Source organism: Dromiciops gliroides, chromosome 1 (genome assembly GCF_019393635.1).
Source record: "Dromiciops gliroides isolate mDroGli1 chromosome 1, mDroGli1.pri, whole genome shotgun sequence".
Lineage (NCBI taxonomy): Eukaryota > Metazoa > Chordata > Mammalia > Microbiotheria > Microbiotheriidae > Dromiciops > Dromiciops gliroides.
The window spans coordinates 528,118,072-528,190,160 of NC_057861.1; the positions used below are offsets into that span (position 1 = coordinate 528,118,072).

The 72,089-nt window shown below is 43.3% G+C and overlaps 1 long non-coding RNA gene across 4 annotated transcripts; it reads right to left on the reverse strand.

The window, feature by feature from the left end:
• Positions 1–8,255: 8,255 nt before the first annotated feature.
• On the reverse strand, positions 8,256–32,055 carry LOC122741668. 4 transcript variants are annotated; one of them, XR_006354867.1, is made up of 5 exons: positions 31,730–32,055; positions 25,586–25,725; positions 24,695–24,777; positions 10,358–10,574; positions 8,256–9,596 (listed from the first exon to the last, which is right to left on the reverse strand). It is a non-coding gene; the product is annotated as an uncharacterized LOC122741668 (long non-coding RNA). The 4 variants fall into 4 exon arrangements; XR_006354876.1 differs by lacking the exon at positions 24,695–24,777; XR_006354875.1 differs by lacking the exon at positions 10,358–10,574.
• Between the last annotated feature and the right edge of the window lie 40,034 nt (positions 32,056–72,089).

A 72,089-nucleotide genomic window follows, 5' to 3' on the forward strand; every position in this document is an offset into this window, starting at 1 on the left:
TGGGTGTGGATAAATTATAAGCTTTTGGAATTCCTTAGCAGGGCAGGGAATCCCTCCATATTTTAACAGTTCTCAGGGTGGGTCTTAGCTCTGACAAGGACTTGTTCTGTGGTCTTGGCTAAGTGAGTTCATCTTTTGGGCCTCATTTCCTTCCACCATAAAACAGGGATGATATTGCTTTTGCTACCTATGTCCTAGTGAAATTGTGATGGTCACTCTCTTCCCCAGGAGAATGTAAGCTCCCTGAAGACAGGTCCTGTTTTCTTTTCTTTTCTTTTTTTTTTTTAGTGAGGCAATTGGGGTTAAGTGACTTGTCCAGGGTCACACAGCTAGTAAGTGTTAAGTGTCTGAGGCCGGATTTGAACTCAGGTCCTCCTGACTCCAGGGCCGGTGCTCTATCCACTGCACCACCTAGCTGTCCCGACAGGTCCTATTTTCACTTTGGGCTTCGTACATTTAGTACAGTACTTAGTACAGTGTTTGGTAAAATGTAGTGCCCAATAAATGCTTATGGGTTGGTTAAGTTATTGATAAATGAAGTAGATTATGGAAATAATAGCTAGGTTCTTTAAGGTTTACAAATTTCTTTACATATATTATCTCATGTGATCCTCCCATGTCTGAGAGGTGGGCACAATTATTATCCCTATTTTATAGATGAGGAAAACAGAGAGATTAAGTGACTTTCCCAGGGTCATGGAGCTAGTAAAGATCTAAGGCAGGACCTAAACTCAGGGCTTCCTGATTCTACTACTATACCACCTACCTGACTGAGTAGCATATATAAAGGACTCTGTATATTTTACCTGTACTCAACAAATGTTAGTGAAGGAGAGGGTCTCAACTCAGAGATGCTGACTAGCTGTGTGACCTTGTACAACTCACTTCATCTGACTTGTCTGTACGGTGGGCATAATTATGCTTCCACAAGGATGTGGTGAGAAAAGGCCTTTGTAAATCTTAAAGTACTATAGAAATGGCAGCCATTATTATCAGTGAGAAATTGTTGGCCTTGTTCTTGTTCTTCAGATTGCACTGACCCAGCATTTTGAGTTCTAATCTCCCTGACATTGCAGCCACAGCTGGATAGAATTCTAGAATGTTAGAGTTAGGAGGGATCTAAGTCCCACTTTTTTTCATGAAGGAAATTTTTCTCTCCCCCCCCCCCCCCCCCCCCCCCGCCTTTCAGGGCAATGATTGTTAAGTGACTTGCCCAGGGTCACACAACTAGTAAGTGTCAAGGTCTGAGGTCAGATTTGAACTCAGGTCCACCTGAATCCAGGGCCAGTGCTTTATCCACTGTACCACCTAGCTGCCCCAGTCCCACTTTTTTTAAAATCAACAACACAATTCACCTTTACATAGAACTTTGGGGTTTACAAAGCACTTTCCTCGTTCAGAGAAACCTGGAGGGTCTTGCGTGGGCTGATGATGAGTGAGATGAGCAGAACTAGAAGAACATTGTACACAGTAACATCAACATTGAGTGTTGATCTACTGTCATGGACTATATTCTTCTCACCAATGCAATGACACAGAAGAGTTCCAGGGAACTCGTGATGGAAGAGGATCTCCAAATCCAAGAAAAAAAAAAAAAAAGAACTGTGGAGTATAGATGCTGAATGAACCATACTATTTCTTTTGTTTTTGATGCTGTTGTTTTTTTTTTCTATTTTGAGGTTTTTCATCATTGCTCTGATTTTTTCTCTTAAAACATGACTAATGCAGAAATAGGATTAATGTTATTATGTGTGTATATATATATATATATATATATATATATATATATATAACCTATATCAGATTACCTGCTGTCTAGGGGAGGGGGGAGGGGGGAGGGAGAAAAATCTGAAATTGTAAAGCTTGTATAAACAAAAGTTGAGAACTATCTTTACATGTAACGGAAAAAAATAAAATACTTTATTAATTAAAAAAACAACAACAAAAAAACCCAAAGCACTTTCCTCCCACCCAACAGTCCCAGGATATGGGCAATGCAGATATTATTCCCATTTTACAGTTGAGGAAATTGAAGTACTCTCCCCAAAGCCACTCCTTCCTCCCCCTCCAAAAGAGTAAACTGAACAAAATAAAAACAAATACCTCAATGCATATTGCCATAGCCTGGCAAAACCAAATTTCCACGTTAGCAGCATCTAAAAATGTATGTCTCCTTCTGCATCTTAAATTTATTTCCTTTCTCTTAGGAGCTGGAGGACTATTTCATCTTCTTGCTTTTGAACTTATGGTTTATCCTTCTGTTGATTAGAATTTTAAAATCTTTCAAAGTTGTTTTTCTCTATAATGATGTTATCATTGTATAAGTTTCTTAGTCTCTGTTTACTCTGCTCTGAATCAGTTCATACAGTTCTTCCTGGTTTTCTCTGCAATTATCCATCTTATCATTTCTTATGGCACAATATTATTCCATCACATCAATCTGTCTATTCTCCAATAGGAAGCTACCTCCTTAATTTCCAATTTTTGGCGACCATGAAAAGAGCTGCTATAGATATTTTTGTACATATAGATCCTTTTCCTCTTTGATTTCTTTAGGGGAATGGGCCTGGTAGTGGCATAACTGGGCTAGATGGTATACATACTTTAGGAACTTTGGGGAATAGTTACAAATTGCTTTCCAGAATGGCTACATTTTTTTTCATTCATTCATTCATTCATTCCATTTCATAAGTATTTATTAAGTACCTACTATGTGCCAAGAATTGTACTAGGTGTAGAGATAGAAAACAAAATAGTCTCTGTTCTCAAAGAGCTTACATTCTATTAGGAAACAACAGCTATACAGAGAAATAAATAGAAAATTTATGTAAAGGATTCAAAAGGGAATTCTACTTAACATTTAAAGAACAATTAAATATAAATAGAATATTTATGTAAAATATGTAGAGATTTCTTGGCATATAATTGTCAAAAGGGCTATAGTGATTGCTTTGATTTCCTCTTCATTGCTGGTGAATTCATGTTTTTTTTTCCATTTTTTATACTGGTAATTTGGACTTCTTTTTAAAAAAACAAATTAACCAATTTAAAAAAATAAATCCAGAACTTCCTTTAATTAATTTGTTTATTTAATTTTTTTTGGTGAGGCGATTGGGGTTAAGTGATTTGCCCAGGGTCACACAGCTAGTAAGTGTCAAGGGACTGAGGCTGTATTTGAACTCAGGTCCTCCTGAATCCAGAGCTGGTGCTTTATCCACTGCGCCACCTAGCTGCCCCCTCAGAACTTACTTTAAAAAAAAAAAAGAAAGAAAATATATGTAAAGTAATTTTGATGAGGGAAGGGCACTAACAATTGTAAGGAGAATTTCCTCACTTCAGTTGAGATAACTGGAGATAAATCCAGAGTGTTTATGGGAACAGGGCAAGGATGGTTTACAGGTAATCACTGATCTGAGAAACATGCCTCCTCTGTCTCTCTCGGGCCTATAGTAAAAAGTCCTAAAACAGAAAGTTTACCATTACTTTCTTTCTTACTAACAGAAAAAGAATGAACTTGATTCTCAGAGTGGCCTCTCTCAATACTTGCTTCCATGCCCTCCCATGCGGTTGCCACGGGGGGACACCCCCATGTCATGGGGCTCCTCCTCATGTTCTCTTGATATTACGTGGATGGTAATTGAACACGTGTGCTGCCCATCAGTTGATTTACCTTCTCACAATGCAACTGCCTCATTTTCTTTTTTCCTTTCCTGATGATGACATCATTTATTCTCTTTCTACAGTATAATCTCTTTTTTGTAATGGGTTACAACCTGCTGGCTTCCATCATATTCCTCTCCATTGGGCAACTGTCCATGGATTCAATTATATGAAAATAGCAATAGTGGAGAATGGGGCAGAGAGTCAACTTTGCTTAGTAGAAAGAACAGTGGATGGGGAATCAAAGGACTTGGGTTCTAGTTTTGACTTGATCAAACTATGGGACCATTATCACGTCACTTCCTTTCTTTAGGTTATAGTTCTTTCCTCTATTAAATAAGGGGGTTGGATTAGATGAGATCTAAAGACCCTTTCAACTCTAACATCCTATTAATCAACCAATCAACAAACATTTATCAAGCAGTTGTTGTAGCTTAGTAGGGTAGCAGCTGGCTACCCTGCTAAGGTCCTGGGGAGACAATCCAATTTTATGTTTCCAAGACACTCTATTTTTAAAATCTGGAGTTGTTTTGGGAGATCCAATTTGATCTCTATCATTTTTTTAGCACTGCCCAGAAACCCTCAGTCCTACATTGAGCAAGCACTACGTGTCACTAGAATATGATTCACTCCAATACAAAGAGTTGTTCTTTCATCTCTGGAGAAGGATCAATTGTAGCTCTTCCCATATAGGCCCCCATGGTACATACAGTGAATCACCTCCCTAAGTGCAGGAGCTAGGTACAGTGGCTAGAGCATTGGGCCTAGAATCAAGAAAACCTGAGTTCAAATTTGACCTCAGACACTTAAAAGCTTTACGACCCTGGGAAAAGTCATTTAACATCTCAGCCTAAACTTCACCATCTGTAAAATGGGGGTGATAATATAATAGCACCTGCCTCTCAGTATTCATAGTGGGGATAAAATGAAGCAATATTTGTAAAGTGCTTTGGAAACCTTAAAGTTTTATATAAATGTCGGCTCTTGTATTATAGTTATTAGGTAAGCAGGCGGCAGAGTTGGCTCTGTGTGTGTGTGTGTGTGTGTGTGTGTGTGTGTGTGTTTTGGACGCTTGTTTAGTTCCCAGCCATCCAGTTGTTTGAAAGAGGAGCCTGGAGGAGAATGGTTAAAATGGGGGAAAAAATAAACCACATCATTAACATGCATGCCATGTTCCTCCAGTAACATCACTGCAATGCCATCTTTTCTGTTTTTAAATCTGCAGCAGAGAGAGTCCAAGAGACAAAGAGACAGAGACAGAGAATGAATGAGAGATTGAGAGAGAGACATTGAGAGAAATTCTGAGACAGAAAGAGGAGGGGGGAGGGGGGGAAGAGAAAGAGAGACAGAGACAGAGAGAGACTCACAGAGACTGAGACAGAGAGAGAGACACACAAAGACAGAGAGAGAAAGACAGAGATTTTGAGAGAAATTCTGAGACAGAAAGAGGAGGGAGAGAAAGATGGGGAGGGGGGAAGAGAAAGAGAGAGACAGAGACGACAGACAGACAGAGAGATTGAGAGAAATTCTTTGACAGAAAGAGGAAGGAAAGAGAGATGGGGAGGGTGGGAAAAGAAAGAGAGACAGAGACAGACAAACACACACAGACAGAGAGACGAGAGAGAGAGATGACAGACAGAGAGATTGAGAAAAATTCTGAGACAGAAAGAGAAGGGGAAAAGGGATGGGGGAGGGTGGGAAGAGAAAGAGAGAGAGACAGAGACACACACACACATAAAGACAGAGACACACACAGAGAGGCAAGAGACAGAGAGAGACAGAGAGACAGAGAGACAGAGAGAGTGCTGCATTGTAAACTGAGCTTCTCCTAGGACCCTGGAAACATCAAGTGATTCTTTATGTGGCAACAGATTTGGTCCTGCCAGTCTGGGCCCCAGGTCCCCCCTCCCCTTCCTTCTCCAAGCCTGAAATTCCATCCACTTATCAAACATCCAGATAAGAGCCCTGGCTGGCCCTGAACCCTGGAAATCTGTTCCAATCCGAGCCCATCGTCTCTCTGGAGGATTTCTTTCTTCTTAAATGGTGTTCAAAAGTACCCAGAGCTTTTGAAAAGAGGCCTGTCCCCGGAGACGGAGATTAAAAAGACGAGTGTGGAATTGGAGTTCTAGAATTGGCTTTAACTTTTTTTTTTTCTTTTACTCCCCTCCGCCCGCCCCCCCCCCCCAATGGAGAAGAAGGCGGCATAGAGAGTGTAGTGTGAATCACTCGTTATTCTCCTCATGCAGCAGGAAACATTTCTGTGAGTATAATGTATCACATGGTGAGATCCTGGGTTAGCTCTAATTGCTTCTATTTGCATAATGAAGCTGGACTGAGCATCCTGCTGGTATTTGAAAGGAGAAAATCAAAATCAGCTCCAGGTAAACAGTTCCTCCCCCCCCTCCCCCCTTGTAATTTTGTCACTTGCTTCCTCTGTTAATGCTGAACACAGGCTCCCCCCCTTTTTGTTTCTTTTTTTCTTTCTTTCTTTCTTTCTTTCTTTTTTTTTACCTTCACTCTCTTTAGCAGACAGTGAAGCAAGCCCTGGAAATCCACTCTGTTAATCAGACTTAGCACTGAACCGCACCCAGGTGCAGCTTTCCTTCATCAGACAGGGCAGGGGTGGGGGTGGGGGATTCTTTTTTGGGGGTGGGGGGGAGAAGAGGAAAGAAAAGAAAAGGTTCAAGAGATCTCTCAGGATGGGCACTTGGGCTCCAGGTGTACTGATGGCCAGAATCAGGGTTTGCTTGGCATTTGTACTTGGTGCAAACAGTTATTAGCAGGAGGCAATTATGCCGAGTATGTGTTAGGCTCTTTCTTTCTTTTAAAGGAATTGTAACCTGTGGGAGGCAAAATGAAGTTTAGAAATCAGCTTCAAAGGAATCAGGCTCTCTACTGGGAATTGGTACAGATCTAATCCTGGCTTGGAAGAAGCTCTTAGCTTGGAGGAAGGCGTGCCCAATTTTCCCCAGTTTTCAAGCTCCCTTTCCTTTGGCATGACTGCTGACGACCACAGTGCTTAAAGGCCCAGGTGCTAAAGCTCCTCAGACTTCATCATCTCAAAGGTCCCTTCCAGGTCTCAAAATTCCTTGCTCTCTCCAGGAAGGAAGGAAGGAAGGAAGGAAGGAAGGAAGGAAGGAAGGAAGGAAGGAAGGAAGGAAGGAAGGAAGGAAGGAAGGAAGGAAGGAAGGAAGGAAGGAAGGAAGGAAGGAAGGAAGGAAGGGAGGAAGGAAGGGAGGAAGGGAGGGAGGAAGGGAGGGAGGAAGGGAGGAGGGAGGGGAGGAGGAAGGGAAGGAGGGAGGGAAGGAGAGAAGGAAGGAAGGAAGGAAGGAGAGAAGGAAGGAAGGAGAGCAGGGAAGGAGGGAGGGAAGGAAGGAAGGAGAGAAGGAAGGAGGAAGAGAAGGAGGGAAGGAGGGAGGGAAGGAAGGAAGGAGAGAAGGAAGGAGGGAGGGAGGGAGGAAGGAAGGAAGGAAGGAAGGTTGGTGCCCTGACATTAAGTCATTCCTCTCCAGGCCATTGGAGGGTCTAGTCTGATTAGGGCCATTTACCTTTATTAAGACCAGAATTTGTTTTCTTTCATATTCTCTCTTTCTCTTTCTCTCTCTTCTCTTCTCCCCTCTCTCTTTCCCCTCTTTTTTAGCCAAAGACAAACAGGCTTTGTGTACATGTTGCCCTATTCTCCACCATTGGGGAAAGGTAGAAGAGAAAGACATTTGGCTAGAGGCTAGGATGAGATAATCAGGTGCTCTCCAATCATCTGAAGGAAGGTTCTTTGTTGGGTTTTGGCGCCATCATTTTTCTTCTGGCCCATTGATTAATGGTGTAAAATGCAATATTTTCTTCCAGCCAGTGGCCTGAGATATCTGTCCAACCCATACCCTCAGTGGAATGCTGTGACAACATCTTAGTAATGGGAATATCTCCTCGTGATGCTGAGCCAGGCATTAAATAGATGAAATTTAAGATCTGACCAGTCTTAATGTTGAGATGGCCAAATCCTATCAGACTGTTACTGATCCAATTCTGTATTTTGGGGGTACAGAACTCTGGGAGACAGCTATCAATTTGTATATCAGATGACTGATTCCCCCCACAATTTTTTTTTTTTTTTTTTAGGCAATGGGGGTTAAGTGACTTGCCCAGGGTCACACAGCTAGTAAATGTCAAGTGTCTGAGGCTGGATTTGAACTCAGGTACTCCTGAATCCAGGGCCGGTGCTTTAACCACTGCGCCATCTAGCTGCCCCGCCCCCCACAATTTTTTAAATCTAGTCTAACCCCCTTCATTTTACAGATGAGCAAAATTCAGGCTCAGGGAAGTTAAATGACTGACAGTCAAAAAGGTAGCATGCATCAAAGGTGGGATTTGAATCAAAGTCCTTTGGTGACTAGTGTCAGTGCCCTGACTGCACCACTTCTTTTTTTTTTTCAGGGGTATTATTATTTTTTTTATTTATTTTTAAATAAAAGTATTTTATTATTTTCCAGTTACATGTAAATAGTTTTCAACATTTGTTTATATAAGATTTCCAATTTCCAATTTTTCTCCCTCCCTCCCCTCCCTTCCCCCCTCCCCCCCTCCCCTAGATAGCAGGCAGTCTGATATAGGTTATATATACATAATAACATTAAATATATTTCTTCATTAGTCATACTGCACCACTTCTTGAATGGATATGGCCTCCTAGAAGGAGGCAAGAAGTCATGGCCACTTGAACCCTAGATTCTCAGAGCTGAAAGGTATGAACTTGGCCTTAGAGATCATTCGAAGCAGGGCTTCATAACCTGGAATTCTGTGGTCCACCCAAGAGGTCAATGGATCAAATTTTTGGGGGTGGGGTGGGGTGGGGTGAGGTGTCTGTTAGCTTGAATGGGGGAAAAATTACATCTTTATTTTCACTAACCTCCCAACAGTCCCAGGATATAGTCATTAGATATTAGAGAACTGAAAATTTGAGAATTTCCTTAAATTATGAACAACATAATGTAGACAACAAATCTTTTGTTTGTTGTATGATAACAATCATTATTCTGAGAAAGGATCCCTAGTCTTCTTCCCTAAAACATAACCAAAAGAGTTTGTGACACACAAAAAAAGCATTTGATGCAACTCTCCTATTGTAGAGAAGGAAACTGGGGCATAGAGCAATGGGGAGAGAGCTGGATTCCAGTTTGAAACCCAGCTCTGCCACTCACCTCCCTGGGTGAGCTTAGACAAGCTTGAGAACCTTGATTTCCTTATGTGTAAAAGGAGGAGGTTAGAGCCCACGATCTCTGGAGTCTCTGCCAGCTCTAGTCAGACCATCCGAGGAGGCCCAGAAGAAAATTCTCTAAGCTAGAAGTCAGATGAGCTAGTCAATGGCTGGGGATGGATTTCAGAAACTGAAACACATTGGTCTTTCTTTTGCACCATCCCCTCTGTTAACTTAGATGCTGAAGGGAACTGCCCCTCTGCAGTCCTACCTCCCCTCCCCCCTCCTTCATCATCTGCTGTAGACTTTACAAGGCCTGATGCTGGTTAAGGAGAAAGTGGGCCCAGAAAACAAACAGAAGATCCAAGATGCTTAGCAGCCTGACTTCTCCAAACTCCACTGGGGGCTTAGGGGTGGCAAATCCTGGCATATTGACTTCCAGCTTCAGCAGGAAAGGGAGGGCAGATGAGTTAAAGAGTGAGGCACATTGTCCTGGCTGACAGGTCAGTAATGGGGCTTTTGGCCCACTGGAGGTCTATATTTATTTGTCTTTTAGTTCTCTTCTCCCACGAGAGTTGCTAAGACACAGCTCATTTTCACCAGGGCCCAGGGGTACAGTGGTCACATATTACTTTAAGCAGCTTTCTTCCTGGTGAGGTCCATAGGATGCTGCGAGTGTCTTCTAAAATGGTGGACTGTGTGGAACTGCCATCAGTTCTATGTTGGTTTATATTAATTAGGGTTCCTGAAACAAAAAATTCGAAGATTGGTTCAGAGAAATAAACAAACAAAAAAGCAACAGAAAACAAGGGTGCCAAGGAATGCCTTTTTTCAGTGGGACCATTGGTGCTATCCTTTATAATCCAGCTGCAGAGAGCTCCTGACCCCAAAACATGACCTTTTTCTCTAGGTCCCCTTAGACCAACCATTTTTCAGTGAATAAGCTGAGGGGAATGTTGCCTAAGTGCGAGTCAGGGGTACCACAACGAGAATACCTAGCTTCAACTTTAGTCCCAACAACGGAGAGAGTCTGGCTCCCCTGCAGAAATCACAAACATTTGTGGCAAAGGGTGCATCACCCGGATGGATCGCAAACCCAACAGGAAGCTTCGTGAGGGAGAGGATCTCTAAGATCCTCTAACAGAACTATAACTAGGGTGGTGTGATCAGGGCTTTGCCCTAGAGCACTAAAATTTGGAGGGTGCTGCCAGATCTTACAGTCCCTTGGTAGCACAGAAACAATAGAGCTTACCACTAATTTTGCAAGAATAGTTAGAGTAGGAAGCTATGATAGGGAATACTTTCTTCCCCTCCCCCTTCCTCCCCTCTCCACCCTGTAGCACTGCAAGTGGGCTCCTCAGCCTAACCCTGCCCCACTCCCCTTCCTTTCATGATGCTTGCCCCAGGTGCTGCTAGACACACCTCTGGCTCTCTCATGTAGTCAGGTGCCCCAGGGAACTATCACACTGAACAAGTGTGTTCTCCTAATAGGACCCATCCTTTTACCTGATTTGGGGAATCCAGGCTCAGCCTGGGCCAGGGCTGGCTAGCACTTTGCCTTTTCATACTGACTCATCCTGGCTTCCAGCATCTCTTCTGTTCCCCAAGTCTGCTCCATTTATGCATCAGTTTTGGCCCCAAACTGTCACCATGAGTAAGGGACCTTCTACCATCCACCTGACTCCTTTCTGATGGGGGAGAGAGGGGTAGAGTGGTGGCAAGGCTGGATGGGGAGAAAACATTTAAGGTCATTGGTGTTTTAGCTCAGACGTGTTTAGTCTAGAGAAGAGAAGACTTAGGGGGTTGTGATAGCTATCTTTAAATATTTATAGGATTATCCTATGGAAGAGGGATTAGACTGACTTATTGTGCTTGGTTCCGGAGGGGAGAACTAGCGCTAATGGGGGAAAGCTACAAGGAGGCCATATTTCAGCTCCACATAATGATGAATATTCTAACAATTAGAGGTGTCCGCCAGCAGAGTAGACTTTCTCATCAGATAGTGAGCTTCCTGTCACAGGAGGTGGTCAAAAAAGAGGAGAGCTAATCACTTGTTGAGGATGTTCCGGAAAAGATTCATCCATCGACCAGTTGGACAAGATGATGTTGAAAGCCCCTTCTAGCTCTAAGAATTTCTTTTTGTATTATTCTGTCTCTCATCTGGTTCATCAGCCAACAACAACAACTACAATAATAATAGTTTGCAAAATGCCATTCATAGATCATCTCATCTGATCTTCGAAACAATCCTAGGGTGTAGGTGCTCTTATTATCCCCACTTTGTGGATGAGGAAACTGAGTCAGACTGAGGTGAGGTGACACATAGACTAGAATCTGTGTGGTATGAGTCAACCTCAGGTCTTCCTGACTCCAAGTCCAGCATTCTATCCACTTATGCTCCCTAGCAAGACCTAGGGATCATGAGAAATGTATTTCGTTTTGGTGGCGCTTCTTGGATGGTTTTGGTTGGTAGGAAAGGGACTTTTTTTTTCAGTCTGGGGAATTGCCTTTCTCATCTTTCTGATAGAGCAGAAGAGACAATTTCCTTCATGTCCCACTGTCTGGTCATGGGACTCCTGTGTCCCTTCTCCTATAATGCACTTGCCTTTAGGTACAGAGAATAAAGAGAGAGCGTAACTATATTTTTCTTCCACTTTTTTTGTTTTGTTTTGTCTTTTCCTTTTTTTTTCTTCCATGTTTTTGATTTGTTTGTTTGGCTTCTGTGGCTTTTGTCTAGTTTTTTTTTTTAACTATAAACCCCTCAAAGGCTTGTAAGAGTCTTATAAGGTTACTCTGAATTTCTTAGTATTCTTTAGTGAGGCTGGGGGGCCCGGCCACCCCTCATTGTTTCAGTACAAGACTAAAACAAACCAGAGATGAGGACTTTCGACTGACTATTTCTACAATTCTCAAGTCCTTTTAAAGGCCTGCTGGCAAATCCAACTCACCCCTTTCCCAGCTGGTTCCCTAATTACAGCAGGCAGGATCGTGGCATCGTACATGTTGAGCTAGAAAGGACTTTCAAGGTCATTGAGTCCCTCCCCCCTTTAATTTTCTAGAGCAGGAAACTGAGGCCCCAGATGATAAGTGGGGAGTGGAGGGAAAGTTAAACAGAGGAATTCCAAACTAAGCACTATTGTACCTAAAACAGTGTACCTCAGGCCAATGGCTGGTTTCTATACTAGGGAAAATGCTGGGTGTTCTTCCTAGCCATGGGCAGCCTCCCACCCCTGTGGGGACTGGCTTGGGCTGCTTGAAGCTGCTGCCAGGCTGAGATACCTCAGTTCTCCCATTTCTAAATTGACTGGAGTTTCAGGAGGCAGGGGTTATCCAGGAGAATCCTGTGCACAAGAGAAAACCACCAGTCTCTTTTAGGCATAGGAAAAGGTCAGACTTTTCACTCCTGATAGAGAGAAAGAGTGAAGGATACATTCATTTTTTTCTTCACCAGGACTTCCTGGGTCCCACAGCAGCTCCACTGGGGCGGATGGGAAGAGATGGGAAAGAGAGAGGTGTGTGTGTGTGTGTGTGTGTGTGTGTGTGTGTGTGTGTGTGTGTGTGAGAGAGAGAGAGAGAGAGAGAGAGAGAGAGAGAGAGAGAGAGAGAGAGAGAGAGAGAGAAGGGGGCTGCACAGCTGCCTTCATGGTTTTTTTCAGGGCTTTAAAAGCATTAATTACCTTTTAATTCATGTCAACATGCCCCACAGCTCCTGCAACAAGCCCCTTTCTCTAAATGTTAGGAATATATTCAGCCATTAGCAAGGAAAGGCAGGATGGAGATGGGGCACTAATGGTTGGTCAGCCTTACATTAACCTTGGTTAGGAACTGGGTTGAGTTGGTTTTTGAGAAACCAAGTCCCCTAGCCCAGAAATGGTCTTCCCCTTTTCCCTCCAGCTGCAGGTCCTGCCCATCCTAGGGCTCAAGGTTTGTTCCAGAGCCCTACATCTGTAGGAGGCTTCTGTGGTGATGGAGTCAGGGACCAGTGGGTGTCGCTAGAGTCTATGGAATAGACTGGAGCTAGCTCCCCAGGAGAGTGCTGGATTTACTAGAACTAGCAAAGACCCTAAACATAGGCTTTTCGATTCCTTGTATAAACAGCCTTACTGTACAACAGCAGTCCCCTTTTATCACAGCTGTGCCTACCATTCGTATTTATGCGTTCTTCCTTGGCTGCCATTGTCCCGGCCACTAAAAGCTATCTGAACACACACACACACACACACACACACACACACACACACATACTGAGTGGGTGACCAGCCTTTCCTCCTCTCTAGAAGGTCATTTCTTTGGGGTTCTGGCTCCAAAGGTGGGACTGGAGTGCTTTTGTGACTCCTCAATCCCTGGATACGTAGGGTTCTTTGAAGGGTCCAGCTCTCCTGAGCTAACATGACCTAGACCAGAAGAATAGATTTGGCAGACTCTTCCACAAACTTGCTGCCATGACCTTGGATGAGTTCCTTCTCCTCTCTAGGCTTTCCTTAATGAGGGGGGTTAAATGAGATGTTGTCTACCTCACACCAATCTTGTAACGGGATGGAAGTGAGAAAGACAAGACACCAACAATGGTCTTTGTGTTCTGGCTGAGTTAGAGGAGGCCCTGGTCAAAGCAGAAGGTGTTTCACTAATATACTTGTTAGGGAAGCTGTGAATTAGACCAACTGTTCTAGATATCCATCCTTGGAATCCTGAAAGGAAAGTGACTCAACTGTCTAGGCCCTAGCAATCTATGTCTAGCAATCATCCCCACGACTGGTAATATATGCCACTGAAGCCAAAGACAGAAACAGAGGTACAATATATACCAAAAGATCCACAGCTACCTTCTTTGCAGTATCACAAGACCAGAGATTTAGAGCCGGAGGGGACCTCGGTAGAGAGCTAGTCCAATTCCATTCTACAGAAGAGAATTTAAGCGACTTGCCTAAAGAGGCAGAGGAAGGCTTTGAACCCAGATTTTCTGACTTCAAATCCATTGTCTTTCCCACTGCATTACACTTGAAACAAAGTGGGTACTCGTCCGTAGGGGAGTGACTAAAAAGAACTCCAATATGTGAATGTCATAGAATATTATTGTGCAGGGGCAGCTAGGTGGCACAATGGATAAAGCACCAGCCCTGGATTCAGGAGTACCTGAGTTCAAATCCAGCCTCAGACACTTGACACTAGCTGTGTGACCCTGGGCAAGTCACTTACCCCCATTGCCTCGCCCCCCCAAAAAATGTTATTGTGCAGGAAGAAATGACAAATAAAAGGAATTCAGAGACATGTGGGAAGATTTCTGTGGACACAGAATGAAATAAGATCTAAAATAATAGACAACATAACAACATAAATGAAAGATCACTAAAAGGAAGTCAGACTCAACATAATTGGAAAAAAAAAACCAGTGATGATCTCAAAGAACAGATAATAAATCATATATGCTTCCTTACTCTCAGAAAAAGTGGGGGACTACTAGGGCAGAGTGTTGTATATGTTGTCAAATGCAGTCACTACGTGGACTGCTTTTGCTTAATTTTTTTTCTTTTTTTTTTCCAGGGCAATGAGGATTAAATGACTTGCCCAAGGTCTCACAGCTCATAAGGGTCAAGTGTCTGAGGCTGGATTTGAACTCGGGTCCTCCTAAGTGCTTTATCCACTGCACCACCTAGCTGCCCCCCCCCCAATTTTTTTTTGTGTTATAATGGAGGGTTCAATCTGGTTGGGATGGGGGTAGAAAAATTACCATGATACAAAAGATAAAAGGCATCAATAATATATATGAACACATACATTGTATATGTATACATATATATATATGTATATATATATATTTAATCCATAAAATACTGACACTTTGCAGACTCTTCTGTTGTTCTGTTGAGGCACCTCTGAATTAAGAGTGAGATGGGGAAAGGAGCCCCATGGAACTAGCATGATGGAAAAGTGGCAGGCTGGGAATCAGGAGACCTGAGTGCTAATCTTGGCTATGTGATGCTGGAAAAGTTATTTGCCTTCTTTAAACATCATTTACCCCATCTGTGAAAATGAGTAAATGGGGAACTGGATTTGGAGTTGGGGAGGCCTGGGTTTTAATTCTACTTCTGATATTAGCTGTGTGACTCTGGGTGAGTCACTTAACCTCTCTCATCCTCAGTTTCTTAGGCTGTAAGATGAGGGGGGTTGGATTCAACAACCTCCCAGGACAATTCTAGTTCTAAATCTGTGATCTTGGATGTCCCTTTCTGTCTCAGAGGTCTAGCACTCAATGAGTGAGTAGTTGGGTGTTTTTTTTTTCTTTGACCCAATTCTCTCTGGACAGCACCACTACACAATGAGTTTAGATGGTTCCCATACCAACTCTTGTCTGTGGTAGAAGATGATGCCGAAGGGTCAATCTCCATGCACTACAAATAGCAAATAAAGCCACCATGAACTCAGGCACCAGACACCCTGCCCTGTGTATAGAGTTGCCTTTTACTGTTTAAGTCCCAACCTCTTGGTCCCCTCATCAATGTCAAGGCTACAGTTGTGGCTTAGCCACCCCTTCGGTGAATTTGAAATCAGCCTTATCATAGTACCGTCTTCCCATGATAGGGCTGAAGGAGACTCTAAAGATAAGCTAGTCTTGAGAGATGAAAAGTGACTTGCCCAAGGTCACACAGTGAGTGTCAGAACTTGGATTCAAACCCAGGTCTTCTCATTCCAGAGGTTCTTTTCATCATGCTCTACTGTTCTCTTCATTCTTTCATTACTTCACGCTTATGGCCCCCCAGCTCCTGAAGAGCAGAGGCTGTGGCTTCCCTACGTGCCATTGGATGCCAGATCTAAGTAGGAGCCCTGGGTGGAGGTTGCAAAGAGGCTAATTCAGGCCTGAGATAAGGAAAACCTGCCCCGTGATGACAACTGGCCAAGAGTGGAACAGGCTGCTTTGGGTGACTACAGACCTTCAAGCAAAGGCTGGATGAATCCTTCTTGGGTGTGTGGCAGAGGGAATTACTTTCCAGTTATGGCTTGGGTCAAATGGACTCTGAGGTGTCTTCTAACTCTGAGGTTCTGTGACCGGTGACTGGTGAGCAATTAACTAAGGTGAAGCTGGGGATCTCTAAGAAATGTTGTTAAATCTAGGAGTAAGCTGTGACTGGTTCTTCTTACATCTTCAGAGAGGCTGAGGACAGGTCCCCAGTAGAGATGTTTACAGTGTCTCTCCCTAAGGAGGTACCAAACCCTTCGCTTTCATGAGTGCTCAGCTGTGGGAAAATGGGGAAGCATTATTAGTCCCATTTTATAGATGGGGAAACTGACTCAGCACTGCTTATATGCCACCTCACCAAGAACTTGAGGTGATGTCATTGCAGTGGAGTCAGAATTCACTGGCAGTGCCTGTCTCCATAGCGTATAAGCCAACCGAAGGATATTTAACGTATTTGGCATCAAATCTGAAGTGTTTGGGACTGATTACATCAGGGCGGTCCCATTCTGAAGGTGCTTCCATTAGACCTTGGCATTAGATTGCAGGTAATAGATACAGCAAGAGAGCAGGTTATTACCATCCCCCCTGGGACTAGATTAATCAGTGCCTCTCACCCTTCCCCCAGCACACACGCTGCTATCCTCTGAACACATCACTGCCTTCCTGTGGAAAAGTGCTGAGTCTGGACCTTTTCCTAAATGAGTGCCTTCTGCAAACATCATTAGTTTATTTTTCTATAGAAAGAAAATTAAAGTTAAGGAGAAGGGTTGGCGAATTTACATGGGCAGGGAATGGATATTACACTCTTCCAGGGATCAATCCAAGACCAAAAACAAAATTTCCTGATTCATTTCCAAGAGGCTACGGGCTGCCAGTTCTGTCTCGGCCAATCATATTCTTGCTATCTAAGTGAGGGGATGGGGGAGCCCCTATTCGCAAAGGCCCCAGTGTTGGACTTGATGCTCTGCCTCTTCCCCACAATCAGACCTGATCTTGGCACTCTTAGAGAAATGAAGGAGCCTGGTGGTTAAGGGGCTCTGAATGAGGAAGGGGCTCCACAGTGCTTTTCCCTGTCCACCCTTGGAGTTGGTGCCCAAGTTCTTTCTTAGTGTCCCCACCGAGGTCAAGGACAAATGTTTCCTCTCCAGAGAATGCTGGGCAAATGGCACCAGGAGCATGGAGGATTTTTCTTCTCTCATCCGTCCTCTTAGGAAATTGAACCTTGTGGGTACCTGGGCTGGGAGGCCCTGAATATAGAGAGCAGACCCTTTCTTGGCTCCTCTGATGGCATGATTCATAGATGAGCCTCCCCCCGCCAAGGTCCAGGTCATTGGTGTCAGAGCAATCAGAGATGAAAAACCCAAGAGAGGCCAATTCATCCATCTCTCCGCTAGGTCAGGGCCCTGATGTCGCGTCCTTGGGCCCAGTGGAAAATAGGCCGTACGAAGAAGGAAAGTGCAGATGAAGCCAACGTCGTCCTGTTAGGGCATTTAGAAAGAAAAAGAAAAATCCATTCCTTACAATGTTAGTGCTAAAGATTCACTTCTGGAGAATGTGGGATGGTTCTGATGCTCACAGCTTGACAGCTTGAGATGCAAAGGAGATTACTTGACTCTTTCCAATCCAGCTCTCACCTGCCTGACTCAGTTTGTTGGGTTTTGGTTTTTTTTTTTTGGTGGTGATGCTTGTTTTTTAACTAGCAGGTAAATGAGTTCCTAATAGGTACATTACCGTGAATAATGGTGTTTCCCAAGTGGCCAGTTAGGTTAATTATAGGTGTGTGTTCATTAGGGAAATCCCCTGGGACAAATGTTCCACCCTCTGTCCAATAGGGAACAGAGTGATTTGAATCCAAACTAGATTGCAGGAATCTTTGGTAGGAGTGGAACCAGGGTGTGGCAGCTGAGGCATCTGCCTTGGGCCCACAGACTGTAGGAGGTGGGGGGGGGAAGACACTGGATATCATCCAAACTTTTCAGAGTGATTCCTCTAGGGGACGGGGGTGCCCCATAGAGAATCATTGCTTCAGCTCTAGTAAGATCCCTAATTCCTAACCCCACATACCACATACCCCAGATCTTGGGTACCAGAGAAACTTTCTTGGGTCCCTGCTGGTATGCTACACAGTGCAGCAACATGGGCAAATAAGAGGTTATGTTCATTTCACAAACATTTCTGCTGGTTTTAAGGGCACTGCTGTTTGGTCATTTTTTCAGTCTTGTTTGACTAGTTTTCTTGGTTTGCCATTTCCTTCTCCAGCTAATTTTACAGCTGAGGAAACTGAGGCAAACCAGAGTTAAATGACTTGCCCAGGGTCACACTGCTAGGAAGTGTCTGAGGTCAGATTTGAACTCAGGAAGATGAGACTTCATGATTCCAGGCCCAGTGTTCTAGCCACTGCCCATTTAAGACGCTAGGTAATCCCAAAATGAGTAAGACACAGTACCTGCCCTCAAGGGTTTTACAGTCTGTTTAGACACAAATAGCAAGGCAATCGCAGTGAGTTTCTATATAGAGATTAAGTGCTTAGTGTTCAGATCATAGGCTCAGTGAATTGGAGCTGGAAGAGGTCTTAGAAGCCAATCTAGTTCAACTCCTCCTTTCAGATGAGGAAAACTGGAGCTATGAAGGTTTAAAACTGAGCTCATATATAAGCGGTAAATAGCCAAGCCAGGATTCCAATTCAGGTCTTCTGACTCCATATCCAATGCTCCACCATGGGGAAGAACTCACCTCTGGGGAGGATGCTCAATTGATAGATTGATCCAAGAAGCATGAACAAGGCACTGGGGTAAAAGCCTGATGACCCCTTATCTCAAGGAGCTTATTTTTTTTTCCGGGGGTGATGAGGGCTAAGTGACTTGCCCAGGGTCACACAACTAGTAAGTGTCAAGTGTCTGAGGCTGGATTCAGGTCCTCCTGAATACTAGAAGCATGAAATGAGCCAGTCGGATTAGACTGTAGCATTTGTGGGAGGTGGAGAGAAGAGGAGGAGAATGTGTAATTAGCCTGAAAAGTCAGACTGAAGCCAGACTATGAATGGTTTTAAATACCAAACAAAAGAGTTTATATTTTATTCTAAAGGTAATAGGGAGTCACTAGAGTTTCCTGAGCAGGGGAGTAACATGATCAGATCTTGATCCAGACTTTCACTTGGCATCTGCCTGAAGGATGGTTTGAAGAAGGGAGGGGCCAGAGGAAGGGAGACCAATCAAGAGGATATCACAATATTGAGGGTGAGAGGTGATGAGCATCTAACCTCAGGTGAAAGACAGGCTTCACAGAGGAGATGGAGTTTGATTGGGCCTTGGAAGAAAGGGGAGGATTTCAGTTGGCAGAGACTGGGGGGCAGGAAATAAGGGGTGAGAACACCAGGCTGGAGTTGCAAGGGCGGGCAGGCTGGCTAGGCCCTTGGGCAGGAGTGAACAAGGAAATGCCACCACAGGTGTCTGTTCCATCTCCTTCTCCTGCCAAGATACTTCATCATGAGGAACACGGTGTCCTCAGCAGGGGCTGGCTGCTCTATCCGGAAGGACAAGCAGCAGCTATAAAAAGGGTGAGAGTATCAGAGACATGACTTCTGGATGCCTCTCCTAGGGCAAGAGAGAAGTTCCTTAAGGTTTCCCTCTGCTTAATTTACAGCAGAAAATTTATATCCTTTCCAGCTGTAGCAACATCCTGAATGCTAGGGTTGGACTACGCTTATCTGACCCATCCCTGAGAGGGAGGGAAATTTGATTAAAGATGATGATAAAGTATCCTAATATATTGTCTAAAGACAGTGTGGAGGGACAGTGGGGACTGGGTTCAGTCTCTAGATGTCTACTCTAGTATTGGCTACCGCCACCATGATCCGGGAGGCAGGGCAACGGAACTGAGGGAACAGGAAAGCAGCTCAGCCCCGACAGAAATACCAACCTCTCCCTGATTCTGACTGCCTGTTGGCAGCATAGACCAGCAGCAAGCACCTCTATCTCTGGGATGCTATTAGGCCAATTCTCAGGCTATAGTTATAGAGTGAGTATGTTGAAGGTGCTTGGGAGAACCAAGGGAGGTCCATCGGTGCCACCTGACCTGTGTGTGTGTGTGTGTGTGTGTGTGTGTGTGTGTGTGTGTGTGTCTGGCAAGACTCTTGGGCATTGTGTCACTGTATCCTGCCTGAGAAGTCCTAAGCACAGGATATAGCAGAGGGCTGGGCAATGATGGCTTTGTGTCACAAGCAACAGCTGGGACCATGCCAATACTTTCTAAACCCTCCCCTGGTCTCTCAGGTGTGCCTGTGTCTGAGCCATGGGACCCTGACAGACACTTTAGCAACCACAAACCTTAAGAGCCAAGCTATCTTTCCTCTTCCCAGGCCATCCTCAGCTTCTTTAAAATATTGATTTAGTACCTGCTGTTTAGGAGGCGACATTAGGCACTATGGGAACTACAGGAAAATATAAGGCACGGCTTCTGTTCTCAAGGCACTTACAGTGTCGTTGGGGAATAAGGTTTAAATAGATTAAAAATCAGTCAATTGAATCCTCGATCTAGAGCTGGAAGAGATGTCAAAGGCCTTATAATCCAATACCCTCATTTTACAGATGAAGAAACTGAGGCCTAGTGAGGTGGTTAAGTGACTTGCTCATATTCACCCAGGTAGTAAACAGAAGCATTCAAAAAAAGAATACAAGGAATGTCATAAGGCTGCTCTGAGCAACAGTCTCCCAAGGGAGCAGTTGTTGCTTAATCACATCCAACTCTCTGCCACTCCTTGTGGGGTTTTCTTGGCAAAGATACTGGAGTAGGTAGCCATTTCCTTCTCCAGCTGGTTTTACAGATGTGGAAACTGAGGCAAACAGGGTGAAGTGACTTGCCCAGGGTCACACAGCTTGTACGTGTCTGAGGCTGGACTTGAACTCAAGAAGATGAGTCTTCCCGACTTCCCGGCTGTCACTCTATGCACTGCACTACCTAGCTACAATCCCTCATCCCACCCCCCAAGTGAGCAGTACATACAAACAGGATGGAAGATCTGATGTTGGTGATTCCTGTGGCTGCAGTCATCTGGGGTGGCTTAATAAAGGTGTCGGTACTTGGGTGAGGCATGAAGGATTATGATGGATGGAAAAGAGGAGGGAGGAGGGAAGGAGATCTGTTGTTGGAGATGAGGGAAGGGAGAGGCATATGTGAACAAAGGCAAGAAACTTGTTTAGGGGAAAGTTGAGGTATCCAGCCTGGCTAAGATTAGTAGGAGATAAAGACTGAAAGATGGGTAGGCCCCAGATTACAGAGGACTTCCAGAAGGAGAAAGCCTCAGGCCTTCCACATCAGTGTATTATTACCCCCAACCCACCATTTTCTGGGCAAGGGGAGAAAGAGGAAGATATCACTGAGGCTGACTGTGCATTCTTTTCAGCTCTGAGCACCCTCTACTTTTTCATCCTCTCCCTCCAGACAAGTTCCTGCTCTGCCAGCACAGCCCCCTCCCCCCACCTGCCCCCAAGCTTGGGGCACTAGGACCCTGAAACCGCTGAAGGCCCCCAGAGCCCAGCTACGGTGGAGCAAAAGATTTCAGTTAAGGTTAAAGGGAGGCTGTCAAGATAAAAATCACATCTATTTCCATGTCCTCTCTGGTGTTATTAATAACCCTCCGGATTATTAATGCTGAAATAATTTTTGCTCTCGCTCTGCAGTCAATGATGTTTACGGGTGGGGGGGGTGGTTCTTTCTTTTTTCCTTTGCTCTCTCAGATGGTGAAATTCAATTAGGCTGGTGCATGGGGGTGTAGCTCTGGTCTGGTTTGCCTTTGTGCTCCCCTGGGTGCCAGTCAAAGGTTGTAGGAGTTTGACTTTCGAACATTTAAATTAAAGGAGGGGTCAGGATGGTGGGGAGAGAGAAGAAAAGTAATTCCATTATTCGGTTTTCTAAAAATTTTTTTTTTTATTTTGGGGGTAACCAAATCGTCCCTGGAGACCTGCTTCCTTCAATGTATCTTTTAAAGAAAGTACATGGGGAAGGAGAGTTGGTGATTTTGACCTTAGGTTCTTTATCATCTTTTAGCTTTAATTGTGGTCATTTTTAGTTCCCTATGAAGTGGCTATAGAGGCCTCACAAAGCCCTCCCATGGGCCTCCAGGAAAGATTGTGTCTTTACTGGATGGGCTTTAGAACATGCAAGGAATATCCCCTAAAGGGAAAGAGAAGAAATGTGCCACTGGTCTCAGTAATGAGGGTCCCGGCCTCCCTGACATTAGTCAGCTTCCTTGGGATGGCTCATCATCTCAAGGAAGGATAGAAAAATGGCCCCAACAGCCTCCTTCCGCCCCGGTCTAACCCTGTGTCCCTGTGTCTCCTGCTGTGTTCCTCATCCCCCCCCCCCCCACGTTTGCATCTGTAATCATTCTGGAGCTGAGCTCCGCCCGGCCTGCTGAGAATGGACGCCCATTAAATCCACACACTTAACTAAATGCACTGTCTGTAATGAAGCAAAACGCGGAATGACCGCTTACGACACCAAATAGAACAATAATAACTGCTCAAAATGGCTCAGACTCCTTGTCCTCACTCTTCCACACATCACAAATAACCATTCAGGGCTAACACTGACATAAACAATTAGTGAGAGATGTCCCAAGATGAAGAGATCAGGCTTGAAGGTAAGGCTTCTAAAGCATCCGGGGATCTATGGTGTTTAGAGAGAAAAGGGACCTTCCCAGATCAGCTTGTCCAACTTTCGTTTGACACATGGGGAAACAGAGATCTTCAGAGGGGAAGTGATTTGCCTGGGGTCACACAATCTGGTGTGACTAGGAGAGTCAGGATTCAAACTCAGACCTCCTGGTCTCTCCTCTCCACAGAGGATGCTCACAAATTTTGCCAAGCTGTCTGCCTCTGTTACTTCTAGAACATTCTTCCTCCCTTGTTCTCCTTGATCTTCCTCGAACCCTTATCTACTCTTTCAGCACAGAGGTCCTAAAGACCCAGCAACTAGATTCTAGCATGAGTTCCTAATCTTGTGTCAGTAAACTTGGACAAAAAGAAAGAAAGCAATTAAGAACCTCTGAGCTATCTCCTCAGCTTTTTACCTGTGAGACCCAGCCCTACTGGAATGGCTCCTGACTGCTTTTACTGAATGTGAATTGTTTCCTGTTCTGTACAACAAACCTGTCCTTCTTTGTAGAAGGTGAAAAGGGAAATACAAATCAGTCAATCAACAAACACTTATTAAGAACCTACTGTGTGGATGTATGGATAGATAGAGAGATAGATAGACAGACACAGATAGATAGATAGATAGATAGATAGATAGATAGATAGATAGATAGATAGATAGATAGATAGAAAGATAGATAGCATTTATTGTACATATTTATTATTTGGAAGAGGAAGGAGGAGCAGCGAGGTGTATCAGGAAAAAGCTCTCTCTAGCTGAGCCTTGAAGGAAGTTAAGTGTTCTAAGAAGCAAATGTAAGGGAGGAGAGCACTCCAGGGATGGGGAACAGCTAATACAAAGGCACAGACTCTGGAGATGGAGCACTTATGTGCAAGGAATTGCAAGGAGGCCAGGGTATCTGATTCAACCAAGCAGACAAACACAGTGGATTAAAGTAGAAGACTGGAAAAGTAAGAAGGGGGCCAGATTGTGAAAGATTGCAAATGCCAAATGGAAGAGTTTGATCCTGGAAGGCCTAGGTAGCTCCTGGAGTTTATCAAAGGGGTGGGAGGTTACATGGTCAGACTTGCTCTTTAGGAAAATCACTTTGGCTGCTGAGTGGAAGATGGATTGGGGGATAATGCTGAAGATGTTTCACTAGGCCAGAACGGGTATGGGCCAGGACAATGTAGAACATGGTGCTGTATGGGGCGTAACAGTAAGTAGGTAAAATAACCTTTGGTTCCTGTTGTAGAGAAACTTAATAGTCTTTATTCATTCACATGAGAAATGCCCCAAAGAAGCACAAAGTGCTTTGAAATCTGATGGAGAAGTCACCCTCCAGCTGGGAAAACTCGAGCCAGTGGGAACAATTCTGTTTCTACTGACTTACTTCCTAGGAATTCTGATGGTGAAATCTGAAAAGCAACATTCCTGGCTTTGATTCAATGTCCTATTCCCAAAGACAGGGGATCCATTATTCTAAAAATGCCTCCGAGTCAGCTGTCTCACATCCTCCTCCAGAGTAGCTTGTGCCTAAGCCCACCACAAGTGAATTTGTCTCTTCACATCTCTGGATTCTCTAGTTGAGATTGAATCTCCTATTTGCTTGCCTTACCTCCAGGTCAGCCAGGTCCAAAATGAATCTATTGCAGGTCTATGGAGGAAAGTGGGCTTCTTACACTTTTTCTCTGTTCCAAGTGTTTAGTTCATCCCATCATTTTTCTTTAGCCTTACGTGAACTACATTCAAGACTGACTGGAGAGAGTGTGTGTGTGTGTGTGTGTGTGTGTGAGTATGTGTGTATATGCTGGGGAGGAATGCAGGGATCACAGGATCAGGAGCTTGAAGGGACTTTCAAATCATCATCTCACCCAACCCCTTCATTTTACAGATGAGGCCCAGAGAGGTTAAGTGATTTGCCCAAGGTTACAAAGAAAGCTAGGATGTTGAACCTAGGTCCTCAGAGTTCAAATTGAGGGCACCTTCTACTTCACTCACCAGGCTGCCGCTAGCGACTTTGAGAAAAGCCTGAGTTCTGTCTATTAGGGCAGATGGCATGATGATAACTTTCAGTAGAGGAAACAATGATGGGGAACCCTGAGATTTCCTATGCATCATTTGGGATCTTTGCAGATATATAATAATAACTACTCATATTTATGTAATGCTTCAAGTTTTACAATGTTCTCAGCAGGGCTCACGCTTTCCTCATTTGAGGACGTATTTCTGGTAACTAAAAATTCTATTACCTGGATTCCTGGCATCTTAATCCTCCCTCGGTGTTTATTGCTTCCCAGGCTGGTAAAGTCATCCTGTTGATTCCTTCATCAGTCTGTTTGGGAATCCACATTCACAAGGAAGAAAGATCAGAAAGGATTTTCTTTTCTTTTTCTTTTTTTTTTTTTTAATTTAATTTTACCCAAGTCTCCAGTTGGTAATTCAAAGGGCCATACTGTGGGGATGAGATTGTTAGGAGGACCACAGATGTATGTGTATGTAATTTGCATGCAATGTACATATGAGTGGCGGCATATGTTGTAGAAATAGTGCTCAGTTTGGAGTTAGGAGACCTGGGTTTGGATCCAGAATCTGTCATGTCCTAGCTATGTGACTATGGGCAAATCACTTACTCCCTCTGAGCCTCAGTTCCCTCATCTGTTTAGTTTTTTTTTTTTAAGTGAGGCAATTGGGGTTAAGTGACTTGCCCAGGGTCACACAGCTAGTAAGTGTTAAGTGTCTGAGGCTGGATTTGAACTCAGGTCCTCCTGACTCCAGGGCCGGTGCTCTATCCACTGCGCCACTTGGCTGCCCCTCCTTCATCTGTTTAAAGGGGACAACGATCTAGTTCACTAGATTGTTGGGAAAAATCCTGTTGTAAAAGTTAAAGCACTGCACAAATGTGGATTGTTATTATTATATATCTATGAAGAACCTAGATGTTGCTCAGGTAACCTCAGATTTGCCCATCATTCTTTCCTTCACTGAAGGGATCATTTCTTGAGGATGTTTTTCCTTCTCTGTCCCTTCCTCTTCACTGACTATCACTGACCCATAGAGAGTAAGGAGACACATGCACAGTCAAAAGAATTACAGGTATATCTCTGTGTGTGTGTGTGAGATGCGCGGATGGGTAAGCTCACCAGAAAGTTTAACCAGGTTGCCAGTAGCCCTTGGAACCACAGTTTGAAGCATTGCTGACCTGTTCTGCTTGAAGGTGCTTCCCTGTATTTCCAAGGCTTCTACTGAACAGGAATCAAACTTGAACATCTTGGCTTGGCTCCTGGGCATGTTTCAAGGATAAAAATATCACACGCTTTAAGTCTTGCCAACAACTGATTTTTATAAAAACCAAACTCCCAAATCCCCATACACAGCAAGAAGAAACCAAAACAAACAGAGGAAGCCGGTGCTTCAGAGGAGCATCTTAGCTCAGTTTGGCTGCTGAGAATCCTTGGGGGGTCACTTTAGGGAAGAAGAAGATAGTAGATCCCCACTTCCTCAGAGAACCTCCTTTGGGGGTTGGAATGTAGGTCAGGCTCATTGATGACACCTTTGTGTTGACATTATCAGTTAGGACTGGTGGCAGTCTCTTCATACTGACATTGTGAATGATAGTCTATCAGTGGCCCCTTTTTTACTGACCCTTTGTGGTAACACTGAATTAAGTTGGATGGTAGCTAGAGGCAGCTAGGTGGATAGAGTTCTGGGCTTAGATTCAGGAAGACATAAGTTCAAATCCAGTCCCAGAGACTTATTAGGTATGTGACCTTGGGCAGGTCACTTAGTCTCTGTTTGCCTCAGTTTCTTTGACTGTAAAATTGATAAAATAGTAGTACCTACCTCCCAGGGTTGTTGTGGGGATCAAATGAAATAATATGGCACATAAGAGATACTATATAAATGCTACCATCATCATTACCATCATTACCACCATTGATCGTATGGACATTATAGGTTAGGATCCATGGTGTCACTTTTGCATTGGCGCTTTGGTTAGGGTCAATGGTGATCACCTTTGTGGTGACATTGTATGTGAGCTGTAAGTGGCACCTCCTTTGTTGTGATGCTGTAGATTGGGGCAGTGGTAATATAACTCTGGTTTGGTGAGGTTACCTTGGTGACCTGGTGTAGGTTAACTTTGGGGGTGACCCTTTTGTGATTGTGATGTGGATTAGGTTTGATGGTGCTCACTTTGTATTGATACTGTAGGGTTGGATTACTGGGTTTATCTTTGTGTTAACATAAATACAGAGAAGCATGAAAAGATCTACATGAACTGATGAACAGTGAAGTAAACAGACCCAAGAAAACAATATATGCAGGAACTGCAACAATGTAAGTGGAATGGCACGCCAAAAAATCAAAAGCAAATGCTAATAAAATTATAAAGATCTTGTTATATTAAAAAGATCTCATATCACCATAAAGATCAATCAAATCAAATCAATCAACATTATAAAGACCTTGTCTTATTATAAAAATCAATCAGGACTAAAATGAAGAGATATGACAAGATACCTTTAACCTACTCCTTGGTAGAGACGAGAGGTCTGTGGGTGTTACACATTGTACATGTTTTTGTGCTGATTTTTTTCCTGGCTAAAAAAAATGCTATTTGTCATATAAGACGACTCTCTGGAAAGGGGAGGGGTACTTGGGATAACCATAGTTATGTAATAAATAGAAAATACTAATAAAAAATCATCTTAAAAATTGTAGGTCAGAGGGGCAGCTAGGTGGCTCAGTGGGAAAAGCACCGGCCTTGGATTCAGGAGCACCTGAGTTCAAATCCAGCCTCAGACACTTGACACTAGCTGTGTGACCTTGGGTAAGTCACTTAACCCTCATTGCCCCCCACACAAAAAAATAATTGTAGGTCAGGATAGATGGTGACCCTTCTGTGTTGATACTCTAAATTATAGTTGCTGTTCCTTTTATGGTGACACTGAGGGTTAGGGTGGCAGGTGGCCTTCTGTTGTTGTTCTGTTGGTAAGGGTTGGTGGTATCATGTTTATGATGAAAACAAACAAATAAGGGCAGCTAGGTGGTGAAGTGGATAGAGCACTGGCCCTGGAGTCAGGAGCACCTGAGTTCAAATCCGGCCTCAGACACTTGACATTTACTAGTTGTGTGACCCTGGGCAAGTCACTTAACCCCAATTGTCTCACAAAAAAACCACAAATAAACAAATTCTACCAGAAACAAGGGGGAGAGTAAGCTTCAGGATCCCTTGAGGTTGGTGCAAGGTGTCCTCACCTTATATACACCTTAGAGGTAAAGTTCTTTACCTCCCGTGGCTATTATAGAAAATCAGTTGGGATGGTCATGGTCTGGGCATTACTGGAATTGTTACTTCCCCTCTTTGGGCCCAGCTTCCTCTTCTGTAAAATGAGGGCTCTGGAAGGTCCTTTCTAGGCAAATATTCCTCTAAACTCAGCATCCATTTCAGAAGTGCCCAACTTAAGAGGGCTTTGAGAATACAGCAATATAAATAGGGAAAGAAAGTAACAACATATCCTTATGAAAAGGACTAAAGAACTAGGCCTATTGAGACTAGAAGGTCTTAAGGCAACTTAATAACAGTCTTTCAGATTATGAAGGGTTAATAATATACAGTAGTGTAAACAGCTGCAGAAAGCACAAGATAAAAGGAAGTAGGCTGAAATACTAACAAAAGAGATCCACAAAGTCAGAGAGTTTTGGAGTGGGAAGGGCCCTAACAGACCATCTGGTCTGACTTAACATAGACATCCCTTCAACACCTGATCAACCAGTCTCTATTTGAACACTTCCGGTGTTGAGAATCGCATGAGGCAGCCTATTCAATTTGGGGGGGGGGGGGGGTGGAGTGGGGCAATGAGGGTTAAGTGACTTGCCTAGGGTCACACAGCTAGTGTCAAGTGTCTGAAACCAGATTTGAACTCAGGTCCTCCTGAATCCAGGGCCAGTGCTTTAGCCACTGTGCCACCTAGCTGCCCCTCAATTTTTTAAATGTTCTTTTAATTAAGAATTTAATCATTATTAATAAACACAACAATCTCAATATGGAAATAACAAAACTGAGGACTGTATATAAAATAACTTCTCATCTAGTATTTTTTAAAGTATCTATTAAGTTGGGTAAGTTAGTTTGTGTTACCTTCTGGGTGTTTTTGTTTTGTTCTGTACATTTGATTAGTGTTTTATTAATGCTCTTTTCTTTCATTTTTTGTATTTCTGTCAACTCCTACTAACTCTCTTTTGCCCCATAGAGGCTCTCTCTTGAAGTCAAACAAAACAAATCAACAGATGGGTCATATCCAAAAATGTATGTCCCATTCTGCATCTCTAGTCCATTCCTGTGTCTTCCCTGGCTGAGGCTGAGGCATGCTTTATCATTACTCTTCTTAACTAACAATTAGCCTTTCAAAGTTGTTTCCTTTTCCATTATTGTGCTCATTGTATATATTGTTCTCCTGGTTCTACTCACTTCACTTTGCATCAGTTCACACAAGTCTTCCCAAGTTACTCTGAATTCTTCATATTTGTCATTTCTCCAGGCATGATAATATTCCAACACATTAATATACCACAGTTTGTTCAGCCATTCCCCAAATGACAGGCACATATTTGTTTCCAATTCTTTGCTACCACAAAAAGTGCTTCTATAAATATTTTTGTTCATATGCAGCCCATTCAATTTCCACCCAGCTCTAACAATTAGAAAGTTCTTCCTTATACCAAAATGAAATCCACCTCCCTGTAACTTCCATCCATTCCATCCTAGTTTTCTCACCCCCCCACACTCACTCCATACATACCCCATTGGCTACAGAAGCTAAGACTAATCCCTTTTCCACATGGGTAGCCCTGGAAGTATTTCATAGACCCAACAAGTCCAAAAACTGAATTCAGTCATCTTTCTTCAAAACCCTCCCCTCTTCCCTTTCACAATTGAGGGCACCACCATTCTTCCAGTCACCCAAGCTCCAAACCTTGTCATACAATTATACTCTCCTCACGTATATAAATCTGTTGCCAAGTCCGGTCGATTCTACCTATGAAACATCTCTTGTATACACTTCCCTTTCTCTCTTTGAACACAGCTTCCACTTTGGTGCAGGCCCTCATCATTTCATGCCTGAACTATTGAAAATAGACTTCTGCTTAGTCTCCTTGCTTCATGTCTTTCACACCAGTCTATCCTCTGCTCAGAAGCCAAAGAGACCTTCCTAAAATGCAGATCTGTCCATGTCACCTCTCTGCCCCCTACACAATAAACTCTGATGGCTCCCCATTACTTCTAGGATTAAATATCATACCCCCTCTGGCTTGTAAAGCTCTTTTGGGGGGTTGTTTTTGTTTGTTTGTGGGGCAATGAGGGTTAAGTGACTTGTCCAGTGTCACTCAGCTAGTAAGTGTCAAGTGTGTGAGGCCAGATTTGAACTCAGGTCCTCCTGAATCCAGGGATGGTGCTTTATCCACTATGCCACCTAGCTGTCCCCACGCAGAATATTTCTTGTTGGCACAAAGTTACTTGTATGTTGACTCCTCTATTAGAATAACCTCCTGGAGGGCAGGAACTGTCTTCAATTTTTTCTGCATCTTTACTGCACAGTGCCTGGTACAAAGTAGCACTTAGTAAAATGTTTCTTGACTGATTGACTGACTGGCTGACTGACTGATAGAAAACATCTGATCCAAACCCCTCGGTTTACATAAGAGGAAACTAAGGCCCAGACAGTTTAAGAAACTTGAAACCAGCTACGACAAACCTATTAAGCAGAGGTGTTCTGGAACTAATGCAATTTGAAAATTTTCAATGTGATCATTTACTTATACCTTGGACCTCGGAAATCAGCTAACAGGACAAAACAGGACTCAGTTTATTGGTTTGTGATCGTCTGGGCTTAAAAAAAATGAAAGTGAAAATATGAATAATGCAAAATAAACTTTTAAAAAGTGTGTCCAGCATATATGTGTAGGTGTGTGGTTTTCAGAGAGTTCCTAATTCTTTTTTTTTTTCCTTCTTCAGGATAAACAATCCTAGTTCCTTCAACCACAGTGATATGGTTTCTAGATCACTCACCATCCTGGCCACTTAAGTGAGGACTAAGAATAATTTCTCAGTTCTGACTACAATAGTAGCAGGCTGTCACATGCTTCAGTTTTCACTCGAGTCAATAAGTCTTTATTGAGCATCTGCTCTGTCCCAGGCTTATGCCTAAGTGAAGCAGGCCTTTGTGTTGGCCCCCACTGATGATCCCTTTCCTTCATTCAATAAGCTTTTTAAAAAATGCCTACTTTGTGTCACATACTGTGCTGGCTGGGGGCCATGGAGACACTAAAGAAAAAAATTAACAGTAGCTGCCCTCGAGGATGTTACAATTCTATTCCTCCTCACATATAGGTTATATCTGAGCCTATATTGCAACATTATGTCACAATGTCTCTTTTATCTTTTTAAACAACTCAAGCCTCATCTTCTTCAAAAAGCTTTCCCTGACTGAGACAAACCAATCACCAACCTTCAAAATTAATTTCCACTACACTCTCCCCCGAAAGGCTAGTCCTGGAAAGATCACATAGGACTTCATGCATTATTGATTCATAGCTACCCTGGAATGCCCGGTATTAAGGCCTTTGCAGGTAATATAAACACCTGTCCCTATCACTAACAAGAATAATCATTAATATAGCATTTCAAGATTTTAAAAAGTTTTCCTGAAAAGATTGGTTAGTACAATCACCCCCATTTTACAGATGAGACTCAGAGAGGTGAGTGAGATGCTCGTCTCAAGACCACTATTAAATGTAGGTCAAAGGATATGACTACAAGTCGTCTCCCCTAGGCCACGGCTGTTTCCACAATCTCGGAGATCGGTGTTGCTAGTGCCTTAGCTACATTCGGACGTGAATGAGGAAAAAGGAGTCGGAGTTGGATGGCCTATGAAAGCCGCAGGAGGTGGGGAAGAGGGATGATCCAGTAAAAACCTTTCCCCCTTATCCCCAATCACACTTTTGATCTAACCCCCTCCAGCCTCTGTCAGGGTAGAGTTCATTATCTGTTGTAGGTTCCACGGGTACTGGCTGTATGTTCAACAGAAAGAAAACAGGACACCTTTCACGAGCCCCCGCAGGCTGTGTTCCAGTGCAGGGGAATAGAGAACTTGTTTTGACTGGTAAACTTATCCGGGGCACAGGCGGAGGAGAAGGGAGCTCGGCGAAGCAGCAACAGCAGCTGCAGCAAAAAAAAAAAAAAACAACCCAACCCAACCAGCCCCAATCACCTTCCGCACACTCACCTCCCAAGGTAGAAAAGACTTGAGTCTTGCAATCGAGGGAGAGAAGTAGAAAAAGAAATCCCTCTCTGTAGAGGGGAAGGAGGAGGAGGGGAAAGTAAAGAAACAGGGAGAGAAAGAGTTCATAATCACATCTACAGCAGCTGGGGAGGTTGGGGGAGGGGGAAAACAAAGATCGCAAATTCCCGCCCAGTTAGCAGCCCGTTGGAAGTACCGTACGCCTTTGCCTCTGGGTGATTAAAGGGCTCAGGTCTCTTTAAGATCAGGGCTCAACCAAGTAACCTGTAGCTGGGGCTGGAGTTTCCAGAGGGAGGAGGACAGTGTTTACACAAAAGCCTTGGAAGGCCGGGCCAGGAGGGAGAGAGGGAGGGAGGGAAGAAGGCCGGGGGTGGGGTGGGGATGGGGGTGGGGAGGTCGGCTGGGTCCTCCAGTGCTGCCTCCCGGCTACCGGAGCGAAGCATGGGGTTTCCACGCACAGCCCTGCTTTTCCAAGAGCTCGGAGCTCGGAGGAGGCTGGGCCGCGGAGCCTGGGCTGCGGTCGGGCCGCTGCTGTTTGTTTGCTTGCCTCTTAAGGGCGAAACCCGATCGGGAGGCTCCGAGCTGAGCTCCGAGCTGGCTTTTTGGGAACTCCCAGGCTAGCGCTTTTTAACACAGACACCGAGAATAGATGTGCTCATTAGCCGTGCCCAGCCACAAGAGGGATTTTTGCAAGGCGGGGGCGGAGGGCGATGGCAAAGAGAAAGAGAACTCGGGATTTTTATTTTGTAAAAAAATGTTAGTGTTAGACTCCGCAGGAGGCGACTCAATCTTTCGGCGTCTAGGCGGAGCGGCCTCTTGCTGCAGCGGGTCTACAAGGCTGCAGGGGGAGAGGCAGGCGGGAGAGCCTCGGCCCAGAGCCGGCCCTGGGGATTCGGGCTCTCAAGGTCATTGTGTGAACCTGGCCGGGCCTCCCAGCCTCGCGCGGTGGGATTCTGCGGGCCGGGGGCCGGGGCTTCCTGGACTCGGGCTCCTTCCTGGCTGTACGCGCGTGCCTGTTCCACGCAGGTCCTGCGGGGAAGAGGGCTGGGAACTCAATATGTGTGTTTGTGGTGGGGGGAGGGTGCTCACCACCCCCAGCCCCCATCTTTCCCCTACCCTCCACCCCAAACCCTGGCCTTCCTTCCTGGATTTGAAATGCAGCGGCAGGGGCTTCTGATTTCCCTGCGCCCTTTCTCTACTATGCCTGAGCTCCCCCTTCCCGCCGCGCCCAGGCTGCTAGGGTTTTGTTGGGTTTTTTTCCTCCTCCCCTTTTGCTGTTTTGAGAGAAACCCATTGTACTCTTTTCCGCAGGCTTGGGGGCCCCTCTGGTTTTGTTTTGTGTTTTTTTTTTTATAGTGTGTGTGTGTGTGTGTGTGTGTGTGTGTGTGTGTGTGTGTTGGACATTTCTTCCCTCGGGGGCTGGGAGGGAGCCCCATGGGCTAGTGCTTTATTAAGCTTGGGAGTTTTCCGCCGCCTTCCTCCATTTGCACTTTTCCCTCTAATGGTTTTTTACCGGAGAAGGCGGCGCTGCTTCTGAGCTCCAGGTTAGCTATAAAATATTACAAAGTGTGCATTTAAATGCACAACATGCAGGCAGCTCTCCCATTAGTGGAATTAATTTGAATAGATGGCGTTATATTTGGGGGGGGGGAGACGCAACCCCTCCTCCCCCAAAAAGGATCGCCCATGAAGAAATGTTCAAAGTGTTTGAGGCAGTGTCCCAGACCCCAAATAAAAATTTATAGGATGAGGAGAGATTTTTTTTTTAATTAAGGGAGGCGGGGGTGGTGGAAGGAACCGAATTACATCATCCCTTAAAAGACTGCAGAGCAGTTTGTTCATCAGATTAAAAAATAATGCACGCGAGAGTGGGGGAGAGGGGGAGGGAAGGGTAAGGTGGAGCCTAGCGCTGGGGGTGGGGGGTAAAGGGGGGAAGCACGTTCGGCTTTGCTGAAGTTTTGAAAAGGATTGAGCTGTTGCTTGAGAGATGGGAAGCTTGGGGGTGGGGGGGATCGAGCATTGCAAGGAGACTACCAGCCACGGATAGACTCCCGAGGGTTGGGGGGGGGGCGGGGAGGGGGGAGGATGGCTTAAAAGGACATTTCTGCTCATATGGTGTGTATTAACTAGCGTCTTTCTAGTTGTAAAGAATAATTTAAAGCTTTTTGGGTTTTGTTTTGCATTGACAAATGAACATCTGGGCTGAATGCTGCCCTAGCTTTATCAGAGTACTTTCCTCCCAGAACATTGATTGCCACTGTGGCACTAACGGCTTTAACGGCTTTTCCCCACCCTCCCCTAACCATCCTCATTTGAATAGGTTTGCAGTTATATTAACCTTTCAATATAAATGCTCCTTTCTCCTATTTTTTTTTCAGCTGCAAATTATTTCAACTCCATCCCTCACACCTTTTCGAGGCTTTTGATTCTCATTCTCTCTCTCTCTCTCTCTCTCTCTCTCTCTCTCTCTCTCTCTCTCTCTCTCTCTCTCTCTCTCTCTCTCTCTCCCTTTCCCTCTCCCTCTCCCTCCCCCTCCCCCTCCTCTAAATGTGAAGAGGCAGGGGTGGGAATCATGATAGAATGGCACTCACTCCCCCTTTACCCCTTTTTACATTCCTCCAAGTGCGGTTTGGAAAATGATGGCTTTGGGGAGTCTTTGGGGGCTGCTGTTTGGCTGGGGGTGTTGGAGATGAATTTTATCTGGTTTGGTGTCCAGCCCAACAGTTCACAAACATTTTTGTGAATTTCTGAGGAGAATAAACACAGACTCTCAAAACAAACAGGCTGAAAAAAATCCCCAGGCCTCACCAAAGCCTCTCTCTGGCCAAATAAATAAAACCACAAGAGTTGGAACCCCTTGTCTGAGGGCTGGGGGAGGGACAGTTGTTTTTACACAAGTTTTCCCTTACATCTGGAGAATCCCCAAAGGCTGTAAACTCTGGAGGATTGAAGTGCCGAGTTCCTTTGGCATTCTTGGGAGTCCAAAATGCAGGCATCAGCAGTTTCTCTGCCTTGGCAGGAAGGTTGAAATCCAGCATAAATACTGCACCGTTGAGAGGTTTTCTGTACCTTGCAATGCTTATCAGAGGACAACATCATTATATAAAGCACCATCACTTTCCCCCAAAGAATTGAACAGCTCTGCACTCCTTCTAGGAGTGAACTTCCATGTGGACAGAAGGGCGAAATTAACAAGGCCAGGAACCTATTGAGTTAGGGGATTCATGTTTTCTAGGCTGATGGATGGATAGTTTTCCATTTAACCCAGTCCCAATGTAAGTTCCTGCCAAGCATGTCTACTAGGGCTGCCTGGATGTCTGCAGGAGAGACTAAATACTGCTATTACTCAACCTGGAGAGTTGAGATTCTTTTATTAATAATGATGAAGTTATACTTTACATTTATATGGTGCTTGCATAATGTTTTAGACTTTTCAAAGAGCTTTCCCATTATTCATTTCATCCTTATACCTGGGTGAAGATAAACCAAGTCCATAATTTTAGCCCCATTTTATTTTTAATTAAATTTTATTTTATTTTCAGGTCCATATCTTTTCCTTTCTACCTCACTATCAGCCCCCCTCCCCTTGAGAAAGCAAGAAAAACAAAACCAGTTACAAATATATATTATCAGTCAGAATTAATTCTCATATTAACCATGTCCAAATTTACATACTCTATATGTGTATGTATGTACATTATGTACATATACATGTGTGTATAGTCTCAATCTGCACTCTAGAAGTGGGCAGCATGTTTCATCATGAGTCCTCTGGAATTGTGGTTTTGTCATTGAACAAAGTCCCTAAGTCTTTCAAAGTAGTTTGTCTTTACAGTGTTGTATAAATTATTCTGGTTCTGTTCACTTCACTAATCATCAGTTCATATACATCTTCCCAGCCTTCTCTGCAACTATCCTTTTTATAATTTCTTACAGCATAATAGTATTCATACACACACACACATATATAATTGTATGTATATATACATATCTATCTATCTACCTAATCATGTTTAGTCATTTTCTAATTGATGGGCAACCCCTCAGTTTCCAATTCTTTGCCACTACAAAAACTGCTTTAATTATGTACACGTATACATATCTCTTTCCTTTTTCCTTGATCTCTTTGGGGTTTAGACGTGGTAGTAGTATTGTTAGGTTAAAAGGTATGCACTATTTAATAGCTTTTGGGGCATACTTCCAAATTATAGCCCCATTTTATAGATGAGGAAAAGGAAACATAGAGGGAATCTAACTCCTAATGGGATTAGGACCAGAAGTTCTTGACTCCCAGCTCCAAAGCAGCACTCTTCATCTTTGTCCATTTAGCTGAAGACGTGAAAAACCTTAGAACTGAAGCCGTGTTTCCTTTCCCTAACATGTCAGCATGAAGAGGCGGAGAGGCCCAGAGCGGGAGGGCTGCTGATTTCTAAGTAGTGTAAGCAAATCCTGATTTCTGAGTAGTGTAAGCAAATCGTGTCTCAGCAGCAAGACAGCTCCAAAGTGCTGACAAAGGCAGTTCCCAGTTCCCCTAAGCTACTGCTGCACTCCCCAGATTCCTGTCTCATTCAGCCTAAGGACTGGACACTCCACGAAAGATCCCCTAGTTTGGAATTTTTAAAGGCAAAACAGGCTACCTTCAATGCAGAATTCTCTTTTGCTCTTAAGGGAATATATTTCCGTTCTTGCTTTATTTATGCAAAAGCTAAGGAATGTGGGGTCTAGTGCAAAGGGAGAAAATCTTAACTAAGGTAAATAGGATAGAAACAGCTAGTTCTTATTGATCTTGAATAATTGCAGTAAGCAGATCTTTTAGAAATATCTTCATTTCAGGACTTCTAGGTGACACAGTGGATAGAGGGCCAGGACTGGAGTCAGAGAGGGCCTCAGATACTGACTAGCTGTGCCACCCTGGCAAAGTTATTTAACCTCTGTTTGTCTCAACCTCATCTGTAAAATGGGAATAATAATAGCACTTCTTGTGAGGATCAAAAGAGATAATAATTGGGGGCAGCTAGATGGCGCAGTGGATAGAGCACTGGCCCTGGATTCAGGAGTACCTGAGTTCAAATCCGGATTCAGACACTTAACACTTACTAGCTGTGTGACCCTGGGCAAGTCACTTAACCCCAATTGCCCCTCAAAAAAAAAAAAAGAGATAATAATTGTAAAGTGTTTAGCACATTATCTGGTGTATAGTAAGCACTATAGAAATGTTAAGTATTATTATGAATTGGTTTGCAACCTTATACTACTTTAAAGTGAGAGGTAAAGAAAACACATAATTTCTCACTAGGTAATTGTATTTCAGATCAGTCAAACCTGGGTCCCCTGGGTCCATGTTCTAGGGTAGGGGACCTGGGAGTCCATGGATAGATTGGGTGTGTATGTTTATGAACTTAGATGGGAATAAAAATTCCATCTTTATTTACACTTTTTGTTTCCTTTGTATTTATTTATTTATTTGTATTTGGTTTCCTATAGATTTTGCTTTATTAATTTAAAACATTACCCTGAGAAGCCTCCACAGGCTTCCCCAGACTGCCAGAGGGGTCCATGACACAGAAAAGGTTAAGAACCCCTGAGTTAGGGTGTTTAATGTGAAACTAGAAAAGAACCAAAGGGAAAAGTTATAGTCCACAGAATATGTGAAGCACTGTCTCTTTAATTAAAAATAACAGAATTGTAGTTTTAAAGACTGGAAGGAACATTCAATATGATCTAGCCCAACCCCTTCAATTTAAAGATGAGAAAACTGAGGCCCAGGGAAGGTTAAGTGACTTTCCCAATGCACACAGGTTCATGTGGCAGAACAGGATTCCGACTTCTGCCTTCAGACACAAGGCCCTTTCTATCTGGTTGTCTTGTGTTTGGCCCATGGATGCCTTCTTCATTTGGATGCCCAGATTCATTTGGGTTCTTGGGGCCATACCACCTGATCTATCCAGATCACCACCTGTCTGGGCTTGTAACATAAGCAGACCCTCATGGGAAGGGCACCATTCATCATGTGGGACTGACAGCCTGAGAGGATGCATACTACGGATGTTATTTTCAATTTAATTCAACAAGCATTTATTAAGTGCCTGTTGAATGCCAAGGCACTGTACTAAACTGAAAATTTAATTTAAAGAATATGAAATAAAATAGTCTGCATTCAGAAAACTTATTGACATTGGGGTAGAGATACATCATACACATACAGATAAGTCAATACAAAATTTATAGAAAGTTAATACAGAGTCACTGGGGAAGGGGCTTCCATGCAGGAAGAGGCCAAGTTTTGAAAGGAGATAGCTATCCCATAAGGTGTCAGTGATGGGGTATTTGTTTCAGGCTTTTTGGGACAGCCCGTACAAATGCCCCCCAAAAAAGAGGTGGAGTGTTCTGTCTTTTATTCCAAAAGTTGGAAGGGGTCCCCAGTGATAAGAAGCAGCCCCAGGAAGTGCCTGAAGATGGAAGAGATCATGCCTAGAAGAAAGCACCGGACATTAGAATCGTTCTGCCTCAGTTGCTAATGGGGCCCGTCTGCCAGGCCAGTTCCTGATCTCCCTCTGCCTTCTCCAGTGGCTCCCCTAGAGAAGAGCCAGAGGGGCCCAGATAAGGGAACAATTAACCTGTTGCCCTTCGGCAGTCCCAATTGTACCTACAGTTACAGTTCTGGAACACTGTTAGTCATCTCAGATGCTGTGGTCAAGTTACACCCGCTTTCCTCCTTTGAACATTAATTTATCAAGCCCTTTCAGGAGGCTAATTTTAGCCAAGGTATAATGCTTAATTCCAGGCCATCTTTTTGCTTCAGTTGGCTGCCATTCCCCCAGTGGAAAATGAAATGAGCCAGGTGCCACCTAAAATGGAGGACAGGCAACCCCCAGATTGACCAGTGTGGAAACCCACCTTTGCTTGGGAGTGCAGAGGAAACTGCTGGTTTTCTGGGCCTTTTCTGAGTTTTCTGATTTTAGCTGTGAATGCTAAGGCCTGGGGCGTCAGAGGAGGGAGGGATTCGATATCTAACCGGTACAGTCATCAATCCCCTCAGAGCCAGGAGCTTAGGAAGGACCTTTCCTTCCTACAGAACAGCTCCTTCCCACTGCCTGTTGGTGCCTTTGTTTTTTTGGCTTCCAAGGAGAAAGAAAGACAGAAAAGAAAAAAAAACCAACACCTGACATTTCCCCCAAGATAAGAAGATAACAAACCAGTTATAAAAAATATGGCTTTACATGTATAATCTGTATCTGATTGCTCACTGCCTCTGGAAGGGGTAGGGGAAAGAAGGACCAATAGAACTGAGAATTCAAAACTTTTTTTTTAATTAATAAAGTATTTTATTTTTTTCCATTACATGTAAAGATAATTCTCAACTTTTGTTTATACAAGCTTTACAATTTCAGATTTTTCTCCCTCCCTCCCCTCCCTCCCCCCTCCCCTAGACAGCAGGTAATCTGATATAGGTTATATATTATGAGAATTCAAAACTTTAAAGAAAATGTTTATTATCAAAAGAAATGCTAAAAATAAAAACATGGCTTTAACATTCAATGGACAGTTGTCCATTTTATCATTCCTGCCCCCTCCCAATTTCTTACAAGCAGAAAGCAGTCGGGAACTTCCTCACCAACAAGGAAATGATGCTTGGTACACAGTAGGCACCTAATAAATGCTTGTTGGTTGGTTGTTTTCAAACAGCTTTATTCCTTTGATGTTCCATTTTAGGTGTTTGCTTTAGAGAGTCACAGACCTTAGATCTGGAAGGTCTATTCAGATGCCATTAGAATGTAAACTCCTGGGGCAGCTAGGTGGTGCAGTGGATAGAGCACCTGCCCTGGATTCAGGAGGACCAGAGTTCAAATCTGGCCTCAGACACATGACATTTACTAGCTGTGTGACCCTGAGTAAGTCACAACCTCAATTGCCTCACAAAAAAAAGAAAGAAAGAAAGAAGAATGTAAACTCCTTGCAGCCAGGGAGTGTTTCTTTGTATCCCCAGCAATAATCCTTGTTAAAGCCAGTCTCTGAGGAAGAGATTAAAAAAAAAAAAGATGTACCTCCTCTTCTTTTTAGAGATAGATGACTATGAGGGTGGAAGACTGGGTGATATGTTGGTTGGATTGGATAGGCATCCTGATTTTTTTTTTTATAAGGGATGGCTCTCTGGAGGGGTGAGGGGAGAGGCATAAATTTGAAAATGAAATCGATGTCAAAACAAATATTTGACTTCAAAAAAATTTAAAGATAAAATGTTTGTTGAATTTTTGAATCAAAAGGTACTGTATTTGTTCCAAGTTGCTCTGAAAATAATATTGCTGTTTTTGTATACAATGTTCTCTTGATTCTGCTCATTTAGCTCTTCATTATTTTATGGAAGTCTTTTGACTATTATAAATACCTAAGTTAACTGTAAAAAACATACAAAGACATAAGGAAACATATAGAACAATTTATATATGTGTGTATATTATACATATATACCTATACATATGTATACCTACTTGTGTCTAATGGTAGCTATATCTAGGGAGGGGAGAGGGAAGGAAAAAAAAGAAATTTACATGCTAATTTTATTGCATATTTGAAAGAAATAGCAAGTTGTGTATATCAGATTTGCGGTTTCACATGCAGCCATCTTTTTTGGATAGTATGTTGTGGAAATACTTGTTTTATTCCATAAATTAAAAATAATTTTTTTTTTTGGTGAGGCAGTTGGGGTTAAGTGACTTGTCCAGAGTCACACAGTTAGTAAGTGTCAAGTGTAAAAATAATTTTCTAAAAAAAGAATTGAAAGGGAGCTCAAGAAGGCTAACGTAGTATCCATATACCCTGCTAGTAAGGTATCCTTGTTTCCATTTGATAAATGAGGCAATTGACACCCCAAAAATATAAGGAAGCTGCCCTAAATTCCACAGCTAGGAAGTGGTAGATGGGGGGAGATGGGAGCCTAGGACTTCTGCCTCCTACTCCCACATACTCTTTCTAATAGAGCATTACCTGCCTCTCTCTGAATATCTTCTTACCTTTTTTCTTTTTCTTTTTTTTTTAATTTTTTTTTTTTTAGTGAGGCAATTGGGGTTAAGTGACTTGCCCAAGGTCACACAGCTAGTAAGTGTTAAGTGTCTGAGGCCAGATTTGAACTCAGGTATTCCTGACTCCAGGGAAGGTGCTCTATCCACTGCGCCACCTAGCCGCCCACCTTTTTTCTTTAATGCTTTGAGGTGGCATTTGAGGCACCAGTTGTTGTTGTTTTTTTTTTACTCACACTGTTCCCTTAGACTGTGCACTTCAGGAAAGTATTAGGGTCGTCTTTGTCTTAGGCTTGATTAAGGTAAGCCTGGCTCATTTCAAGACGAGTTTCTGGGACCTCATGACAGCTTTCCCCTCCTCCATATTTCAAGGGTATATTGGCACTGAATGTCCGGGATATGACATGGCAAGTAAGTGCCTCTCTTATATGTGTATATGTGTACACATATATACATGTCCACATGCATTGTACAAACACACTTATACAATACTCAGTGCACATAATATACATTTATACATATGCACACGCATACAAATACAGACATATATAGTGCGTGTATCCATATGCCTGTATGCATATACAATACACACACAAGTACATGAACCCACACACATGTACAATACACACATGTGCACAGATATAGGCTTATGTGTGTATGCTGTACACATACACGCACATATATGTTATGTGTGTGTATTATCTATGGTGTAATGTAAGAGAACTAGCTTCTAAGCCAGGAAGACCTAGGTTCAAATCCTATTAGTCCCATGGGCTGACTATATGATTCCAGGTAAATCATTTAACCTTTCAGTGTCTCAGGCTTCTCTCTAAGACTATAAATTCCTGAGCAGATACTGATATGCATTGTTAGAAGAACTTTCCTCCCTTAAGAGTTCCCTATGTTAATGAAATCACATGTCCAGTCCGAAAAGGATGGGGGAATCTGAGAGATGATTAGAGCTGGAAAAGACTGGAGATTTCTTAATCCTATTCTCTTCCCTATAAAAAACACACACCTACACAAAGTTTTGTTATCTTTTGTTTTAACATTGCTTAATAGTTTATCTCTCCCTTTTTCCACCCCCAGAGAGTCATTCCATATGACAAATAATTTTTAAAAGAAGAAAAAGCAGGGACGGGTAGATGGCACAGTGGATAGAGCATTGGCCCTGGATTCAGGAGGATCTGAATTAAAATACGGCCTCAGACACTTAACACTTACTAGCTGTGTGACCCTGAGCAAGTCACTTAACCCTCATTGCCCTTCCAAAAAAAAAAAAAAGAAGAAAAAGCAGAAGAGAAAACAAATTTGTGTAACTTATCAACATGTGGAAGAAATTTGAAAAGGTGTGCAGTGTTCCATACCTGTGGACCTCCCATCTTGGTAAAGAAGTGGTGCCCCCCCCCCTCCTTTTAAAATCAAAGAGCTTTTAGGTGCAGTGTAGAATTTCCCCAAGATTAAACAGCTGGTCAGAAGCAGATTGAGGGCCTAAATCCAGGTTTTCTGCCTACTAGACCAGTGATCTTTCCATGAATAGAATGTAAGCTTTTTGTTTTGTTTTGTTTTGTTTTGTTTTGTTGGTGAGGCAATTGGGGTTAAGTGACTTGCCCAGAGTCACACAGCTAGTAAGTGTTAAGTGTCTGAGGTCACATTTGAACTCAGGTCCTCCTGAATCCAGGGCCAGCATTTTATCCACTGCACCACCTAGCTGGCCCTAGAATGTAAGCTTTTTGAGGGCAGTGTCTGACACACAGAAGGCACTTAATGTATGTTCATTTATGAATAAAAGATCTTCTTATTCAGTAGAGTGATACACCAAAATAGAGATGTAAAATCTCCAAAACGCTACCATTTCTCCTTAGGATCTTTTCTAGGGATTGAAAACCTCTGAAATGAATGCCAGGTGATGCCAATCAGGTGGCCTGTCAGAAAGGGAAGAAGCCTGTGTCTCCTCCCATTTATTTGTTCATCACTATATTCATACCTCTTTAGAGAGTGAGGTTTACAGGCAGAGTATCACAGGAGAGTATCAAAGTGAGTCTCCAGAGACACAGACCTGCCAAGTGCCCATTCAGAAAAGCTGGCAAAGGTGTAAGGTGGCACCCACTAGACAGGAGGATCAGAGCCAAACAGTAGTGCTCACGAGTTGGCAAGCCCAGGATCTCTAACACAATCACTAACCAGGGTCAGGCCCTTTTCTACTGTTAGTGTGTGTGTGTGGGGGGGGGGGGGGGCCGTGGTCAAGGGCCAGGAAGAGTTGATTTTCCATTAGAGGTAGAATGAGACTGTCAGCTCCTGGAGCTCCACAGATTGCCCTCCACGGCTATTCTTGTCCCTCAAACTTTTGCAGCTGTTTTCTCATCCTAGGTCTGGCCTCATCAGGAGAATGGTCTTGGAGAGGATGGTGTAGGGGAGGGAAGGACATCCGTATTCAGATAGCCCAGAAGGGTTCTGCCCTGGCTGACCTTTGACGAGCTTTTTAAACTTAACAGCACCACCTGTTCTGGAGAGAAATGTTTCCACCTCCCTTCCCCATCTCCTGCTTGCCCTGTATGGCATCAGATATGCCCACAGGAAAGAGAAGACTGTCAGGATGGCATGTGATGTTCTAGTGGAAATACACTAGGTCTCCCCTACCTTCCTTCTACCCTGGTACCTAATTCATTGTGTCAGATGGGCAGATGAAGGTAGGAAAAGGGAAAAGTTAAGGATAAGAATCAAAGACATTGCAAATGTGTCAGCAGGGTAAGCTAGTTGAGAAAGGGGGCCCAGACTGAGAGCTGGGCAGGGGTCTGTCTAGGTACCAGACCAACAAGTTGGATACTGAGGTCTCTGTGGATGCTGAAGGCCAAAGGTTTGGCCAAGGCAGATGATAAGGGAGTCCATGGTCAAAAGAAGTTGAAAGGTCTGAGAACTAGGGGGTAGGGATGGTCAAAATCAGGCTGGGTGAAAAGGTCTAACTAGATCTCAGAGGTCATGATAGGCAAGGGTCTGAAAGCCAGTAAGTCAGATAGACTAAGACAGTGACCCTATCAACTGGATTAATAATAATAGATAGCATTGATATAGCACTTTGAAAAGGTATTTTATATGTGTAATCTTCATTTGATCTTCCCAACAGCTCTGTGAGGTAGGTGCTAGTATTATCCCCAATTCACAGCAAAGGTGGAAGGTGGTACCCACTAAAGGAAACTGAGGCTGAGAAAGGTTGTGTTTTGCCTAGGATCACACGGGTAGTAGGTGTCCAAGTCTGGTTTTGAACTCAGGTCTTCCTCTTTCCAAGTCCAGCACTTTATCCACTGAACCATCTAGCAGACAGACACACATATACACATATGTATGTATGTATGTGTGTGTGTGTATATATGTCTCTATATATCCATCTATCTATATATCTCTCTACTATCTCTCTATCTGGAGAAAGAGAGAGAGAGAGAGAGAGAGAGAGAGAGAGAGAGAGAGAGAGAGAGAGAGAAAGAAAGAAAGAAAGAAAGAAAGAAAGAAAGAAAGAAAGAAAGAAAGAAAGAAAGAAAGAAAGAAAGAAAGAAAGAAAGAATTTGATCTTGAGGATGATATTTACTTGCTAAAGGAGTTCACTCTGTCTATCTGTGTAGGTAGGAAGTAGTCCCAGTGTAGAAGGTGGCTCTGAGCCTACAAATATATGAGGAAAGTGAATGTGTCTAAATGAAGAGACCAGGGACATCAGATAGGATTCTGATGAGTGAAGCATATGGAAAGTGAATGTTGTGTTTGTTATTCATGACCAAGCTTAGCCCTAGAAAAGACTTTTAAAAAAATGCATCTTCTCTCCTTTGCAAAGGTGGGGGAGAACTATGGGTGTGGCTGATAACATATACTGTCCCACATGGTTGATGTATGAGCTGGTTTCACTGAACAACTTTGTCTCTCTTTTTGTATCATTTGTTGCAAGAGATTATTGGCTGAGTAGGGAAGAGGGGAGGGATATATATCTGAAAATGACTGATATAAAACCAAAAGATATCAATAACAGTATTTTCAAAGATTTGTACTCTATTAGGATTTTTTTAATCATTAGGATGAGATCAGTTTACTTTTATATTAGGGTTATGTTATTGTTGTTTGTCTTCCATTCTTGAAGAAGACCATGACAGATGTCATGACTTGCACTGAACTGGATTTAAGTGAGAAAGGACTGAGCAAAGTCACCAGCCTTGTTTTCTCCTATTTTTAGGGTTAAACCTCTCTATCTATTAGGGTTAAAAAAAAATAATTTGCTGAGTAAATTGGTAATGGAAGCATGATTTCAGGAAGTGTTTAAATTCTGAATACATAGTTTATTCTACCAAGAAGAAACTTAGCAAGCATTTTAGAAGTGCTTTTCAAGCACAATGAAAATTCGAATTATCCATAGCAAAAGGCCTCTCCTCGGTGACACTTTATGAGTGCATTTCTGTACCTCGTATACTGGAAGATAGCAAAGCTTCATTTCTTTAAAAATATTTCAAAATCTAGACTTCCAGTGACCTCTCCCCAATCTCTGAAATTAGTGAGCTTTTTACCCTACTGGGAACAGAGACAAAGGGAGAAGGAGACAAGACGGGGAAGGAGGAGAGAGGAGGGAGGAAGACATGAGGGTGGTCAAGGGAAAAAAGAGAAAGATTAACAGTTGCTTTGATCTCCTTGGGACTGCTGCCCTTACGCACAGTTTTCTTTGGGAAAAGATGGGGATACCCTTGGTAGAGGCCATCCTGCCATCTAACAGTGGGTATCAAGCAGAGCCAGGTGATAGCAAGACCTCTTCCTGGTGACAGTTAGGTGGGATTACTTGGAGGAGTTATTAATAGACTATTTGAGTACTTTACTATCTGGAGTGGAGGCTTGTGGCAGCTGCTTTCCCCCCCACCCCCATTAAAGGCTTAAAAGCACTGGGAACCAAGATCAATAAACCCATGTAGAACCAAAGCAGTTAAGGGTACTTGGCCATTTTATTTCTCCAACAAACCCCCAGCCTTCTGTTTGACAGACTGCAGTGTAAGGAAAAGGATTTGTCCAGTCCTAACCTGTGGTCTCTGCAGATCCGTTGGCAAGACCTCAGAAGGCAATTTTCCTTCCTCTTCATTGCAGAGAGCATTGGGTTCACTTTGGGGTGGACTAGGGGGACTGGTGGGGGAGCCTAATAGGACCCTTGGCAATGGCAGCGGGTACTCAGACTTCCTCTCTGTGCATTCACCTGCTGTTGCTAAATTTTCTTCACCCTTGGCCCCTGCACGGTTAGGGGGGCCAGAACTGTCTACTGCCAGCTGTAGGTAAACTGCTAGAAGGTGAAATCTGTCTGCTGAACCAGCAGCCACTCTGGGATGCCATTTGTTAAATAAATAAATAAATAAATAAATAAATAAATAATCCTGTGTTTCTTGGGATGAAGAATCAGTGGGTCCAGACATGGGATTTGCAGACCCAAATATTCCTTGAAAATGGAGTTTGTGGCTGCTTCTATCTGTGTATCCTTATACAGAAAACCCAGCTCAGTCCTTTTTACAGTAGGCATTTAATAAGTGCTTTTTGGAGACTGAATTTAATTCCTATAATACAGCCAAACCAAACTGCCTGGAAGTATTACTATGATGAGATCAATCCTGAGTTTTACCTTCTAGGGAGAATTGAGAAATAAAACCAATTTGGAAAAAGAGCTTGGAATCTATTCCCTAGCAACCAAATGAATGCCTCTGAATTGATTAAGAATTCTTATGTATCCAAAATCCAAACCTGTCATGAAGGTGGATCAATACAAATTCAAAAGTTTGAGCTAATACAAAATAGGATTTGAAATGCTGGACAATTTAAAACATTTCAGATTGTGAAAAATATTTTAAATGATATTTTTATGTATTTATTCTTGCTGGTTTATCTTTTCTTTTTTTTTTTTAGTGAGGCAATTGGGGTTAAGTGACTTGCCTAGGGTCACACAGCTAGTAAGTGTCAAGTGTCTGAGGCTGGATTTGAACTCAGGTCCACTGCACCACCTAGCTGCCCCTGCTGGTTTATCTTCATTCAGAGTTATATGAAAAAGGCTGTGTGGAGGGCATATGTAGGCTTGTATGCATTAGCTGTTCTGATTCTTGTACACCAAAGGAGGACCATGGCTTCCATTACATTGAGTAGGGCCTCTGTGGTTATTTTATGGAAATCAGTGGATAGGAAGGCAGGGATGGCAGCATTGTGACCTGTACCATTACAGGGAAGCACCCCCATTGGTGAGATCACACACCTACTGAAGTACTGAAAAATTAAGTGGTGCAGGGAAACAATAGTTAGTTGCATGAGGTTAAGGTGCAATACCTGTAGTCATATGCTAGGTCAGATTCCAGAACAAGGATTGGAAGAGACTATTAGAATACAGCCAAAGAGAGAAAGCTAAGACTGACCCCCTTTTCTGTAACATGCTACCTCCTCAGTCTCTCTGCCTTTCTCTCTCCCTCCCTCCTTTCCTTCCTTTTGCAGCCCAGAACAAAAAACAAGTATTTGTTTATTAAATTAAATTTCTATTAATATCTTTTACATCATCTGAATTTCCCCCTGTAATAATAAACTATTTGACCTTGTGACTCTGCCCCCTCATTCAGTGAACTCCAGTGGCTCTCTGTCACCTCCAGGATCAAATACAAAATCTGCTAGTTGTTGTTAAAAGCCCTTTAAAACCTCCCCGACCCTCCTCCACCTTTCCACGTTTCCAGTCTTCTTACACCTTGCATTTTCCCTCCACCTCAACATACTTTAGGCTCCTTGCTGTTTTTTGAACAAGACACTTCACCATGTCCCATGGATGATCTTGTCTTCCTGAAGGCCTGTTTCAGCAGTTTACCATCCCTCTCAGGGGCCACTAAATGGGAAAGGCTTTGAATACAGGCCTAGAAACATATTTCTGGTTTTTGTCTAAAGATCAGCCTTCAACAAATGAGCAGAAGCCTAAAAAGGGTTGTCACCAGGGGATTCATTTTGTCAGTCCCAGCCCCTTATGAAGGCCGTTCAATAAGGCATGAAGACCTTCCCACCTGTATGGGAGAGGATGAGTTTGGAGACTAGATTTTACCCACTGAGGAGAAATCACAGTCTTCAGTATTGAAGTAATTTCCAAACACCAATATTTCTACTGGTATCCCTCCTCATTGTGTTTCTTTTTTAAAAAGAAGCATTTGGGGCAGCTAGATGGCACAGTGGATAGAGCACTGGCCCTGGAGTCAGGAGTACCTGACTTCAAATCCGGCCTCAGACACTTAACACTTACTAGCTGTGTGACCCTAGGCAAGTCACTTAACCCCAATTGCCTCACAAAAAAAAAAAAAGAATAATTTACTAAGCATTTTATTTATGTGGCAGGTACCACTCTAGGCACCTGAGATTCAAATACAAAATAAGATTTTCTGCCCTCAAGGAGTTAACATTCCTTTAAAAATGTTTTATTGATATGCTTTTATTTTTAATTAATTATTTTTTTAAGTGAGGCAATTGGGGTTAAGTGACTTACTCAGGGTCACACAGCTAGTAAGTGTTAAGTGTCTGAGGTCAGATTTGAACTCAGGTCCTCCTGACTCCAGGGCCGGTGCTCTATCCACTGTGCCACCTAGCTCCCCCCATGCTTTGGTTTTTTTTTGGTTTTGGTTTTTTGCAGGCAATGGGGATTAAGTGACTTGCCCAGGGTCACACAGCTAGTAAGTGTCAAGTGTCTGAGGCCGGATTTGAACTCAGGTACTCCTGAATTCAGGGCCGGTGCTTTAACCACCATGCTTTGTTTTTATATTCCTTTCCTCTCTTTTCTCTTCTCTCCTCTGCTCTATCGTTTCTTTGTTTTCTTCTTCCTTCCTTTCTCTCTCTCTCTCTCTCTCTCTCTCTCTCTCTCTCTCTCCACCCCCTCTTCCTTTCTTTTTCAGCCCAGGATAGAACCCTGGGGCTACACCCTGAAATAGAGAGCCAGTTTGGTATGGTAGAAAGACCGTTGGATTTGGAGTTGACACACAGATTTAAATGCTAGCTCTGATAGCTATGTAACCCTGGGAAAAACATTTAACTTCTCTCTGCTTCCATTTCCTTATCTGTAAAATATGGTATATCCCTTGCATTTCCAAACATATCTCTCCCTTCTCCTCTTTCCAGTCTACCAAACCTTGTAACAAAGAATTTTAAAAAGAGAAAAATAAGCAGTTTGGCTGAGCCAACCAACACATCAACCAGGTCTGGCAGTAGATTCAATCTTCCATTTCCCAGCTCAGCAGAGACCACCCCTTAGATAGGAGGGTTTCTATAGCCTCCTATCTCCCACCTCCTCCCAATTGGCACCCTTCTTACTCAATACATAGTGCCTTTACTTATCCCCCTGGATGTTAAAGGATCCCCCCTGCACATTCCATTGAAACCTACTCTCCCTGGAATAGCACCCACTCCCCATTTAAATTAACAAACATTTATTAAGTGACTATATATGTCTGGCACTCTGTTACAGCCTGGAGATCCAAAGGCAAACATGAAATTTTGGTAAACTCTCTCAAGGAGTTTACATTCTATTAGAAGGGTTGTACATGTGCACAAATGAGCATGACTCAAGATAATTTTAGGTGTATTAAATGAGGGAAGGGGAGGAGGAAGGACTTACCTTAGGAAGTAGTACCTGGGATGGGTTTTGAAGGAAGACATGGATTCTGAGAGGCAGAGATAGGCTGAGAATGAAACTCGGGCATTGGGCACATCCTGAATGTGTGATGGGAATGTCTACAGTAGGTTGGAGCCAGCCTGTAGGGCCTCAAAATGCCAGGCCGAGGTTTCTCCCAATCAAAACTGATTTCACAGGATGTGTTCTATGTATTCCCTAAGGGCCATGCTGCCCACTAGGAAGATGATCAACTAATCCTTGAAGATGTGATGGCAGATGATAATGGTCTAAGGAGTAACCCTTCCCAGGTAACAGAACTGCCTTTTAACAGGACTTCTGGAGACTGTGCTTTGGTACAAAGGAGACCCTATAGCTGTAAGAATTCCAGATACTTTATACTCCAGCTTCTTAAACTGTGGATCACAACCCCATATGGGGTTACGTAACTGAATGTGGGTGTTGCAAAAAATCTGGCAATAGTAAAATGCCTATTTTATATACTTATATGCCTGGGGTCATGTAAAAATTTCTCGGGTGAAAAGGGGTCTTGGGTGGAAAAAGTTTAATTAGCCCTGACCTAAACCACCAATGGGGGGATGTCCAACTCCATGATCCCTTTGGGGTTTTCTTGGCAAAGTTACTGGAGTGGTTTGTCATTTCCTTCTCTAGCCCATTTTACAGATAAGGAAACTGAGGCAAACAGGGTGCAGTGACTTGCTCAGGGTCACACAAGCTAATAAGCGTCTGGGGCCAGATTTGAACTCAAGAAGATGAGCCTAACACTCCATCCACTGTGTCACCTAGATGCCCTTTCTGGGCCCAACTATTTTCCAAATTCATATCAAGAAAAGGGTACAGAATCCAAATCTCAGATTTAGGAGATTTTTCATGGCGCTTTCTTCCTAATATGAATCTTATTAAGGGACTTCTAGGGACACTGGGTGACACAATAGAAAGGAGTAGATAGATAGGACTCATCAGCCTGAGTTCAAATCTAGTCTCAGACACCTGCTAGCTGTGTGACCCTGGGCAAGTCACTTAATCTTGTTTACCTCCATTTCCTTCTGTCTTTGACCTTTTGGGGGCATATGTCCAATGTTGTTGTTCAGCCATTTTTAGTTGTGTCAGACTCTCTGTGACCCCATTTTGGGGGTTTTCTTGGCAGAGATACTAGAGCAGTTTTCCATTTCCTTCTCCAGCTCATTTTGCAGATGAGGAAACTGAGACAAAGAAGGTAAAGTGACTTGCCTAGGGTCACACAGCTAATACGTATCTGAGGCTAGATCTGAACTCACAAAGAGGAGTCTTCCTGATTCCAGGCCTGGCTCTCTATACACTTAGCTACCTAGCTGCCTCTAGTAGGCCCTTAATAAATACCTTTTTTTTTTTTTTGAGGCAATTGTGGTTAAATGACTTGCCCAGAGTCACACAGCTAGTAAGAGTCAAGTGTCTGAGGCTGGGTTTGAATTCAGGTCCTCCTGACTCCAGGACGGGTGCACTATCTATTGTGCCACCTAGCTGCCCCAAGAAATACTTTTTGATTAATATAAGCTCCATATTGGGGAGAAAGCCTTATCAGGTTCTACTTTCTCTTCCACCAAGCCCTCCAACTCCCATATACATGTCAATGGTATTCACTATGTCAAATATCAGAGGAAATAAAAAGCAAAATAAGATGTCATCTCTGCTCTCAAGGACCTCATAGCCTAATTGGTGTTCAAGATCCTTATGCTTCCGCCTCCCTAAAGGATCCCAAAGCCACCTATCAGGAAAAGCTCAGAAGAGTTGGTTAGGGGGCAACTAGGTATCACAGTGGATAAAGCACCAGCCCTGGATTCAGGAGGACCTGAGTTCAAATCCAACCTCAGACACTTGACACTAGCTGTGTGACACTGGGCAAGTTACTTAACCCTCACTGCTGAAGAAGGAGGAGGAAGAGGAGGAGGAGGAGGAGGAGGAGGAGGAGAAGAAGAAGAAGAAGAAGAAGAAGAAGAAGAAGAAGAAGAAGAAGAAGAAGAAGAAGAAGAAGAAGAAGAAGAAGAAGAAGAAGAAGAAGAAGAAGAAGAAGAAGAAGAAGAAGAAGAAGAAGAAGAAGAAGAAGAAGAAGAAGAAGAAGAAGAAGAAGAAGAAGAAGAAGAAGTGGTTAACTGATTTGTAAAGGATTGAAAGGTTTGGTACGGCCCTCTCAGGAAGAGTTGTCTTTCAATCAGGGTCAGATGTTTAATTAAAAACTTGTATGACTTTCTGGGTGGGGGAGAAGAGAGGGGTGTATTTGGAAATGAAGATAGTGTAAAAATGAAAGATCTCAGTAAAAGCAAATAGATCAATAAAGAGGATGACACTCTAAGGCAGGTGGAAGGGTCATTTTTGTTCTCTTTTTAGAGAGAGGGGAAGGATAGAGGTGATCAGGGTCTAAGGCTCGGGTACTTATGGGACAAGTAAACATGTAACTGCTTGGGGTAGGGGCAGGGAATAGTCCCCAAAAACTTCCATTTGGGATCCGGGAGTCCCTGAAATATCCCACCCTAGGAGGAGGCTTCTTCATTTTTTTCAAAATCATAGCAGGTAGACAGACGACTGTCATTGTACATCCCAGCTCCCTACCCACAGAGGTCCAAATTCCGTTCTCTTTCCGCTTGTTGACTGTTCCCTGGATGAACCTGAGAAGCAATTTTGATTTTTCTGACTCCTGACCCACATTCCAGCCAAGCCTGAAAAAGTCCCCCCCTTAATATCTGAACTTCCGATCTCTCTGCTGGTCATTTTACAGTCTTTCACTGCCAAGCTGGAAAATGCCTTTGGATTCTCAATTTCTTTTTTTAATTGTTGTTCAGATGTGTGTGTGTGTGTGTGTGTGTGTGTGTGTGTGTGGTATGTGTAGTATGTGTATGTGTGGTGAGTGTGTGGTTTGTGCATGCGTATGTGTGTGGTGTGTGTGTGGCATGTGTATGTGTATGTGTGTGTGTGTGTGGTGAGTGTGTGGTATGTGCATGTGTATGTGTTTGTGTGTGCGTGAGTGAGTGCATTTCAAGTTGCTGGCTTCAAGATTCTTTAGCATTTTCTCCCCTTTTCTATTAATTGTTCCAGCTCTACCCCTCCTGCTCAACAACCGGTTTTGATGCTGATATCTGATCTGCCTGTCACGTTCATGCTGTGTACATTCTTTTCATATGACATGTTTCCCTCATCATTTGGTATCTGGGAGGGGGGGGGAGCGGCTCTGGAGCAGGCCAATGTTTTCCTTCCTTTTAACAATCTCTCTGACTCTATTATTCTGGAAATAAAACCACCAAGTAGAAAAACAGAGAAAGGAAGGTGTGAGTATGAATATGAGTGTTCGTGTGTGTGTTTGTGTGTGTGTGTGCACGCGCGCAAAAGCACTTTCGAATGCTTGGGGGTGTGAGTTGCATGGACAGCGGTGGTGATGGGGAGGGAAGGAGAAGATGGCTGGAAGGGGGCAATGTTAAAATAAGTTGACCCTTTAATCTAGAGGTCATCTGTAACCCCTCTCATCATGGGGAGATGAAAAATAACATCTGTAGGGCAGATCTGAAAACCGCAGCCTGGTATTGGAGGTCGGTTAGATTTACCGTTTTTAATATTTGCACTATTGATTGCTGGGGCTTTCTCAGAGGTTGTAGCGACAAGCACAATTATGGTGCTTTTGACAGAGCTGGTGATTTTGAAGATATAAAAAAAAATTTAAAATGTTGAGAGAGAGGGAGGGAGAGAAAGAGAAAGAGGGGAAGGAAAGAAGGGAGGGGAGGGAAGGGAGAGAGAGAGAGAGAGAGAGATGAAGAAAGAAAGAGAAGCCACAAACAGCCCCATGGGAAGTTAGATCTGGAATTTCCTTCCCCTTCCCCCAGCTCACCCCCAGTTTATAACTCTCATTTTCATTATTATTCAGTTTCATTATTTACAGATTTAGAGCCAGAAGAGACCACAGAGTCTATCTAGCCTGACCCTCTTATTTTGCAGATAAAGTAAGGCCCAGAAATGTTGAATGATGACTTGCCAAGATCATCACAGAGGCATTTTCTTGCAACCTTGCCTCCCCCCACACCCTCATCCTCCTCCGGCCCCACAACTCCTCTTAATCTGTACAAGCACACTTTATCCCTCACCTCTAGATGGGTCCAAAAACCTAAGATTCGTTCCTATCAGTCCTCCCCTTTCCCACCTTCTTTCCAAGCAAAGAACCATGCAGGAAATGTGACCTCAGGTTTTGTTTTGTTCTTTTGTTCTTTTGGGTTTTTTTTGTTTGTTTGTGAGGCAATTGGGGTTAAGTGACTTACCCAGGGTCACACAGCTAGTAAGTGTTAAGTGTCTGAGGCCGGATTTAAACTCAGGTACTCCTGAATCCAGGGCCGGTGCTCTATCCATTGCGCTACCTGGCTACCCCAGGTTTTGTTTTGTTTTGGGTTTTTTGTGGGGGAGGATAGAAAGTACAGGTTCTAGATAAACAGAAAATAGGGGTAGGGAAACCTATCCTCCTCCAGAGCTCACCATCAAAGAGAACTGTAGATCAAAGGGAGCTGAGATGAGGTTTTCTAGGCTCAACTATTTTCCTATTTCATATTGAGAATAGGCCCACAGCTTCCAGATGGAAAAAACAGAGGTTCAAGAATGTAGTGAGCTCATGGTTGGAATACACAGGGTAGTGGGCTTAGAGCTCCATGAAAAATCTCCCAAATCTGGGGTTTAAACTTGATATGAATTTGGAAAATAGTTGGGTCCAAAAAGGGCAGCTAGTTGGCACAGTGGAAGAAGTGTCTTGCCTGAGGTCAGGAAGACCCATCTTTCCAGTTCAAATCTAGTCTCAGATGCTTATCAGCTATGTGACCCTGGGCAAGTCACTTCACCCTGTTTGCCTCAGTTTCCTCATCTGTAAAATGAGCTGGAGAAGGAAATGGCAAACTGCTCTAATATCTCTGCCAAGAAAAACTCAAATGGGGTCATGTAGAAGTGGATAGGACTGAACACAACTCACGGACAACCACAAATGGGCCCAGAAAACCTCCTTTCAGTTCCCTTTGGTCCTTTGCACCCTTTGATGGTAGGATGAGGGGAATGATGGGCCTCCCCACCCTTATTTTCTGTTTATCCGGAGCCTGTGCCTCTTCTCATGAGGACACTTTCCTGAATGGTCCTTTGCTTAGGAGGAAGATGAGAGAGGGAAGGAATCCAATGAGGACTGACTGCATAGGTGACCTTAGGCGAGTCACCTTTCTTGTCAGTTTTGTTTCACCGCTGGTCAAATGGGGTGATGCCTGCTTCCCAGGGTTGCTTTGTATTCTGATGCCACAGCTCTTTGAAAGAGCCAGAGCTTAGGCCAAGTGTAAGATGGGATTGTTATCTCCCACCGCTGTCTTGCCAAAGGACAGCTGCCAGCTCCCTTCTGGCACCCTCTGATCTCCTGTCAGCCTCCCCTCCCTATTGCCCATACCTTTCTTTTCCACACCCTAAGCCTCGTCAGCAGCTCCGGCTGCAGCTCTTTCCACGCTCTCTCACCGGTCTTCTTGTCAAAGCCTGAGGCCCAACACCTGCTTTGTTGGAGCCAATCTCCCTTTCGACACGACCTTCCCCTCCCCCATCCCTGGCTGCAATTTCAATGATCTGTTATTCATCTTACCCCTTTTTTCCTTTAATTCCAGTATCCTGTCAAAGCTTACCTTCTCCTCCAAGAAGCCTGCCTGGCTTACGTGTATCCCTATCAGTATTTTGCTCTCCCCCACCCCCACTTCATTATCCATTCTCCCCTGTTCCACAACACCGCTGTGGTTTGGTTGGGCATACTTTTCTGCGGTTAGTGTCTTTGGGCAGACATCTGTGTTCATCCTGCCTGCCAGATTGTAAGCCTCTTAAGGGTTGGGACCAGGTCTTCCTCTTTCTTCCCCGGTTCTCACAGTGCCTGGTACAGGGGCCTGCATGAAGTGGGCACTCAACCCATTCTGTGGCTGACTTAGTGGGAGCAATGGAATGTTGTTTATGCCCAACCCTGATGAGTAGTGATGACCCCTTTCGCCCTCAGTTTCTATTAAAACCTTTAAAGGGAAAAAAAAAGTCAAAAACAAAACACAAAAAGGAAAACTGATATGTCGCCTAACTTGTTCCTTTAGATTATGTGTTCAGGGTGGTGTGCTGAGAAGTAAAGAGGCCGCGGGGCCAAGAAGTCAGAGGAACTGGGTTCTACCAGTAACTAACTAGCTGCGTGTCCTTGAGTTAAGAAACCTCATCTCTTTGGGTCCTAGTTTCCTCATTTGTAAAATAAGGGGACAGGATAGACTAAATGGTTTCAGAGGTTCCTTGCAACTCTTGGTATGCTGTGATTCTTCAGCTATTTACTGTCTAGGGGTTAACACTGTAGATACTCAATATGAAATCAGTCAACAAGTGGTTTTAAATCCAGGAAGGTAATCGATGAATCAATCCACAAGCATTGTAAGGACCTACTATGTGCCAGATGTTTTATATCAGATGCTGGGACTACAAATACATAAATACATACATACATACATACATACATACATACATAAATGGATGAATGAATGAACGAATAAGTAGATAGATAGATAGATAGATAGATAGATAGATAGATAGATAGATAGATAGATAGATAAATAGAACTATCCCTACTCTCAAGGATTTAAGTGACCTGAGACTGATTTTTATCCTTGGCTTTTTTGGGGGGTAGAAAGCAGCTTTTCTTTAGGATGTCCAGTCTTCCCATTGATGGTGCACCATTCCCACTGATAGGAGAATGTACCTGATATTTATTGAGAGAATGTTCTATCACTACATTTCATAGTATGCTGTTTTATTAAATGCTTTTGCTCTGAACCAATTGTATTTTGTGGTTGACTAGTAAAAGAAAACACAGTAGTGGGGGCCTGTGAGCTATGGTTTTTGCTTAGATTCAGACCCACAGAATACCTTGAACCAGAGGTCAATTTTCTAAAGGTCCCATGTGGAGGTGGGAGGAGTGCCTTCAATTACTACAGTAGTCCTCAGTTAATATTTAATTAATTAGTTATAAAATAACCTATATCTGATTGTTTGTCCTTTCAGGGAGAGGAGAGGAGAGGGAGGGAGGATAGGATAGAATTTGGAACTCAAAACTTTAAATAAAAATGTTTACATTTTTTCTAAATGTAGTTATAAAAGTTCCTGGAAGACAAGAATTAAGTTATTTACTTGAATACATCAACAGATCTATGACTGTATGCAAGTTAAATCAAATCAACAAATACTATCTTTTTTTTTTTTTTAAGTGAGGCAATTGGGGTTAAGTAACTTACCCAGGGTCACACAGCTAGTAAGTGTTAAGTGTCTGAGGCTGGATTTGAACTCAGGTACTCCTGACTCCAGGGTGGGTGCTCCACTGCGCCACCTAGCTGCCCCAACAAATACTATCTAAATTCCTATATTCTCCTAAATACTAAGCACCTCCTATTCTTCTAGGTTTAAGGCTGGAAAAAACCTCAGAGATCATCTAGTCCAACCCTTTCATTTTACAGATGGGGAAATTGAGGCCAGAGAGGTTTAAATGAGTGATTTGTCTGATTTCAGTGAAGGTAGTACAGCTAGGTCCTGATTAGTGTGAATAACAAATCCCCTGAAATGGTTGCATGTATTTGAATCTGCACTATTCATAAGTATAATTATGTAAAATTTGGTAATTGGTTCCAGCCCAGTAAAAATGGGCAAAGCAAATTCAAATAATTCACTCAATTCAAATGATTCATTATTTGAGCTCATTGGGACTTGGCTATAAGTGACAAGGGCCAGGCTTGAACCCAGAGCCTCTGACTCTGTATTTTGCACAGTCAAAGACATTTAAAAAAACCAAAAGATACAGTTTCTGTCATTAAGGAGCTTATAGTCTAGTTGGGGAGACAAGATATAACATGTAGAAGTTAGAACAATAATATAATATTTCACTAATAGGTGAGAACAACAGACAAGATGGCAAACTACTGACTTGATTGCAACCTTTGTGAGGGCTGGGGGGTGGGGAAAAGGTGGAGAAAGGGGAGGAAGGATTAGAAGTACAGGCCTGGGGCAGCTAGGTGGCACAGTGGATAGAGCACCGGCCCTGGAGTCAGGAGGACCTGAGTTCAAATCCAGCCTCAAGACACTTAACACTTACTAGCTGTGTGACCCTGGGCAAGTCACTTAACCCCAATTGCCTCACTAAAAAAAAAAAATTAAAAAGAAGTACAGGCCTATGTCTTATCTTTGCAATTGCCCCATAACCCACCCTAGGAAACACTGCAATAGCAGTCACTTAAAAATAGTTATGGAATTGAAAAGATGGCAGAAAGGCCTATGATTCATTACCAAATGAGTTGTGCAGACAGTAATTGCTATAGGGAGTTCAGAAGAGGAAGGGAGAGAATGCTTGAGGTCGGGTGCTCAGGGCAGGCTTCAAGGAGGAGGTGGGTCTGGAGCTGAGTCATAAGGAATGGAGAGGATTTCAGCAGAGAGGGAGGAGGGTGTAGCCCCAGTGGCAACACATGGAAATTGTTACTGAGCAAATAAGGAACCAGGAAGAGGAACAAAGAAATTTATACTATATTAGAAAAAGACGGGCTGATCATGTGGGTGGACACACCGGTTGCATGGCCCGTGGCCTCCACTAGTGTCTAGACATCACGAGAAAAAAGAATTTCCTAGCATATTGGGTCGGTGGTCCTGAGTCATTATCTTTCACTGAGAGTCAAAGGGATGAGTGAAAGCCCCTGTTCCAGCCAACCCAAAGGGTCTCATTTCTAAATCCAGAGAAGAGCCTGCCCACTTGCTGCCTTGGATCCTACTATAGGCCAGAAAACTTAGTTGAAATAGGAGATGTGGGGCAAACCTGCTCCATGCAAGCTGTCTCCCTCGAGGAGAGAAGAACAGTTTTTGACATTTGACGGAAACAGGTTTTAGAAGGGAAAATAAGCTTCTTCTGGGCTTTGTTGAGTTTGAAGTATTGAGCACACAACAAATACTTAATAATGTTTGTTGAATAGAGTTAAATTTAATTTTCACAACGCTACCCCATTTTCTCTATAAAAAGGAGCTAAGTAAAGGAAAAAAGAATTCTGAATTCTGACCAATGCAATGATCCACCATGATTTTTTTCTTTTAAAATAGTATTTTATTTTTTCCAATTATATGTAATGATCATTTTGAACATTCATTTTTTTAAAAATGTTGAGTTCCAAATTTTCTCCCTTCCTCATTCACCTCCTCCCTCCCTAAGATGGTTAGCAATTTGATATAGGTTATATGTGTGCAATCATGTAAAACGTATTTCCGTATTAGTCATGCTGTGAAAGAAGAACCAGACCAAAAGAAAAAAACACACAAAAAATAAAGTGAAAATAATATGCTTCGATCTGCATTCAGACTCCCTTAGTTCTTTTTTTGGAGGTGGAGAGCATTTTCCACCATGAGTCCTTTGGGTTTGTCTTGGATCATTGTATAGTTGAGAGGAGCTAAGTCATTCATAGTTCATCATCACACAATGTTGCTGTTACTATGTACAATGTTCTCCTTTGCATCAGTGACCCACCATGATTCTTGAGTACTGCTACTCACCTCCTCCTGGTAGAGAACTGAATGACTCAGGCTGCAGGATGACACATACATTTGGACATGGATGATGTGGGATTTGACTTTGTTTGACTATGCGTATTGATTTATTGATTTATTTTTTGCGGGGCAATGGGGGTTAAGTGACTTGCCCAGGATCACACAGCTAGTAAGTGTCAAGTGTCTGAGGCCGGATTTGAACTCAGGTACTCCTCAATCCAGGGCCGGTGCTTTATCCACTGTGCCACCTAGCCGCCCCCAACTATGTGTATTTATTAAGAGGATTTTGTTTTCCTTTTATTTTCCCCCCTTTCAGTTTGGCCGAGTGAGGGAGGAAGAGAAATTAGATGCCTGTTCATTAAAAAATAAAATTTAATTTAGTTTTTTAAATGAGAAAAAAAGAATTTTGAATAGATCCCCATTTATTGGAAAATGACTGAACACTTTGTGGAATATGGATAAAGGTTCAGGCTGCCCACATCTGATCATGTGGCAGACCATTTTAAGAATCTGTCCCAAGGTATAATAAGACCTGCCCTCCCCATTCTTTGTCTAGGGTCAGTGGTACTTAACAGAGAACACACAGGTCCCAAGGTCCCATTGTCTCCCAGAGATGTCCCAGGAATGAGACTTCCCTTTCCCGGCCCTTCCCTATGGCTTCAAGCATAAAAGAAAAAAACAGAGCCTGGCCACCTTCCCAGGAAGGCTGTCCCAGGGTGGCAGACAGGACCCTGCAGACAGGTGGGGAGAGGAGAAGGAATGGAGAAATGAATGGGCAGGGAGGGAAAATGGGACCTCAGAAAACTTCAGGAAGTTCTTTCATCAGTTTTTAAAGACAGGACAGAGCACATTGTCCCAGGACAGTCATAGGAAGTTAATGGAAACTGATGGTACAAGGGTGACTTTGTCAACCGGTTAAAGGGGTGGTGGCAGGAAGAGGAGCTCTATAAAAAGAAAGTTCATAGATTAATCTGGGACCAGCATAGGGTAATAAAAAGAATATTGGGGGGCAGCTAGATGGCACGGTGGTTAAAGCACCGGCCCTGGATTCAGGAGTCCCTGAGTTCGGATCCGGCCTCAGACACTTGACACTTACTATCTGTGTGACCCTAGGCAAGTCACTTAACCCCCATTGCCTGCAAAAAAAAAAAATTAAAAAAAAAAAAAGAATATTGGTCTGGATGTCAGGAGACCTAAGTCCTCATCCTGCCTCTGCTTACAACTTGCAGTATTACTTTGGGCAAATCCCTTCTCTCTGGACCTCGGTTTCTTAATTTTTATTTATTTATTTGTGGGGCAATGAAGGTCAAGTGACTTGCCCAGGGTCACATAGCTAGTGTCAAGTGACTGAGGCCGGATTTGAACTCAGGTCCTCCTGAATCCAGGGCCGGCATTTTATCCATTGCGCCACCTAGCTGCCCTATAGCCCCTCTTTTTGTGGTGGCAAAGAATTAGAAACTGAGGGGACTCTACCCCCAATACATACACATCCCCTTCCTTACATTTCATTGTTCATATCATCTTAGTAACTTTCCACAAACAACATCTTGCTATGTCTACAGCGAGTGCCCGGCTCTCCCGTCGTAGGTTATATTCTTTCTAGTTTGCTTACGCACCATTCCCCGACTGTCCAACCCCATGAAATGAAATGTGCTGCAGGCATGAGACGCTTCAGCCGCAGGGCACCCATTGCGTCCCCCACCCCTCACCTCTGTCCATGGGATTTTTTTATAATGTTCAACTTTACTATTTTTACTATTATAATATGGAAATTTTCCCTCAGAATACTTCAATAAAAATTGCTTTACAAGTCAAAAAAAAAAAAAGAAACTGAGGGGACACCCATTACATGGGGAATGACTGTACAAATGATGGCATATGAATGTGATGGAATATTATGCTGTAAGAGATAAAGGGCATGGTTTCAAAAAAACCTAATATGAACTGATGCAAAGTAAAGTAAGCAGAACCAGTAGAACAGTCTATACAGTAACAACAATACTGTGTAGATAATCAACAATAAAAGATTTAGTAATTCAGATTAATTCAATGATCCACCACAACTCCAAAGGAATCATGATATAAAATGCTATCTACCTCCAGAAAGAGAACTGATGGACTAAGAGTGTAGATTGGGACATTTTTTCCCTTTCCTTATTTTTCTTGTTTCATTTTTTTAAAAATTCAGAATGTGGCTAATGCAGAAATGTTTTGCATGACTGTATATGTATAATGAGTATCATATTTCTTACCTTCTCAATGGGTGGATGAGGGTAGAGGGAAGGAGAGAATATGGAACTGAAAAACAAAACATAATTTTTTTAATGTAAATAATTTTTTTGAGATCATCAGAGCAGGGGTTCTTAACTTCATTTGTGTCATGGATTCCTTTGGCATTCTGCTGAAGCCTGGCCACCCCTTTCTTAGCACTAAATGCTGGAATATAATACAAGCATTAGGGCAGCTTGGCAAACTACCCATTGATCTTATTATATACTTAAAAAGAAAAGTGGGGCCAGCTAGGTGGCGCAGTGGATAGAGCACTGGCCCTGGAGTCAGGAGTACCTGAGTTCAAATCCAGCCTCAGACACTTAACATTTACTAGCTGTGTGACCCTGGGCAAGTCACTTAACCCCAATTGCCTCACCAAAAAAAAAAAAAAGAAAAGAAAAGAAAAGCAATCGGTAAATAATGGAGACCTGCAGTATTGTGTCCAATTCTCTTTTTTCTCTTCTGCTATGTGCATGGAAATGCCCATTCTGTTTTGGTGTTGGTTAAGTTCAAAATTAATTTAACAGAACCGGAGGAGGGAAAATTCACAAAATAAAGCTCCTACAACTCTCAAGTTCCTGTACCCTTTTCTTCTCCTCCCTCTTGGCTCTTAGACCCTCTTTCCCTCCTCTTTCATTGCTAAACAGAATCCCGCAGTATTTTTCTGGGTGCTGACGGAGGCAGTATTTGTAAATTTCCTGTCCTGACTGGTACGAGCAATCTTGTCAGCCCAACAAACATTCATAGCCAAGCCCGTTGGCTCTGGAGGCACTGGCTGGTTTGGCACTGCCTTGATACACGCCTCTGTGTGTGTGTGTGTGTGTGTGTGGAGGGGGGCATCTTTTAGATGAGGCTGCCCCAGCCCCAAGTGCACAGTGTACTTTCCAGGAGGGAGGAGCAGGAAGAGACTTGGGGTATATTCTTGGGGAGGTTGGACTGAAGATTCTTAGCTGTCCTTTGGGGATCTTTTGCAGGTTCCTTTTGCCCGTTTCTAGGGCATTTTATGGGATGTCCTGGTTATTTCCTTGCTGCGCCAGAGGGACAGTTAGCACTTTGTTTTTGGCCGTCTGCCTCTTTGAGGTCCATGAGTCCATAACCTCATAAAATTCTAGAACTGAGAAGGGCTATTAGAAGTCATCAGAGCAGGAGTTTTTAACTTCTTTCCTGTCATAGACCCTTTGGGTATTCTGGTGAAGTCTGGCCACCCTTTTCTCAGGAAAAAAAAAAGTTTTTAAATGCATGAAACAAGATAGAACTATCAAAATACTTTTTTAAAAAAGTCCAAAGGCCCCAGATTAACAATTACTGATTCTAGTCCAACTTCCTTGTTTGATAAAAGAGGAAACTGAGGCCCAGAGAGGATGCGCATTATATTGAAGGTCACAAAGCTCACAGTGTCATTTCTACCTTACCAACATCTCCAGGACATGTCCATTTAGTGCAAGCTCTCAGTGCCTCATGCCTGGACTATTGCAGTAAGTCTACATGATCTCCCTGCCCCAAGCATCTGCTAACTTCAGTCCCTCCTCCACTCAGCTGCCAAAGTACAGGGATGACCAGGTCATCTGCTTACCCAATACATTCTATGGCTCCCTAGTACCTCCAGGATCAAGTGCAACATCCTTGGCATCTGAAGACCCTCACACCCTGGGCCCACCCACTGTATGATCCAGTGGTGTTGTCTTCCTTGCTGATCCTTACAGAGGTCCTACAACTCTCAAGTCCCTGTGCCCTTTTCTTCTCCTCCCTCTTGGCTCTTAGACCATCTTTCCCTCCCCTTTCATTGCCAAACATAATCCCGCAGTATTTTTCTGGGTGCTGATGGAGGCAGTATCTCCCAAGCCTGGCTCTTTTCATTGGCTTTCCCTCGGGCCTAGAATGTTCCCTCTTCTCTCCTCCTCCTCCTGGATTTCCCAGCTTCCTTTCAGGCTCGGCTCAAATCCCACCTTTTATAAATGGCCTTTCCCGAGTCCCCGACAGTTGGCACCTTCCCCTCTGAGGTTATCTCCCATTTGGACTGTATGTGTCTTTTACATATGTGGTTGGTGGCATGTGGATTCCACCATTAGACTGTGAGTCCCTTCAGGGCAGGGACTGCATTTTCCCCTTTCTTTGTATTCCCAGCACTTGGCACAGTGACCGGCACATATGTAGCCAATGCTTAATAAATGCTTGTTGACTGAGTGATCAGAGCCCTGTTTTCTTGGCTCCCCATTCAATGTTCTTTTCTTTGGCTAGTTAGCTCAGTTGTTTGGAGTGTGGGCCTAATAATGCCATGGTGGTAGGCCCTATCCCTGCATGCCCCTGCTGAATTTCTCCCTGTCTTTTAAGGCTCAGCTTAGATCCTACCTATTCCTTAGTCTTTCCAGGGGATAATGACTTGCCCACCTCAGACCTATAGAGTACTTTGTAACTTTCTAATGTACTTGTGATTTTGTGCTAGAATTATTTGTATATGTGTCCTATTCCCTATAGGAGCAATTAGGTGGCACAGTGGATAGAGTGCTGGACCTGGAGTCAGGAAGATGAGTCTTCCTGAGTTCAAATCCAACTTTAGACACTTCCTAGCTGTGTGACCCTGGGCAAGTCACTTAACCCTATTTGCCTCAGTTTCTTCATCTGTAAAATGAGCTGGAGAAAGCAATGGGAAGCCACTCTAGTATCTTTGCTAAGAAAACCCAAATGGGGTCACAAAGAGTCGAACATGACTGAAAATAACTGAACAACAACCTATTCCCTAAAAGACTTTAAGCTGCAAACAGCCAGGGAATATTAATTAAACATAGCATTTCTATGTGTGCCACACTTTGCTAGAAGCTAAAGGAGGTACACCTGATTGCCCTTGTAGATAGTCCTGGATTTGAATCAGGAAGACCTGAGTTCAAATCCTACCTCAGATACTCAACAACTATGTGACTCAGAGCAAGTCACTTGACCTCTCTGGGGCTTAGCTTCCTCATCTTTGAAATGGGATGATAATAGCACCTATATCACACGGTTGTCATGAGAATAAAATACATATCATATGCAAAGTGTTCTGCAAACCTGAAAGCACTATGTAGATGCTAAGCTATGACTATTACAAAATTTGTTTTTATTTTTGTTTTGTTTTGGTTTTTTTGCAGGGCAATGAGGGTTAAGTGACTTGCCCAGGGTCACACAGCTAGTAAGTGCACTATTACAAAATTTAATAAGAATGAATGCTTGTTTCCTTTCCTTCTTTCCCATTCCTTCCCAGAGCTAAAGACAGGTAAAGGATATAACACAAACACAAATATCAATAATGAAATATTCTATCTATAATGGGCATACACTGAAAGAACCTATGCTAACAGAATCCTTATAGCTCCAAATGGATTCAGGCAGGCTTTTCCGTTTCTGTGAGTGGGATAGAAGAGGGTGGAGGTGTGTGCTTAGAAAATCCAGAGAAGACCTTTCATATTGGAGAGTCTATGAAAGGAATGGAGAGCAAGCAGGACAAGGTAAATCCTTCCAGGTGAATGCGGAAAAGTCCCAAGGCCAAGCTGGGAGTCTGCTAAGAGATGGAGAGACAGATCAAGAGAGGGTATTGGGGGACAGCTAAGTGGTACAGTGGATAGAGCACTGGCCCTGGATTCAGGAGGAGGACCTAAGTTCAAATCTGGCCTCAGACACTTGACATTTACTAGCTGTGTGACCCTGGCAAGTCACTTAACCTTCATTGCCCCACAAAAGAAAAAAGAGTGATGGCTGGCAGGCAGATATGGGACTGAGGGAACTGCTGGGACAACCCCCCTTGCGTACCAGAGACTGAGAAGAGGTACTGAACACGAACCTGCAAGAGGCTCCAAGTTGTGCCCAAGGAGGAGGGATGCCTTTAATTGGTGCTGTGAGTTAGCAGGGATTGTGACTGAAGCCCCAAGATCAGAAAGGAAATAGAGCTCACCAGATAGGGAGTGTAATGGTTATATTTTCTGTTCTTTACTGCCCTTAATAAACCTGTTCTATGTTTAACATCCTGGTTAATCCGCTGCTTTGGGGGGGAATGAAGTGCTCTAAGAGAAAGACAGAAGCCAAGACTTGATGTTCCCTGGGGTGATTTTAGGTAGAGATATGAGCCATGGAAATTATTATTAGAGAGAAACCTCAGAAAAACCTTGGGCCATCTTTCTGTGTTCAAATTCTGACATTCAGGCTATGCATTATGAATGCATCAGAGAGGTATAGAAAATATGCTATGTGGGGGCAGCTAGGTGGTGCAGTGGATAAAGTACCGGCCTTGGATTCAGGAGGACCTGAGTTCAAATCCAGCCTCAGACACTTGACACTTACTAGCTGTGTGACCCTGGGCAAGTCACTTAACCCTCATTGCCCTGCAAAACAAAACAAAAACCAGAAAATATGCTATGTGAAGTTCAAGAAAGAAAGTTTTCACTGAGAAGATTGTATAAGGGAGGGAGTGGCAATTGAACTGAGCACAAGGATGGCAATGAAATTTAGCAAAGGAGGGAAGGAATGCTATTTTAGGCATAGGGAATAGCGCAGACAATGGAAGATATCTAATCAGTCCAATCAGATTGGAGCATAGTTGGGTGGATGAAAGTAAGGTGAGATAAGGCTAGAGAGACAGAATAGATGCCACATTGCAGAGGACCTTGAATGCCAGGCAAAGGAGTTTGGATTTCATTTGGTAGAGTAAGATTTTTTAGGAGAAGTGATATAACCATTATTGTTCATGAAGGATGATGTGGAATAGGAAGAAAGCAGGCTATGTAACCATCTAGAAAGATGTGAATTTGGGGCTATAGTGGACTAGTAATGGGACTAAAGAGGAAAAGGTGGTTGGGATACAAGTGCAGAGGCAGAAGCAACAGGATTTGGTAATTGATTAGATATGAGAGCAGAAAGAGAAAAAGGAAGCATCAAAATCAGTCAACAAGTATTTACTAAATGCCTTCTACCCACCAAACAGTGGGCTAAGACCTGAGTATACAAAGAAAGGTAAAAAACAAGACCTACTCTCAAGGATATCACAGTCTATGGGGGAGACAACATGCCAAAACCTATGTACCAATAACCTATAGACAGGATAAGTTGGAAATAATCAACAGAGGGAAGGAGCCAAGAATAAGGAGGCCTGGGGAAGGTCTCTTGCAGAAGGTGAGACTTTAGTCAATACTTAAAGGAAATGAGGAGGGAGAGAATTCCAGCCATGGGGACCAGCCAGGGAAAATGGCTCAAGATGGAGTGGAAGGTGGAAGTGTTTTTTGTTGGAAGGTGGAGTGTTTTGTTAGTGGAAGAGTAGGGGTAGCTAGGTGGCGCAGTGGATAAAGTACCAGCCCTGGATTCAGGAGGACCTGAGTTCAAAACTGACCTCAGACACTTGACACTTACTAGCTGTGTGACCCTGGGCAAGTCACTTAACCTTCATTGCCCCCCCCCAAAAAAAAAGATTACTAGTTAGTGGAAGAGTAAGGCAGCCAGTGTCACTGGATCACAGTAGTTGAGGTGAGTAAGGTGTAAGCCTGGGCAGGTAGGAAGGGCCCAGATTATAGAGGGCTTTCAAAGTCAAACAGGATTTTATATATGATCCTAGATGAAGTAGGGAGCTACTCAAGTTTATTGAATCGGGAGCCAGACCTCTGTTTAAGGATAATCAATTTGACAGATGAACAGAGTCTGAACTGGAGTGTAGAGAGACTTGAGACGGGCAAACCCACCAGAAGGCTATTGCAGTCGTCCAGACCTGAGGTGATAAGGGCCTATACTGGGATGGTAGCAGTGTCAGAGGACAAGAGGGAGGGGATTTGAGAGGTATTACAAAGATAGAAATGACAAGTCTTGGCAACAAGTTTAATATGAGAGTGGGGGCAGATGAGAGAGAGTGAGGAGTGCCATCTAGGTTGTAAGCTTAAGTGACTGGGAGGATGGTGGTAGCTTCAACTAATATAGAAGTTCGGGAGATTGGAGGGGTTGGGGGAAAAGATAATGAGTTCAGTTCTGGATGTGTTGGGTTTAAGATATCTATAGGACAGGGGGCAGTTAGGTGGTGCAGTGGATAAAGCACTGGCCCTGGATTCAGGAGGACCTGAGTTCAAATCTGACCTCAGACACTTGACACTTACAAGCTGTATGACCCTGGGAAAGTCACTTAATCCTCATTGCCTCACAAAAAACAAACAAAACAAAAACAAAGCTAGTTGGCTAGCATCATTCAAATCCATTGGTTGACAGGACCTGAGGGTGATCCATATTAAAATGAGCTGTACCTTGCTGAGCTCAAGCTCAGAGCTTTGCTCTGAGGGCAAAGGCTTTCAGGTAGGTGTGGTTTCTGTTGTCTCTACTGATTTAACCTGATCTCTAATATACCTTTGGAGCTGACTCTGAAAAACCAGCCTGAGTTCCTGAGTGGGGGTAGGGTCACTGGATCTCCCCCAAAACCCATTATTAATAATTATTTTCTCACATATCGATATGATAGTTGAATCCATGGGAGCTGATGAGATCATCAAGTGAATTGAGCATAGTAGAAGAGTAGAACAGCTGTGACCTGGCTGAAAATGGAACAAAGAACACTGAAAGAGAGTGTATTCGGAAAGCAGTGAGGAGAAATAGAATGGAGAAAAGAAAAATGGGAAGATTTGTGGAGTGGATACTGAGAAAAGTAGGCAGAAGCCGTGTAAGGAAACTCATAGTCTTCCTGCCCTACTAAATGCAGACACCTGGGAAGCCCAAATCTTCTCCTTTGCGTGGATAAGCTTTTGGGAAAGGCTGAAAGTCCCATGCCCCCCTGATGGGGAGTTTGAATATCCTCTAGTCTTCCAATTCCTCAGGCATCCCCACCTCAGCCTAACATGACTCAGCACTTGCGCTTGACCTGTGCTTAGACTCAGACTCCTTGCTCCCTCTCCCCAATGGCTGGTACTTCTCGACTCAGATAAGAACCCACTGGTTTTGCTGCCCACTTTCCACCAGAATTTTCGTTGGAATGTGACCTGTTTTTATCTTCCTTGACTGCCCCTTGTATTGTGAATATTCTCCCTCCATAAAATTGGCTTGTTTTATTTTCTGTCTACTCTCATCTTGTGCTAAGTTCTGTTCTTTCATACTCAACCTCCTAGAATCCTGAATCTCATTCAAATTACATTAACATAACCAGAGAGGGCAGCACAGTGGGTAGAGTGCTGATTCTGGAGTCAGGAAGACCTGAGTTCAAATTCAGCTTCAGATGCTAGATGTATGATTCTGGGCAAGTCACTTTACCCTGTTTGCCTCAGTTTCCTCATCTGTTAAAGGAGCTGGAGAAGGAAATGGCAAACTACTGCAGTATCTTTGCCAAGAAACCCCCAAGAGGGATCATGAAGAGTTGGGCATGACTGAAAATGAATAAACAACCACAACAACCAGGAGAACAGTTTACACAATGACCATAACAGCATGAAGGAAAAGAATTTTGAAGGCCAATAGAATACTTGTCAGTGCAGTGAACAGTCGTGACTTTCAAAGGCTAATGTGAAGCATGTGTCCTGTTTTTCAGAAGTGCTAATAGGTGCCCAGTGGGGCAGACATTGTCAGACACAGCCATTGTGTTGATTTATTTTGTTAGTCGGTCGACAAACATTTGTTAAGTGCCTACTATGTTCCAGGCACTGTGTAAAGCACTATATGAAAAGAGACAAGACAGCCCCTGCCCTCAAGGAGCTTACAATTTAAGAAGAGAGACAACAAGCAAACAAATATATACAAACAAACTATATGCAGGATAAATTGGAAATAATAAAAGGAGGGCACTAGTATTCTTTAAACCATAGTTTTCAACATTTGTTTTTGTTTTGTTTTGGTTTTGCTGGGCAATGGGGGTTAAGTGACTTGCCCAGGGTCACACAGCTAGTAACTGTCAAGTGTCTGAGGCCGGATTTGAACTCAGGTACTCCTGAATCCAGGGCCGGTGCTTTATCCACTGCGCCACCTAGCCACCCCTCAACATTTGTTTTTATAAGATTTCTAGTTCCAAATTTTTCTCCCTCCCTCCCTTTCCTCCACAAAACAGAAAACAATCTGATATAGGTTATATATATACAATCAAATTAAACCTATATCTGCATTAGTCATGTTGTGAAAGAAGAATCACAACAAAAGGGAAAACCTCAAAAAAGAAAAAAAAACACACAAAAAAGTAGAAAAGTATGGTTCAATCTGCATCCAGATTCCACAGTTCTTTTTTCTGGATTTGGAGAGCACTTTCCATCATGAGTTCTTTGAAATTGTCTTGGATAATTGTATTGCTGAGAACAGCTAATGTTGCTGTTACTGTGTACATTGTTCTCCTGGTTCTGCTCACTTCACTCAGCATCAGTTCACTTAAGTGTTTCCAGGCTTCTCTGAAATCTTCCTGCTCATCATTTCTTACCACACAATAGCATTCCATTACATTCATATACCACAACGTGTTCAGCCATTCCCCAATTGATGGGCATCTGGAAGGCACTGGGAAAGCCTTCCTGTAGAAAGTGGGATTTTAGCTGGAATGACAGGGAAGTCAGTAGGGCAGCTAGGTGGCACAGTGGTACCCTAGGCCTGGAGTCAGGAGGACCCGAGTTCAAATCGAGCTTCAGGTACTTACTAACTAGTTGTTTGATTCTGGGCAAATCACTTCATCCTGTTTGCCTCAGTTTCCTCACCTGTAAAATGAGCTAGAGGAGGAAATGTCAAACCACTCCAATGTCTTTGCTAAGAAAAACCCAAATAGGGCAGCTAGGTGGCACAGTGGATAGAGCACCGGCCCTGGATTCAGGAGGACCTGAGTTCAAATCCGGCCTCAAACACTTGACACTTACTAGCTGTGTGACCCTGGGAAAGTCACTTAACCCCAATTGCCTCACCAAAAAAAAAAGAAAAAAGACAAACCCAAATGGGGTCACAAAAGAGTCAGACATGAATGAAAGTACTGAACAACAAGGGGAGCCAGTAGGCAGAGATGAGGAATGAGAGCATCCCAGGTTTGAGGAAGAGTCAGTGAAAGTGCCTGGAGCTCAGAGATGGAGTGTCTTATTTGTGGAAAAGCAACAAAGGCCATTGTTACTGGATCCAAGAGTACAGGCAGGGAGTAGGTTGTAATAAGACTGGAAAGCTAGGGTATGGGGTGTGGGGAGGGGTAGGAAGATAAGTTATGAAGGACTTTGAAGACCAAAGAGAGGATTTGCATAGAGTCACAGACCTGGACAGAACCTCAGAGGTCATTTGGCCTATCTAATTCTACAAATGAGAAAACTGAGGCCCAGGGAGTTTAGATAGCTTGGCCCAGGTCACACAGATAATAAGAATCACAGATGGGATTTCAACCCATTTCCCTTGGTTCCAGTGACATGGCTCTTCCCACTGGATAACACTGCCTCATCTTGTGTAATGCTTTTTGTTGCAAAGGATTCTGATTAGACCATAGAAGCATGACAGAAAGTAGAGTGAGATAAGACTAGAAAGGTAGAGGGGGTGCCATATCGCAGAGGACTTGAAGAGCCAAGCAAAGGAGTTAGAACTTCATTTGGTAGAATGAGATTTTTGAGCAGGGAAGTGATATAACCATACCTATTCCTGAAGGACAGATTGGAGTGGAGAGAGAGGGGTATAGGTTGCTCCATTTGGGATTGAGGGGCGTGGAGGGGGCAGCTAGGTGGTGCAGTGGATAAAGCACTAGCCCTAGATTCAGGAAGACCTGAGTTCAAATTCGGCCTCAGACACTTGACACTTACTATCTGTGTGACCCTGGGCAAGTCACTTAACCCTCATTGCCCTGCAAAAATAATAATAATAATAAAATAATAAAGGGAATGGATGGGAGGGAATAAATATTTCCATAGCTCTTACCATGTGCTAGACTCTGTGATAAGTACTTTTTACAAATATTGTTATCGGGGGCAGCTAGGTGGCGCAGTGGATAAAGCACCAGCCCTGGATTCAGGAGGACCTGAGTTCGAATCTGGCCTCAGACACTTGACACTTACTAGCTGTGTGATCCTGGGCAAGTCACTTAACCCTCATTGCCCAGCAAAAAAAACAACAAAAAAACCCAAATATTGTTATCTCATTTCATTCTCACAACAACCTTTCAAGGTAGATGTTATCCCTATTTTACAGATGAGGAAACGGAGGCAAGCAGAGTGACAAACCCAGGATTAGATAGCTAGTAAGTACCTGAGGTTGGATTTGAACTCAAGGCTTCCTGATTCCAGGCCCAGCACTCAAATCACCTTGACACCTGCTGCCTTTAAGTTAGCAGTCACTGAAGTCATCGCTGAAAAGCAATAGCCAGGGTAGCTAGGTGGCGGGGGCAGCTAGGTGGTGCAGTGGATAGAGCACCGGCCCTGGAGTCAGGAGGACCTGAGTTCAAATATGACCTCAGACACTTGACACTAGCTATGTGACCCTGGGCAAGTCACTTAACCCCAATTGCCTCACAAAAAAAAAAAAAAAAGAAAAGAAAGAAAGAAAGAAAAAGAAAAAAAAAGAACCATAATAGCCAGCCCTGGAGTCAGGAAGACCTGAGTTCAAATCTGGCCTCAAACACTTGACACTTACTAGCTATGTGACCCTAGGCAAGTCATTTAATCCTCATTGATCCCCCCCCCAAAAAAGCAATAGCAAAGGAAAAAACCATGAATAAAACATTTTTTAAAAATACAAATGTATATGGCAGGAAAGGAAAAAAAAATTGTGGAGTTGTTGAGTATATCTATGTGTCTACATACACCAAGGATTCTTAGTGAAAAAAAAGATCTTTGACTTCTGACCATAAAATTTGAATAATAACATCAAAGATTGTCTGAGAGAAACTCAACAAATGATGAGTGTTAAGTTACAGTCAAAAGAAAGG